The sequence below is a fragment of the Cupressus sempervirens genome, chromosome 4 (genome assembly GCF_028749045.1).
Source record: "Cupressus sempervirens isolate cs-2001-9-10 chromosome 4, ASM2874904v1, whole genome shotgun sequence".
Classification (NCBI taxonomy): Eukaryota; Viridiplantae; Streptophyta; class Pinopsida; order Cupressales; family Cupressaceae; genus Cupressus; species Cupressus sempervirens.
Genome location: NC_143121.1, coordinates 878,875,271 through 878,947,359, shown reverse-complemented (window position 1 = coordinate 878,947,359; position 72,089 = coordinate 878,875,271). Strand labels below are relative to the sequence as shown.

The following is a 72,089-nucleotide window of genomic DNA, read 5'->3' as shown; positions in this document are numbered from 1 at the left end:
ACTAACTCTTGTTAATTTATTTTAAACCCATTTAATGAAATATTATCACTTATTAATACAACCTACAATGGGTTACCCGGGCAGCCTCTATAGGGCTACAGTCTCCATTGCAAGCCACTTCCCAACAAACATAAAGACAACCTCCCCTAAGCTCATAATAGAAAATCTCATTAAGTCACAATGACCATGTCAATCCTATACAAGCAACTGGAAATCACAATATATACATTGATCAATACCTCAAAGGTGAAATCACAAAAATCACAACATTAGTACAAAATCATAAAAATAGATCTCACAAGCCTTTGGAAAACATCCTAACTGGTCAATGTACTAAGTTAAACCCAACCCTAACACGAAATAAATCATACATCTCATCAAGTATTTAGAAAAGTGTAGTTAAATAGTCAATAAGGTTTGTCAATATATTATCATAACGAAATTTGATTCACAATATGGGTTCAAGTTTTTGTTTTCAACATAACACATTTGATAAAGTTTTCTGAATACACAAGTATTTCAAGTGACCAATCAATCCATTAAAATTCACTTTAGTTATTAAAACCATTTTCGTATAAAATGAAGTACTTTGACACAATACTCAGAATTTATTATAATTTCTCTTAGTTAAAATTAAAATCAAAATTATTAGGCAAGAGCCTACAACACATCGATAAATTGTGAACTTCTCATTGAGGAGGTCTTGGGTTTGAATCTACTCACGATTAACACATAATAATAATTAATCTTAATAATAAATAACCTAGGCTTCTACCTATCAAAAAAAATCAAAATTATTAATTTTTTAAATATATATATATATATATATATATATATATATATAAATTAAATGATAAACTGTATAACAAAGTCTTTTAATTAAATATTATTAAACTTTAATCATAATTATTAAATTATTAACAATTATTATTATGTTATTGATAATAATTATTTTTAAATTATTAATAAAATAATATTTATTAATTTAATAATAATAATTATTAAATTTAATAATATAATAATATTATTAATATTAAATGACAATTATTATTAAGAAAAAAGATTTTTATAACTTACAAACCCCAAATTATGGGGTGGTTGTTGCGTGGCCCAAGACCAATGCATCGTCTGGTTGCTTTAGCAATCTCAACTGTCACGACACTCAAGGACTACATGACAGTCTTGGTTGCCATCGCAACCATCTACGATAGGTGAGAAGGGGGAGGGGGTAGTGGCCCCCACTCACCTAAATATTTTTTTTTTTTTAATAAAATTTTTTTATTCAAACAAAAAAAGATTCCCAATAAAGACCTAGTATTCTATCGCAATAATAATTTTATTACTATCTTATTAATACATTTTTTTAATACATATCCAACATAGATCTGATAGGGAAAATAATTGAAATAATCAAATTTGTTAAATTAAATTCTAGCTTTCATTTTCAAACCCTATCCCTATCTTAGTTTTCTAAAAATATGATCTCCCAATAGGAGATTTCAATTTGATTTCTCTCATAGACGTTTCAATAATGAATAAAAATAATTTCTTAAATAAGGGTTTCAATCCAAAAACCATTTCTAAAACAAGATCAATAAACAATCACAAAGAAGATAGAGGGAAAATTTGAAGTAATTTACTATGATGATCTCAAACAAAATTCCTACCTCGATTTGATGCTAACCAAACGAACATTCAAAGATTGCAAGAATTCACATCTCTCGAAACCCTTTCTAAAATGTTCTCCTCCAAACTTGTTTGTGGAGAAATGATATCTAATTTCTTAATAAAGAACTTTCTCCTCTAGGGTTTCGATTTTATGAACACACATAGCCTTTTCTTTTATTAATTAATTTATTTTAATTCCATGTGTAAACTTTTTGCATTTTAATTAAAATAAATTTTATTTTATTTATTCTCACTTGCTTTTATTAAATAATTAGATGTATTTAAAAGTATATTTATTAATTTAACTAATAATAATAATATTTAGAGTTCATTATAAATGAAACTCCTATTAATTATCATTACATTAAATAAATATAATTACACCAAAATGGATCTTTAATTAAAACTTTAAAATTTAATTCTTCTATTTAATTAATTTCTCAATTAACTAAATATAATTAAAATTTGATTTTTCTTTATAAAAATTCCATCAAATTAAATCATTTAATAATATCTTTATTTGATTTAATTTTAATTGAAAATCACACTAGACCCATAAATTTGAATAAGAAAACCTATCTATAAAATAAAGTACAGATTCAAACTTAATGGTCAAAATCTTGAATTCACGTCACTTGAAGAATTCAAAAGAGTGAAAAACTTAGATACTTGTCATATATTCTAAGACAATTGGCTTAGGTTTAGGATTTGGACTCAAGAACTATCTCCCCTCTTTACCATTGAGATACCGTGATAGGGCATGCTCATCCTAGTAATTTAAGGAAATCAATGCTCGATACCTGCAATCCGCATAAAAGTCAAACATGTATACATATACATATACATATACATACACATACATATACATATATATACATACATATATATATATATACATATATATATATATACATATATATATACATATATATATATATATACATACATATATATATATATATACACATACATATATATATATATATACATACATATATATATATACATACATATATACATACATACATATATATATACATATATATATATATATATATATATATATATATACATATATATATACATATATATATGTATGTATGTATATATATATGTATATATGTATATATATATGTATGTATGTATATATGTATGTATATATATATATGTATGTATATATATATATATATATATATATATATACTAAATAGGCAATGACAGGGAGTTATACATTGTGTAGATCTTGACTAGCAAGTGACCTTAACTCCCTCCCTCAACCACATCATAAACATCAAACATAAAGTAAAACATACATGTACACCATATACGTGCAAGTATGGGGTAAGTTACCATAAAAATCATAAATAAATCATCCATATAACTATCATCATGAAATAATTGAAATCACTATATGAACATACAAAGCATCATCATTGAAGAAATAAACATGAACACATGAAATAATTGAGTGTCATGTAGCTCATCGATAAATAACTAAGTATGAAATAACATCCAATAAAATCAAGTAATTGTTAGCTATTTTTGTCGTCCCGCCAAATTGAAGACTTTGAATTCAAACATAGTATAATGTTCATATATTTTAATATTAGGGCACCGATAAAATAAATCTTTGAAACCTTAGGTTATATCTTTATTTCCTATATGACTATGTATTTTAATATTTCCACAGGCCTGCTTGTTCACCATCAGATGCAAAAGGATTGACAATCATCAATTTGTCACTATCAGAATTTGTAGACCTTTTTGTCATAGCGACAAAGCAACAAATTTCCACGTAGCACCATGGGTCCCTTTCCTTGGTCAGTGTAGTCATTAGTTGGTTCGTTCTCTCCACTGTCTGATCTTTTGAGATCTACAGTTGTCACTTTATCACTTTCCAGAAGTGTGCAGACTTTATTTTATGCGAGAAATTGACAAGATGAAACATTTCCAAGGTGGGCCTTCCTATTTGTGACTGGTGGAGTTGTCAGAATAGGGTCTAGTTGGCAAGTTTTCATTTTCTCTTTGCTCATGGGCTAGTGTTTTCTCTACATCTTTCGTTCACCATCAGATCTTACAACATTGAGGGTTATCTCTTTGTGAAGATGTGCAAGTTTTATTTCATGCAACATAACGAAAGGTTGACATATGCACATGGTGGGCCTAGTTAAGATAGTGATAACACCAATAAAGGTTATGGTTAAGTTGTGGTTTCATGAAGCATCACGATTAAATTTCAAAATGGTGGCGAGGGTTATATAACAAAGCAGTCAACTTGTGAAGACCTTACAAGGTGGCAAAAGGAAATGACATGGTTGGTCCATGTGGTGCTCTTTGCTTGCTCGACCTAGTTGACCTATTGCTTTATCTTATTTGTCAAGCTAGAAATAAAGAAAGGCATCTTTTTTGCATAATCTGATCCCCATGATCGATTTCAACCACCCCCAAATGAATGCATGGATATAAATGACACAAAGGACATCTCTCCATCATCTTAGTTATCCATTTTCCTAGTTATGCATTAAATGGCATTGTTTTTATCACTTCAGAGTTTCTTCTAGTCAAGGTTTGATGATTTCTATGCCTCTGCAAGTGTACCAAAATCAAATCTATTGCTCAGATCACCCTTGATTGTTCTCTAAGGACTTAATGATAGTGGTTGGATCAGTAACTTTTAGTCGAAGCTATCCCAGTTATGCTTGCACTATAAAAGTAGATCTTGTAACCCTTCTTAGGTTTGGTTCTCTCTTTGTTCCTCTAGTATTGTCTTGTGCTTTGCTTCTGTGATCTCCTTGCCTCGACATTATTATAATGTATGTTTGTATCTCTTTCTACCATTAATATACTATACAAATATTCCTTGCCTCTTGTTAATGTATTGTATCTTTCTCTCTAATTACATGACTATATGTATATTTTACTTTTGAATGTTATAGCGTGAGGGCTCTTCCTTGTAGCATTCTCTAGTTTTTTGATATGTATGTGATTGTTGAAATAAACAAAGTTAGGATCTATATACTTTGAGATTATGTTAATGAATTGTGTATTCTTGGGTAGAGTTAGGATTGGACACTCTATTTTGGTGCATCATGTCCTTAGGATAGATTAGGTTAATGTTCTATGCATGCCTTCTTCCCCTTTCCCCTTCAAGAGTAGTTAGGTTCATCCTAATAGCAAAGGAAGCTGATCTTCTCCAGAGACTCAACCTCATTGTTCAAGTCTCACAACTTGGAGGTTGTTTCCATTTTTCACAAGGTTGCCTTTAGGTAAAAACTTTAAGCAAGGGTGCAAAATTTTGTAACAACAGTACCAGGCACTAGTAAACCATAACATATTGCCATAAAGTTGGACTAAAATAATTCAACAATATAACATGAAAAGTAAACTAGGGGTAGGCACTACATATCTTTTTATGGTTGTTCTTTATATTGATCACATATTTAAGATTTAATAAGGTTGATACAAGTTATATTGATTTGATAATTGATTCACCCCCACCCCTCTTAGTTATCTTGGTGAACTTTACTTTCTAACATAACCTTGTTAAAGTATTTTCTAACTAAAATTAATGAGACACCCTATCAAAGGAATTAACTTTGGATCCTACTAAAGATCCTTCTCACCCTATAAGAAGTTACCTTTCTAGAGAATTTTATCATAATAACCTGTAAGTATTAACCAAGTAGAATGATCTAAAAAATAACACTTCAATACTTTTTTTATCATATCCTTTTCAGTTCACCATCTACATCTTCTTGCAATTATTCAACTACCTACTTGATCACACAACTCTCTTCGATCATAATTTTCACTATTCCACCACTTACAAAATAACATTCTACCATATAAATATACTTCCAAATATTTGGTCAAATCTACAACTTAACCTAAATGTGTTACACTTGAAACCAATCATAGCTTGACCAAAACATATTACCAAACCCCAATTCATCATCAATTGGTACCACGTGATCAACCACTTGAATCACACATTAATCTAAAAAAGAACATCTAAAAATATCACTTTTATTAATGAATGAACATAATTCCAAGAAATTCCATCACAACTACCAATGTATAACTAACCCCTCAAATCTTATTAACTCCACATCGCTGCCACATCATCAACTAACTCACCATTGTGAAATATCTACAAAAAATGGCCTACATGTTATAGGTTCAAGATCAAACACAAACATTCAACTCATTCTTTATTTCCCTTCATGTATTGTCTTCAATCAATCAAAAACATGTCTTCTAGTAAACCAAGTCAAACACAATTGACCATGATCTAGTAACTTATTAAAAATCATAAATCTTAAATATTGTCACTTTAAACAACACATATTTGTAATGCTAAGTTTCTGGATTAGATTGTGTAGAGATTTGTCATCAACGTTTCGAATCACACTACATGATCCATCATCAGGATGAGAGAGCAAGAGGTGTCAAACAATGATCTTACATTGTTTGACACCTCTTGCTCTCTCATCCTGATGATGGATCATGTAGTGTGATTTGAAACGTTGATGAAAAATCTCTACACAATCTAATCCAAAAACTTAGCATTATAAATCATGGATTGTGGAAATCTAATTGTATTAACACATTTTTGATAAATCGATCAAATCATTCATTGTCTATCATAATTTATGGTCAACTTGGTTAAACATTCTCACTTTGATCAAACATAACTCACTTAATACTTTGTGAAATATATTAAGTTAGATATACAATAACTAGAGACATCTTTGACTCTCCCATACCAATCTCATAGTCTAAGTTGTCACACAAATCAACCATATACTTAATTTGTTACTTGCATAGTAAGTAACTTGGATCTCCAATAAATAGTTCATAATCAACCATCAAGTTGATATCAAAGAAAATACAATAGCTAATTTAATCGTTGTGAAATATGTGCTTAAAGACATCTACAATATTTATACCAACAATCTCCCCCTTTGGCATTGACAATAATAACAAATAATAATAACAACACCTAGATAATGATAAAATAATATCAAGATCACTAACCATCACTAATTGATGTAGGAGAATCCTAGGATTGTTACCAAACTTGCATGTTAGAAGGATTTTGGATTTGGAGTCAAAGGAGCTCAATTGCTAAAGGTACTTGATGATGCTTATAGGAACTCAACATACATTAGGAGCTTGGTGATCCTTGGTTGCAATGTTGATCGAGTAGCTCGGTCAATAAAGGGGCTTGGTTATTGGTGGACTCGACACATACTAGTGCTCAAATATGCTTGGGTGGGCTCGATTATGCTTGGTGGATTTTATGATACTCAGAAGTGGTTATTTTGATGCTCAGTCATGTCTTGATCCTATTTTAACTGAGTTGTTTGTGATCTATTTCTAGTTTGAGCTAACCTTGGCATTTAATTTGTTTGTATGTATTTAATTTCTGTTGTGAGTTGTCTTGTGGCTTAAATGTGCATTTAATGCAAGAATTTATTTAATTTGTAACTTACTAGGCTAACCTGTGGCTTAGTTGGGTATAAGTAAGGGGGTCTTGTGGAGTCTTAGTTCATAATCATCTAGCTTGGAGAAGAGGATGTGGAAGAGGAGCAAAGTTTGAGAATAGCTAGTAGCTGCAGCTTAGGAAACAAAAAGGTTTCTTGGTGGCTTGTAAGCACAAGTTTAGATTCTTCTTGTAGTTCTCTACCAGACTATGGATCTAGACTAGCTAGGAGTTAGATCATGTTAGGTCTTGCAAAATTACTTTTGTAATTGGTTATGTATTTGGTCGTAACCTAGAAGGCCTTATAGTTTGGCACGTTCCATGAAAATTTTATTATGAGAATTAGCATTGTGTCGATCTAAATCTATGTGTTAGCATGTACATTCCACTATGCAGTTGTTTGCTAGGGACTAGGACATCTCCTTTTGGGACTTTCCTTCCTTGCACTACTTCAAGTGGCATCAAAGTGAAGGTTTTCCTAAGCATGTAGATAGATTGCTAAAGTTGAGGTATTTTGAACCAGACTCTAGGGTGAAGGTCATCAGAGCACAGATTCGGTTGATCTTGTGGATTTTTTGTAGAGGGTTTGCAAAGATCTTGGAAGATTCCTTCGAGATAATTTTCCCCTAGGGCGATTGAAGATCTTTATGATGATGTAGAAGTGAGGATCTTAGAGAAGATTAAATCAGAATTCAGATCTGAGATGGCACTGATGAAGAGTGATATGATCACTGAAATCATAAGTGCTATAGACGGCGTACCTCAGCATGCAAACACTAAAGATGGTTATGAACGATTTTTTGAAGACTTTGAGGTTGTTGGATTGAGTGGTGAGGATAGGACTAATCATGTGGAGAGACCTACAGAAAATAGGGTTGGTTAATTTGATAGATCTACATCTTAGTTGAAGTTGAAGCATAAGATGCAGGTTTCTAATTTCTCAGGTACGTTGAATCTTGAAGACTTGATTGATTGGATTGGTGAATTGGAAGACTACTTTGAGCTAGAGGATATTGGAGATTTTCTCAAAGTGAGATTGGAATAGAATAAGTTGAAGGGACATGCTGCTTTATGGTGGAAAAATTGCAAAGAGGCAGAGAAGAGGAAGGTGAAATAAAGATCACTCGTTGGAGATTGATGGTGACTAAACTGAAGGCTAAGTTCATTCCTACTAATTATGAACTTGAGTTGTTTAAGAAGTTGCAAAATATGAAGTAGAAAGATATGAATGTGAAAGATTATATGTAGGAGTTTTAGAAGCTAACTATTCGGTATGGGAATAGATCTAATTATGTAAAGAAAAGGTGGCTAGATATATTAATGGCTTAAGATTCAATATTCAAGATGAGGTTGGTATGCTGAATATTTTTTTGGTTGAGGATGCTTATTAGTATACTTTGAGAGCAAAAGAGAAGCTGAAGTTGAGTCATCAATGTAATCCTTGATGGAAGGAGAAGCAAGATCACTTGGTGAAGAACAAACAAATTGATGAAGATGAACCAAAACCTATTGAATAGAGGAAGAGGACATACAAAGGTGCATTTAAGGATACTTGCTATAGATGTGGTGAAGAAGGACAAAGTTCTTATGAATGTTCATAGAAGGTTGGTGATAGGAAAGTTGTTCTTGTGAATGAGGTTAAAGATTGCATCAGTGAACTTGAGCAGGGGAGAGTTTGTTGGCTTGGTTAGTACTATTTGGTAAGAGGACACTAGAACCTTGTCAAAGGCATAATTTTTTCAGGACTCATTGTAAGTCTAGTGGTAAAATCTGTAATGTAATTATGGATGGTGGTAGTATTGATAACCTTGTTTTTGAGGAGATGGTTTAGAAAATTGGTTTGAGGAGAATGAGACATCCCTTGTTGGATACAATTGTTCAATTGTGTGTTGTCTTTGATGTCACACAAATGTCATATCAGTCATTAGATAGTGTCTACTAAGCTCAGAAGGTCAGTAAAGCAAAGGATAGTGTCTACCGAGCTTAGAAGGTCAACAAGGCCAAGTATAGTGTCTACCGAGCTCAGAAGGTCAGTAAGGCAAATAATAGTGTCTACTGAGCTCAGAAAGTCAGCTAGACAAAGGACAATGTTTACCGAACTTTCAAGGTAATCAAAGAAATTTAGTTCTTACCGAGCTCACTTAGTAATTGAAGAAAATGTGATAGAAATAGTTCTTACTGAGTTCACTCGGTCATCAAAGGCAATTTGGAAGAAGTAGTTCTTACCAATGGGATTCAGTTCTTACCAAGTAAACTTGGTAGCCAAAGGATTTTAAGGATATTAAAATGTTAACCGAGTCAAGAAGGTTAACTCAGGAAATTTTTGGAAGAAGTATTTACCGAGTAGGGTTGGCCAGTAAAGGATTTCATTGTTTTATGAAATATCATTTATTTGTTCAGAGTAATATCTGTAGCTGACTGATGTATGGTTTATTGGTAAATGTAACATGTGAATGAGTTGATTTGACAATATGAATGGTATAAGTAAGAGGTCAAGTTGCGAATTGTAAGTGTGAAAGAATGTGGAATTAATGTGATATGAAGACTGATTATTGTGGAAGCAGATTTGGAGGATGATCAAAGATCATTGAGGAGCAGCAGAGCCATATTTGATCAAGGAGGATCTAATGATGCTGAACAGAGACCTGTAACCAGCAAATTTAGTTGCATCTTGTTTAAGTCAATTCATTGTTGCTTTCTAACCATTGTAGCAGTGATTTCAAATCTCTTAACAGAGTTGGTTTAATAGCCATTTTGTAAATCCTCTAACAAGGTGACAGTTTAGTTGAATTGTTCTAAAGACCTCTAGCAAGGCCACTCCTAACAAAGTGATTAAATCCTCTAACAGGGTCACACCTAACAGTGTGTATTGTAACCTTTAACAGGGTTGTCTCCTAATAGGGCTCAATTTAGAAGAGTGAAAAATTGGTGACTAGTTACTTGGTGGTTTTTCCCATATTGGGTTTCCACCTTAAATCTAGTGTCTCTTGTGTTCACTTTGTTTTTAGTTACATACATGAATACTTGAAAATAAGTAATAATTTAATTTACCAAGTTACAACATTGTTTATTGAGTATCAATAGTAACTAGATCTTTAAGACATCTAAGGGATCTATGGATTAATTTTTGTTTGTAACTGATTCACCCCCCCCTCTCTCAGTTACTCTATCTTTAATACCAACAATTGGTATTAGAGCAGTTGGTGCTTACAAGAAAAGATTTGAAGGATCTAAGCTAAAGATCAGGATGTCTTACAAAAGGGAAATTCCAAGACTTAACAAGGACAACTTCTTAGCGTGGCAAGGATTGATGAGGCTCCATCTAACTTCTATTGGTGATATAGGGCTAAAGTACCTTGATGAAAAATATGAAGAACCTTCTAGTACATTATCTGTCAATGATATTGTTGAAAAGAAGACTCACAATAACATGATGATAGATATAGCATCTACTTTGAGTTATAAAGAATTTGATCATATCAAGGATTGCAAAACTACCTTTGAAATTTGGAACAAGCTGAAAGAAATCTATGGAGGAGATGATAATGTAAGAAGAGCCAAAGCAGAAAGTTTGAGAGGAAAATTTGATCAAATGAGGATGAGAGAGGATGAAAACATTGCAAAGTATGTTGAAAGAGTTAAAGCATGTGTTAGTGCAATCAAAGCATCTGGGTGAGATATCAGTGAGGAGATAGTTATAAGTAAAGTTCTTAGAACTCTACTTCCCATTTATGCAATCAGAGTCTCTACAATTCAAGAAAGGAGATGTAAGGCAAATCATAAAATAAATTTAGAGGCCATAGTTGGAAGATTGACTGCATTTGAGCTAGACAACTATGAAAATTATGTTCCAGCTGCCAAGAATGTTGAATCGGCATTTGAAGCCAAGCTTTCACTCAAAGAAAAAGGGAAAAAGATGAAGGATCCACAATCAAACAGTGATGAAGAATCAAATCAAAGTTCAGACAATGATCTTGAAGTGGTTGAAGCTCTACTAGCAAAAAAATATTCAAGAGGCAAAGGGAAATACAAAGGTAAGGTTCCTCTAATCTATTTTTCTTGTGAAGAAATTGGACATATTACTACTAGGTGCCCAAATAAGTAGAACAAAGATGAGAAGAAAGGTCAGAAGTACAATGGCAAGAAAGACTTCAAATTAGTCAAGGATAAAAGTAAGAAAACATGTTTTATGGAAAAAGATTCTAATGATTCTGATGATGAAGAAGAAGATGAAATTGTCTACATTGTTGTAAAAGATGAATCTGATAATAATGAGGAAATGGCACTAATTTCTCATATGAGCATAAATGATACATGGATCATAGACAGTGGTTGTTCTCATCACATAAATGGTGATAAAACTAAATTTGAATACTTTGAAGACTATGATGGTGGCAGTGTAAGATTTGGTAACAATGAACCTTGTTGTATAAGAGGAAAAGGAGGAATCTCACTAACCAAGGAACTTGTTTGTGATAATGCATAATGGGTAGAAGGACTAAAGCACAATTTGTTGAGTGTGGCATAGCTACTCAATAATGGATTCAAAGAAGAATTTATGCATGGAAAAGCAAGATTGTTGGATGGCAAAGGAAAGCTGATTGGATCAGGCAATCAAACAAAAGGTAACTTATTTTCTCTTGAACTTGGTGAATGTTCATGTTTCATTGCTCAAATTGAAGAAAGTTGGTTATGGCATAGGAGGTTGTGTCATGTAAACTTTGACAACTTAATAAACATCAGTAAATTCAGGAAAGTAAGAAGTATTCCTTACATAAAGAACCCTGAGGTTGGTCTATGCAAGAATTGTCAAATTGGTAAAATGGGAAAGACTAGTTTTAAAAGCAAGAACTATCAAACTGAAGAAGTTCTAGAAATTGTGCATACTGATTTGTGTGGACCTATTAGCATTGAAAATTATAGGGTGAAAAATTATTCATTCTGTTTGTTGATGATTATTCAAGAATGATGATTGCCATGTACTTTAAAGAGAAATCAGAAGCATTTGAAAAGTTCAAATGGTATTTGGCCAGAGTAGAAAAGGAAATAGGCAAAAGACTGAAATGCTTAAGGTTTGACAGAGGTGGTGAATTCATTTCACATGAGTTCAATAAATTTTGCATTGAAAGGGGAATCAAAAGACAGGTTTCAACACCTAGAACTCTAGAACAAAATGGAATAGCAAAAAGAAGGAATAGATCTATTATGGATTGTGCAAGAACCTTAATGATTAAGAAAGGCATTGCTATCAAATACTGGAAGAAAGCTATTAGCACTGCAGTTCATACCTTGAACCGAGTACAACTAAAAAAGGACTCATTCAAAACACCCTATGAGTTGTGGTATGGCTACAAACCCAATGTAAGTTATCTAAAAGTATTTGGAAGCAAATGTTACATTTTGAAAGAATCTAGAAAAGGTAAATTTGATGTAAAAAGTGATGAAAGAATATTTTTGGGATACTCTTGCAAAAGTAAAGCATATAGATATTTGAATTTATCTACTTACAAAGTCATAGAAAGTGCACATGTAAAAGTTGATGAGTTTGCAGAAAGAACAGAAGAAGAAAGCAAAAAGGAACTTGAAGACTACAGAAGATTTGTTTACATTGAACCTGATACAATGCCAAGTATACCTATTAATCATGAATCCTCAACTCTAAAGTCTTCATTAACTAAGTCGCAAGAAGTTCAAACCAAGGCAGCATCTACTGAGCTGCAAGAGCCCAAGTACCAAACATAAGCTACTGAGTTAGCATCTACCGAGCCCGAGCAACCAGAATCAGAACTAGAAGTTGAGACATAGAAGGATAACAATGCAAGTCATTCAAAAGGAAAGGAGCCCATGTTAGCCAAGTATGTCATAAAGCATCATGCACCAGATCAGATCATTGATGATAAATCAGAAGGAACAATGACAAGAAGTAAGTTGAAAGGCATTTGTTTACTTGCTGATTTTGAACCTAGAAATTTCAAAGATGCACTAGACAATGAAAGTTGGATTGAAGCTACGAATGAAGAGATAGAACAGATAGAGAAAAACAAAACATGGACTCTTATACCTAGACCCAAAGACAAGAATGTGATTGGGACAAAGTGGGTATTCAGAAGCAAACTTAATGAAGATGGTAAGGTGTCAAGGAATTAAGCTAGACTGGTATTCAAAGGATATTCACAAGAAGAAGGTGTAGACTATGGAGAAACTTTTCCTCTGTTGCAAGATTGGAAGGTCTCAGAACCTTACTTGCATATGCTACATTCAAAAGATACAAAGTTTATCAGATGGATGTCAAGTCAGCATTTCTCAATGGCATATTAGATGAAGAGGCTTACATTGAACAACTTGAAGGTTTTGTTCATCCAGATAAGAAGGACATGGTCTGCAAATTGCATAAAACATTATATGGTCTGAAACAAGCCCCTAGAGCATGGTATGAAAGATTGCATAACTATCTTATTCAGATTGGTTTTCAAAGAACTAATGACAACAACAGTTTGTACATAAAGGAAGGACCAAATAATAAGATTGTTTTGGCAGAAATATTTGTAGATGATACTGTGTTCACAAGAAATGATGATCTTTGCAAAGAATTTTCAGAACAAATGAACAAAGAATTTGAAATGTCAATGTTTGGTGAAATAAAATTCTTTGTTGGTCTTCAAATTCAATAGAATAAGAATTGCATCTACATCACTCAATCTAAATAAATCAAGGAGATACTAAAAAAGTTTGGTATGGAAGATTGCAAACTAGTTGGGACTTCTATGTGTACTGGATTAAAACTTACCAAGGATGATGAATCTAAGGAAGTGGATCAGACATTGTATAGATCTATGATTGGAAAGTTGCAATATGTAATGCACACAAGACCAGACATTGCCCTTGCAGTAGGGATTGTAGCAAGATTCTCAGCAAAATCAAAAGAAAATCACATGATGGCAATCAAAAGGATCATGAGATACTTAAAAGGAATTGAAGATTATGGATTATGGTATAAACTTGGAGGAAAATTGGATTTAAAGGTTGTCACTGATGTAGATTGGGCAAGAAATATTGATGACAGAAAGGGCACAAGTGGAGGAGCTTTCTTTCTCGGAAAAATGTCAGTTTCTTGGACAAGCAAAAAGAAGAATTGTACATCTCAATCCACAGCAGAGGCTGAATATGTTGCAGCAGCAGTAAATTGCTCAAACATTGTGTGGTTTAAACAATTATTGGAAGGTATGAAGCAAGAAATCAAAGAACCAGTTGTTATGATTTGTGATAAGACAAGTGCAATTAACATCTCCAAGAATCCAGTGATGCATTCAAAAACCAAGCATATTGCCATAAAATATCATTTTGTTAGAGAATTGGTGCAAGAAAAGGAAATAAGATTGGAATATGTGCATACAAAGGGACAAATTGCTAACATATTCATAAAGTCTTTACCTAAGGATGCATTCTTGTATCTAAGAGGTAAGTTAGGGGTCATTCCTTTATCTGAAGCTCACTAAAATACAGTTTTAGTGATGCATCAACAGGAATAGAATTGGAAATCTATCAATTGATGTAGCAAACCAATGAAGATATTGCATATGAATCAGTAGATCAGGTATAATGTTATTCAGTTGTTTTGAGTTGTCTTTGGCATGTGTTGTCAAAGAGGGAGAATATACTATCATATCTTTCTGAAATTTGCAAATAATAAGAGTTTGTGTAAGAGGGAAAGATTATAATGAAAGAGGGAGTTTTGTATTCTGTCATTAAAAGACTTGTTTTCAAATTTCATTCTGCTATGACATGTTGTGTTGCCATCAATGCCAAAGAGGGAGATTGTTGGATACAATTGTTCAATTGTGTGTTGCCTTTGATGTCACACAAATGTCATATTAGTCATCAGATAGTGTCTACCGAGCTCAGAAGGTCAACAAGGCAAAGGACAGTGCCTACCAATCTTAGAAGGTCAGTAAGGCAAATGATAGTGTCTACATAGCTTAGAAGGCCAGTGAGACAAATGATAGTGTTTACCGAGCTCAGAAGGTTAGCAAGGGAAAGGATAGTGTCTACCAAGCTCAGAAGGTCAGCTAGACAAAGGACAATGTTTACTGAGCTTTCAAGGTAATCAAAAAAATTTAGTTCTTACCGAGCTCACTCGGTAATCAAAGAAAATGTTACAGAAGCAATTCTTACCGAGTTCACTCGGTCATCAAATGTAATTTGGAAGAAGCAATTCTTACCAATGGGATTTAGTTCTTACCGAGTAAGCTCAGTAGCCAAAGGATTTTAAGGATATTACAATGTTAACTGAGTCAAGAAGGTTAACTCAGGAAATTTTTGGAAGAAGTATTTACCGACCAGGGATTTCATTGTTTTATGAAATATCATTTATTTGTTCAGAGTAATATCTATAGCCAACTGATGTATGATTTATTGGTAAATGTAACATGTGAATGAGCCAACTTGACAATCTGAATGGTATAAGTAAGAGGTCAAGTTGCGAATTGTAAGTGTGAAAGAATGTGGAATTAATGTGATATGAAGACTGATTATTGTGGAAGCAAATTTGAAGGATGATCAGAGATCATTGAGGAGCAGCAAAGCCATATTTGATCAAGGAGGATCTAATGATGCTAAACAGAGACCTGTAACCAGCAAATTCAGTTGCATTTTGTTTAGGTCAATTCATTGTTGCTTTATAACCATTGTAGCAGTGATTTCAAATCTCTTAACAAGGTTGGTTTAACAGCCATTTTGTAAATCCTCTAACAAGGTGACAGTTCAATTGAATTGTTCTAAAGACCTCTAGCAAGGCCACTCCTAACAGGGTGATTAAATCCTCTAACAGGGTCACACCTAATAGTGTGTATTGTAACCTTTAATAGGGTTGTCTCCTAATAGGGCTCACTTCAGAAGAGTGAAAAATTGGTGACTAGTTACTTGGTGGTTTTTCCCATATTGGGTTTCCATGTTAAATCTGGTGTCTCTTGTGTTCACTTTGTTTTTAGTTACATACATGAATACTTGAAAATAAGTAATAATTTAATTTACCGAGTTACAACATTGTTTATTGAGTGTCAACAATAACTAGATCTTTAAGACATCTAAGGGATTTGTGGATTAATTTTTGTTTGTAACTAATTTACCCCCCCTCTCAATTACTCTATCTTTAATTCCAACAATCCCTATCCTTATAGGATTGGTTGGTTGCAAGATGATCATACTTTGGAAGTGAGGGAGCAGTGTCTTGTTGATTTTCAGATTGGGTCATATAAGGATCAAGTATTGTATGATATTGTGGACATGAGTAGTTGTCACATATTGCTTAGTAGACCTTGGCAGTATGATTACAAGGCTATGCATGATTGTGTCAAGAATGTGATTACTATTGAGAAAGGTGACAGGAAGCATTCCCTAATTCATTTGCAGAATGAGGAACTTGGTAGAAGGAACCTAAGTATTGGTAGCTGAGTTGAGTTGAAGGATTCTGCGAGGGTTAGAGATCAACATGGAAAGTAGACCCGTGGCATACTAAGGATGGATGCAAAGAAGAAAAGGTGGAACAAAGGAAAGAGTTTCCAAGTTGAAGACTTCGAGGATATGTATATGAAGAACCAGTTTGGGATTTATGTGTTGAATCCCAGAAGATGTTCTTCTAGCTGCTAAGAACATCTTTTCACACCTAGGGTGTCTCATGCAGGAACATCCTAGGATTGTTAGCAATCCTACATGTTGGAGGGATTTTGGATTTGGATTTGAAGGAGCTTAGTTGGTGAAGGTACTCGATGATGCTTGTGGGAACTTGACATACATTGGGATCTTGGTGATGCTTGATTGTAGTGTTGACTGAGGAGCTCAGTCAGTCAAGGGGCTCGATTGCTAGTGGAGTCGACACATACTGGTGCTCGTCTATGCTTATGTGAGCTTGATTATGCTTGATGGATTTAGTGATACTCAAAAGTGGTTCTTATGATGCTCAGTCATGTCTTGGTCCTATTTTAACTGAGTTGTCTGTGATCAATTTCTAGTTTGAGCCTACCTTGGCATTTAATTTTGTTGTATGTATTCAATTTCTATTGTGAGCCGACTTGTGGCTTAAATGTACATTTAATGTAAGGGTTTATTTAATTTTTAACTTAATTACTAGCTTGACCTATGACATAGTTTTGTATAAGTAAGGGGGTCTTGTGGAGTCTTAGGTCATAATCATCCATCTTGGAGAAGAGGATGTGGAAGAGGAGAAAAGTTTGAGAAGAGCTAGTAGCTATAGCTTGGGAAACAAGGAGGCTACTTGGTGGCTTGCAAGCACAAGTTTAGATTCTTCTTAGAGTTCTCTATCAGATTATGGATCTAGACTAAACTAGGAGTTGGATCTTGCCAGATCTTGCAAAATTACTTTTGTAATTGCTTAAGTATTTTTCCATAGCCCAAAATGCCTTAGAACCATGCATGTTGCATGAAAATCTTATTACAAGAATTGGAATTGTGTGGATCTAAATCTCTGTGTTATTGTGTATATTCCATACTGTGGTTGTTTGTTGGAGGCTAGGACATCTCCTGCCTTGCACTACATCACTAATACCAAAAATAATGGCAAAACAAAAATCGATACAATTGATTACTCCCCCTTAGTTGACCTAGCCTCTAACATTAACTTCTTGCACTTCTCCCCTTAGGCATGTGACTTTCTTGCTCTTTTTAGTTCTTCTCCGTGGTTATTTTTCTCATTCTTCTCCCTCTTTGACAAAATTGCCAAAGGTACTTCACTCATTTATGATTTGACCTTCATACTTTTAATCTCCAACAACTTCCTAATAAAAAAACCATCAACTACTTACTCCCTCTGAGAATTGGTCCTCATTACATCAACCCATAGAAAGATAGACATTGAGTTCATTGGATTAATGCAGTAATAACTCTGACTTGGTAGGGGAATGACCCCTAGCTTACCTCTTATATACTAAAAAGAATCCTTAGATAATTGTAAGAACCCCAAATAGGCTCTACGTTGATCACTGTTTGTTTCCCTAGGTGTAATGATTGTTTTTGGTTTGTTTTTTAATGTTTTAAGCTATTTTTGGGTTTTTGAGTTGATGAAAAGAAAATAAAAATATTGAAAACAAATCTTGCCTAAAATTATAACTCAAATCTGGTTATCATGCTAATCAAATTCATTTATTCGGATGGCTCCTAATGTATGTACAATACTTATTGCTAGAAGAATACATTAAAAACATCATCATTAATAGTTGAAAAAAAACCTGATTTTTGTCTCCAATATGCAACCACGCTGCTAGTTGCTTCCTCCTTGGGCAGCGCCTATCAAAAACCGCAATATTAAATCTCTGATTTTTAATTCACTATAGCGCTGTACTGTTCACAGCACTGTAGCTGCTGTTATAACCCCTTCCAATCTGTAAACAGATTCATCCACTTTTTCCCTATTGAAACACAATATTGACTCCAGAATGAAGTCAACTCACAGGCAAAATTCAAGTGATATTTCACACCCTCAAATTGCATCAACTCTGAAGATACTACGTTCTCCACAGTCTGAATTCTTCTCAAACTTGTAGAAACCCTTGTTGCCACAACTTTAAGAAATTTCACAAGGTAAAGTTTTTAAGCAACTCTCATAACCTGGTCTTGAAGGAAGACAAGGTTTGTTTATAAGGACTCCTCAACTCCAGAATGAGTCTCCACGCTCAATGTGGGATAAAAGATATAATAATAACATAAAAAATGTTATTACATTAAAACTTAGAAAATCCCTTTTAATTTTTCCATAAGCTTGGACCCACAATTAATTGAAACAATGGCCCCTTTTATGATATCATGACCCTCAAGTTATATATTATAACTTAACAATATAGGCTCAAAACCAATAATGTTTATTTTTAACTAAATAAACATTAATATCTCCATACTCAACATTTTTGAATGTTGTTTGGACTGGGAGCTAACATGATAGAACTGCATATTACCATACCCCTTTTCTAAAAATAGCAGGGGTCTATCTTTATAACTCAAAACTGCTAAAAATAGCCTGACCAAGCCAAACTCAAAGGAAAACTCATCATAAACAAACTTTGGCAACCTAGAAGAGTACTCTGCTCTGGTCCTTGGAGGATCTCCACACCAAGGTGACCCTCTATCCAATCTTATTAGCCTACGAGGGTCTCTGATAGGCTAATCACCAGCTAAAGTGATGTCTCTAGCTAGAAGGGGACATCACAGTCCGCCCTCCCTGAAATTGCTTGTCCTCAAGCAATCTCAACTCTGGATGCTGTAAAATCTCCTCGCTCTCCCAAGTAGCATCCTCTACCGGCAAATCCTTCCACTTCACCAAATATTCTTGGATGGTACGTTTCCTCGAGTTCCTCTCTCTAAAATCAATGATAGCCTCCGGTATCAAAACAAGTTTTCCCTCATCATCCAGGGGTGGTAGTACTGTAGAAGGCACAATATGATGCCCTAGCGCCTTTTTGAGGCATGACACATGAAAAACATTGTGCACCTTGCTCTCCGCCAGCAAGTCTAACTCATAAGCCACCTCTCCCACTTTCCTGATAATCCTAAATGGACCATAGTATCATGGCTTGAGTTTCTTGACACCACTCTTCTTGAGAGTGGATTGACGATAAGGCTGCAACATAAGATAAACCATGTCTCCAACCTCAAAAGTCCGCTCAGTCCTCTTCTGATCTGCATACTGCTTTTGCTGATTTTGTGCCTTAGTTAGATTATCCTTGAGAGTCTTAACAAGGTCTTGACTCTCCTGTAACAAATCACCTGCACTGGGCACTCTACTGTCACTCAAAAGTAGATCCATAAAATTGGGTGCCTCATACCCATACAGGGCCATAAAGGGTGACATCTAAATAGACATGTGATAAGTGGTATTATAGCAATACTCACAAAGATAAATCCACTTTACCCATGCCCTCTGTAGCCCTGCTATATAATTTTTGAGATATCCCTCCACCCATTTGTTTACTATCTCTGTTTGACCATCTGTCTGAGGGTGGTGGCTAGTACTCGGAGTGAGCTCTGTCGCACACAACCTGAATAGCTCCTGCCAAAAGTGACTCATAAACCTGCTGTCTCTGTCACTTACAATGCTCCGAGGTAAACCATGTAATCTGAATATCTCTTTGAAGAACAACTCTGCCACCTATGTAGCAGTGTATGTAGCAGTGATAAGAAAGAAGTGTGCAAACTTCGTAAGGTGATCCACAACCACATATATGCAGTCCCTGCCTTGGGCTCTAGGTAGTCCTGTGATGAAGTCCATAAACAAACACTCCCACTTCCTATCAGGAATCGGAAGTGGCTACAGTAAACCGGCTGGATAGGAGTGTTCTTGCTTATTCTGCTGGCAAGTGGGACACTCCCTAACATACTGAAGTACCTTTGCTTTGAGCCCTTTCCATGTGAATCGCTCTCTAATCTGTCGGTATGTCTTGTAGAAACCAGGATGTCCTACCATAGGTGAATCATGAAAAGATTTCAAAACCACCCTCCTCACTACTGATCCTGGGACCAAAAATATTCGTCCTTTGTAAATGATGAGCTCATTCACAAGGGTGTATCTGCTATCCTAAATAGTCCCATCTATGAATCCAGCTGCCCAAGTGTCCTTTGAATACTCTGCAAGGATCAAGTGTCTCCAATCCTCCGATATGTCTGTCAATAAGCTCAAATATGTAATGTCAAAGTCATAGGACTGTAACTTGCTCACCCACTTTTGCTGCCTATAATTGAGATCTCGCTGCCCCAAAAAGTGTCTTAGGCTATTATGGTCGGTTTTGATACAAAATTTGCTACCTACCAAATATTGCTTGAATTTGGCCAAAGCATGCATAATGGCTAACATCTCCTTATCATATATGTTGAAGCTCCTCTCTGGCCCTCTCAATTTCCTACTCTCATAAGCAATAGGGTGCTTCTCCTGCATAAGCACCGCTCCAATGCCCTCTCCAAAAGCATCACAATGTAGCTCAAAAGGTTTGCTGAAATCTGGTAATGCTAACACCGGACAAGAAGTCATCAACCCCTTAAATTTCTCAAAACACTCCTATGCCTCAAGAGTCCACAAGAAAGCTCCCTTTCTCATCAAATCTGTCAAGGGTGTCGCATGCCTAGAATATCCATCCACAAACCTTCTGTAGAAACCACATAGTCCTAGAAAGCCCCTCAACTGTGTAAGGTTCACCGGTGAAGGCCACTCCACAATGGCACGAATCTTTTCAGGATCCATGCACACACCCTCTGCACTGATGATGTGACCCAAGTATAACAACTCTGTCATGCCCAAATCACACTTCGACTCCTTTGCATACAAGGATTCTCTGTCCAATATACCTAGCACCGTGTCCAGGTGAACCAAGTGCTCCTCCCAAGATCTACTATATACCAAGATATCATCGAAGAAGACAAGTACAAATCTCCTCAACTGAGGATGGAAAACCCTATTCATTGTTGCCTGAAAAGTAGCAGGTGCGTTAGTTAGCCCAAATGGCATAACTACAAACTCAAAATGGCCACAATGACATCTAAAGGCTATCTTCTCGATGTCCTGCTCTCTAACTCTGATTTGGTGATAACCTGATCTCAAATCTATCTTTGAGAAGAAGCAAGCTCCATGAAGCTCATCTATCAACTCATCGATCCTGGGAATGGGGTATCTATTTTTAATCGTCTTCCTATTAAGCACTCTATAATCAATGCACATCCTCAATGTCCCATCCTTCTTCTTTACTAACACCACTGAAGAAGCAAAAGGAGACTTACTTGGTCTAATGTGGCCCATAGCAAGTAACTCCTTTATGGTTTTCTCAATTTCATCCTTCAACCTCTTCGGATGCCTGTAAGGTGTAATCATGATGGGCTTAGCCCCCTCCTCTAACTCAATGATGTGCTCAATACCTCTGTCTGGTGGTCTACCTGGTGGAATGTCACTGAACACCTTAGAGTGTTTAACTCTAAGCTCCTGAATATCAGGAGGATATTCAATCTTATGTTGTCCCTCCTGTGATGGCATCAACATGCACTCTGCTGCCCACTCTACCTGATCATGTCGAATCAATCTAGCCATTCTACGAAAAGAGACCATCCTGAGATCACTGTCCCTGATTGCCTTAAGAATATGTGTCTTCCCATTCACTTTAAACCTCATCTCCATCTCCTTGAGGTTAAGAGTGAACTCACCAATATCGTGCAACCAACTCATCCCAAGAACTATATCTGTATCTCCCATAGGTACAACATAAAAATCTGCCTTAAAGTCATAATTATTAACTTTCAATGGGAGTCCAGTGATCCTACGATGACATTTGAGGACATAGCCATCCACTACCCTCACTCTAATTCCCCCAAACTCCTCTGTTTGTATGCCACGCTTCTCCACCATCCTAGCATCAATGAAATTATGAGTGGCACCTATATCAACCAAGGTTATGACTCGCTGTCCAGCAAGTACTCCTCTCATCCGGAATGACCCTTCTTGCTTAATACTAGTGAGACGAGCTTCCCTAAGTTGCCCATCTCCTTCCCCATCCTTGGACTCCATTTTAGACAAGTTTTCAGCCTTGTCTTCCTCTTTTTCACCATCTATTTCCTCTATATCAGACTGCTAATCTGAATTATCTGATTCTGATTCCTCATAGTATGCCCACATAACTCTGTTAGCTTTTCCCTTTGGCCTAAGAGGACAATCATGGTTTGCATCATAGGGTCCCTTACAGTAGAAACATAATTTTTTCTTCCTCAAATTGTTTAATGTTTCCCTGTCAAAAGGTGCTGGAGTTTTATCTTTAGAATCATTTTTAAAATCAGTCCTCTCTGGTTTTTTATAAAATGGTTTGTTATCCTTACTAGAAGATGCTCCTTTGGACTGAAATTTGTTTGTTGGGACTGCATGTTCCATACTTCTTGCCTTTTTCATCGCTTCCTGTAAAGAAATAGGATCAAATGCCTTTATCCAACCTCTCAGTGGTTTGGATAGGCCCTCAATGAAAAGAACTATCAATCTATGCTCTGAAATGTTTGGCACCATGACTGCCAACTGCTGAAATTCACCAATGAAATACTCCAAGTTGCCTGTTTGTTTCAGGTGTGCTAAGTCCTAGAAGTAAATCTCTGGATCTTTCTTGTCAAATCTTTCAACCAACCTATCCACGAAGTCCTGGTATTCTGTCACTTGGTTATGCTGAAGTGTTACCATACCATGGTACCACCAATCATGTGCTATTCCCTCCAATGCAAGGTGGCATATTTGATAGCTTCAATCTCTGTCATTGGCCTCAGTGCCAAAAATGTGTCAAGCTTATGAATCCAAGCTTGAACTGTCATCTTACCACTCCCATCAAATGTAGGCATAGTAAGCTTGCCTGTAGCCCTCTTCAGCTCACTATTTTGACCTCTAGGCCTCTTATCTTGTCTGAATGACCTGTAATGCTCTCTCCTCTGATTTACAAAGCGTTCAAGGGTCATCCTCTCCTGAACCTGCAGAGCTAATAATTCCCATTCATCATTTGCAGCCATGAGTGCATCTGTGAATATGGGGTCTCATGTCGCCTCCTCTACCGGAGCTTCTTCTGGCTCCTCCGGAACAAATGTAGGGCGTGTAGGCCTATCAGCTATTCTGGAATGGGTCCGTTGTGGTCTCTGATTACCTGTAGCACTCCTGTTATCTCCCTGTTCTCCTGGCTCCCCATTTTGTCTAACAGGTGGGTTCATCCTTTCTACCATAGTAGTGAGTGCCTGTAATGCCTGTGCCATCTGCTGCTGCCCTGTAACCATAGCACGGTAGAATTCTCTGGTATCCTGATCATCATTATTCCTCCTGTTTCTAGGTGGACTACCATCATGCCTCTCTTCCATATTTCTTGTTTCCTGTAACTGTTCTCTTTTAATCAGAGCTCTCCTACAAGTATGGTACCTATGTGGTCCAATTTCCAGTGGCTGCATATGACTCCCCAAACCCTCAAGATGGCAGGAATGAGGCTTTGATACCAATGTAAGAACCCCAAATAGGCTCTACGCTGATCACTGTTTGTTTCCCTGGGTGTAATGATTGTTTTTGGTTTGTTTTTTAATGTTTTAAGCTATTTTTGGGTTTTTGAGTTGATGAAAAGAAAATACAAATATTGAAAACAAATCTTGCCTAAAATTATAACTCAAATCTGGTTATCATGCTAATCAAATTCATTTATTCAGATGGCTCCTAATGTATGTACAATACTTATTGCTGGAAGAATACATTAAAAACATCATCATTAATAGTTGAACAAAAACTTTATTTTTGTCTCCAATATGCAACCACGCTGCTGGTTGCTTCCTCCTTGGGCAGCGCCTATCAAAAACCGCAATATTAAATCTCTAATTTTTAATTCACTGTAGCGCTGTACTGTTCATAGCACTGTAGCTGCTGTTATAACCCCTTCCAATCTGTAAACAGATTCATCCACTTTTTCCCTACTGAAACACAATATTGACTCCAGAATGAAGTCAACTCACAGGCAAAATTCAAGTGATATTTCACACCCTCAAATTGCATCAACTCTGAAGATACTACGTTCTCCACAGTCTGAATTCTTCTCAAACTTGTAGAAACCCTTGTTGCCACAACTTCAAGAAATTTCACAAGGCAAAGTTTTTAAGCAACTCTCATAACCTGGTCTTGAAGGAAGACAAGGTTTGTTTATAAGGACTCCTCAACTCCAGAATGAGTCTCCATGCTCAATGTGGGATAAAAGATATAATAATAACATAAAAAATGTTATTACATTAAAACTTAGAAAATCCCTTTTAATTTTTCCATAAGCTTGGACCCACAATTAATTGAAACAATGGCCCCTTTTATGATATCATGACCCTCACTTAAGTTATATATTATAACTTAACAATATAGGCTCAAAACCAATAATGTTTATTTTTAACTAAATAAACATTAATATCTCCATACTCAACATTTTTGAATGTTGTTTGGACTGGGAGCTAACATGATAGAACTGCATATGACCATACCCCTTTTCTAAAAATAGTAGGGGTCTATCTTTATAACTCAAAACTGCTAAAAATAGCCTAACCAAGCCAAACTCAAAGGAAAACTCATCATAAACAAACTCTGGCAACCCAGAAGAGTACTCTGCTCTGGTCCTTGGAGGATCTCCACACCAAGGTGACCCTCTATCCAATCTTATTAGCCTACGAGGGTCTTTGATAGGCTAATCACCAGCTAAAGTGATGTCTCTAGCTAGAAGGGGACATCACAATAATGGCTTAGTGACTTGATGTCTACAACTTGCCCCTTTAATTTTGCATAGTCCATTCTTACTTCCTTCTCTTGTACCATTTCCCTTAGAAAATAATTCTAAATTTCTATAAGTTTTGTCTTGGGATGGTGGATGAGATTCTTTGATATGCTAATAGCACTTGTATTATTGCAATAGATAGTAACATGTCCAGTTACCTTCTCATTTATACCTTCCAAGATTTTCTTGATCATGGATTTGTAAAGAGTCTCATTGGCTTAACTTGAAGTGTCATCCTTAGAAATTTTATATAGGTGTACCTACTAGTTTTGAATCTTCCATGCCAAAGCCTTCAACACTTCCATTACATATTTGGACTGAAATATGAAAATATTATCTTCCATTTGTATTACCTATAAACCATAAATGATTTCTTTTTATTTCCAAAGCTCACTCACTTTGGCTTGACAATATTTAATTTAAACATCTCTTTTTGAAATATATTTGAGTGTAGTCCTATAGTAAAAAAATTGGGTCATTGATTAGACCTCTATCTAGGACTTTGTGGTTTGTCTATGACCCCAATAAGTTGCACAATGTTTGACTTTTGTAAAAATATTCTTAACATGCACATAGTCAAACATGAATACTATAGTGGGCTTATTTTTTGGTGGGTTTTGTTTTTTTCCTATCAACTTTATGACAAATGATGACATTTCCATAAATACATTTGTATGCACTCTTTTAATTTTGACAAAAGACATCCTATCTTAATAAAAAACAAACATAACTTTAAACACACAAATTATTTTCACATCTAAATGTTAAAAATAAATAAACTAAAACATCATCATTTTAATGTGCATCAATACAATTTTGATCAAATCAAACATTGTTGGTGAGCTGAAAGGAGGAATCCTCCAACCCTTGTTTATTGATCTCCTAATTTTCTTATTAAAGTTGAGAGGTTTCTTGAAGAACCTTTCCTTTCAATCATGGTGAACCTTGACCTTATTTTAGTAAAACTATAGACAATTTCTTTTTATTTCCCAAGCTCACTCATTTTGGTTTGACAAATTTTACTCTAAATGTCTCTTTTTAAAATATCTTTGAGCATAGTCCTATAGTCCCAAAATAGAGTCCTTAATTGGGCTTATGTCTAGGACTTTGTGGCTTACCTATGACCCCAATAGTCACACATTATTAGATTCCCTAAGAAGATTTTTGACATACATATAGTCAAACTTGAAAAGTGTAGCCGGTTCATTTGTTGTTGGGTTTTATTCTTGCCTATCAAGTTTATGATACATGATGAGATTTCCATAAATACTTTTTGAAAGGACTTCTTTAATTTTGACAAAAGACAAACAAAAAATATCTTTTCTTAATGAAAAATAAGCATAACTTTAAATACATAAATTATTTTCACATCTAAATATTAAATATTTAAATAAAGTGAACTATCATCATTTTCGCGCTCATCCATATGCTTATGATCAAATCAAACATTGTTGGTGAGCCACAAGGAGGAGGAATTCTCCAACCCTTATTAATTGATCTTTTAAATTCCTTATTAAAGTCAAAGGGTTTCTTGAAGAACCTTTCCTTTTATTGGTTTATTAATAGATGATTCTCATTAGTGCTTTCTCTTTTCATTTTCTTGCTCCCTTAAGAACTTGGAGACAAACATGTTTTAAAAATTTCTTTCTATTGCCTTATGAAAAACCTAAGCTTTATTGATCTATTATCATCCCTATACCTAAATTTATTCATTACAATACATCATGTAACTATTAAATACACATGGGGAACCTGACCTTTTTTCTTAAAGAAAAAATAAAAAACATGAAACTTCTTTCTTTTTATTTCCTAAGGTCACTTATTTTGACTTGCTATAAATGTCTCTTTTTAAAATATTTTTTAGAACAATTCTATAGTCCCAAATTTGAGTCATAATTGAACCTCTATCTCCATGGCTTGCTTTGGAATGACTCAAAAAAGTCGCCTAATATTGGAATTCTCTAAAAAGATGTTTGACATACATATAGTTAAACATGTGTAGTCATCTTACTTGTTATATTTTATTTAATTGTGTTAAATTTAGAACAAATGAATCATGATGCAAATTTCACAAATACTTTTGAAAACACATTTTAAATTTTGACAAAAAAACAAAAAAACAAAAAATAATACTATTGACTTAAAAATAAGACATAATTTTATATTGGGTAAACACATAAATTATTTCAATATCTCAATATTAAAAGTAATGAATGAATCTAAATTATTGAAGTACTATCTTAACCAAATATCCAAAAAAATTAATTCATTTATATTAATGTATTTTCCTTAATATCTTTATCCCAATTATTATTTATTATTTTATAAAAGCCTGTTAACGTGCCGTATTTTGAAATCTGACAAAAACTATTATAAATCTTTCATCCGGTCAACCCAACCCACATATATGTTCTTAACAACTGTAATTTTATGCATTATTAAAAAGAAATTAAAAACAACTGTAATATCTTTCCCACATGATATTTTCGACTAACATCCAACTAACACGCGGAGAGGAAATTTTATAGTACAAATGTCAGAATATTCTCAAATGAGCTTTTTAATAATAACAAAAACCATACATACATACATATAGATGACTTACCATACATAGCATAATGCATACATCATTTCATGAGCAAGTCTCTTGGAGCCGTCCGTTTAAAGCATAGATAATGCATTTGGCAGCCTTCATTCTCATCGCTTCTTTCTCCAAAGTGTTTTTTCTTTCCCATTTTTTATTTCGGCCACTGAAATCCGAACGAGAAATTCGGTGGGAATAACATCAAATCGAATCCATTCCCTACGCGTTACGTGAGGGTTTGTAAATCCACAGCCAAAAACAAATTAAAAATTGTTCCGAAGTCTTGATAATGCTCAAAATTCTTCCAGATACGGGAGTTTCATAATTGGCAAGCAGTTGTCACCAAGGCAGCGGATTACAGGTGACATTTACAATTTCTTTTTCTGGTCAAGAGCAGATCTGAGAATATGTGTGCATCCACAATTGTAAAATTGCTAAATTTGTTTGATAGCTTGTATTTTTGTTTGCTCAGATGCAGTAAGCTAGGGTTTGAAGAGCATTTTGGATTGAGGCAAACTGGCGAAGCTACTAGATATGAGTAGAAGGTGTTCTCATTGTGGACACAATGGCCACAACTCCAGAACATGTCCGGACAGAGGCGTTAAGCTCTTCGGAGTGAGGCTTACGACAGAAGGATTGATGAGGAAGAGCGTTAGCATGGGAAATCTCTTGCATTATACGGCTTCAGCTTCTTCGGCTAGTAATAATAATAATAATAATAACAGTAGTAATCTGCCTCTAACGCCTGAGCAGTCTGAATCTGGAGCCGCGGACGACGGCTATGTCTCGGACGGCATGGTCCAGAGCTCCAAATCTCGCGAGAGGAAAAAAGGTCCGGATTCGAGACAACATTTGTGCTCTTTTTAATGGCAGACTACGATAATTTAAAGTATTTGAGAATTGTGAACGCTGTAGAACTGTTTTTGACGGATGTTTGGGGATTTGTGCTGTTAGACCTGAAAGTTTAGTACTTACTGAAATGATTTTATTTTAGTTTCTGTAGTCGCATCTAAAGCTGAGAATTATTTTTTGTTTCTTTGTAGGGGTTCCGTGGACAGAAGACGAGCATAAGATGTTTCTGCTGGGACTGCAGAAGCTCGGAAAGGGCGACTGGAGAGGCATTTCGAGAAACTTCGTCACGTCGAGGACTCCTACTCAGGTTGCGAGCCACGCTCAGAAATATTTTCTGAGGCAAAGCAATTTGAACAAGAGGAAACGCCGCTCCAGCCTTTTCGACATAGCGGCCGATGCTGTAAGTTATCTGTTTCTAGCCTTGCATTTGAATAGAAAATAAAATGAAACTAAATCAAAATTTTTTTTCTTTCCTTTGACACTTCAGAATTAGATTCAGGATTTTAATCATCATCAAGGTTGTTTACTTTGAAATTTACAATTTAGTTTCAGCATCTTTATCAGTTGTCAAAGGTTGTTTCCTTGGAAATTTAGATTTTAGTTTCAGCATTTTTACGCGTTGCCGTGTTCCTTGCAACAACTTCAAAACCAACGCAATCAAATCCAGAAGTTGTTGCGAAGAACTATCATGCATTGTGGAAATCTGTCCTCATTAGTTGCCGTGTATTGTTATTTCTTTTCTTACGCGTACGGGGTTTGAGCATCGTACTGCGCTTGAATTTCTCTGTCGTATTTCAGACTTACATCTGTTAAAAGAGCTCTCATAAATGCTTCGACAGGAGTCGTCAGGAGATGTTTTGCTCGAGAACTTCCCGACATTTTGATCTGTTCTTCTGTTAATTTTTCCAAACATGTCATCTTTTCGCTATTTACCTACGGAAAATGGAAGGAATGACAGGCACAGGCCGTATCTTGAATTTTTGCCTGGCTCATTTTCATCCCGACCATTCTTCAACCGATACAGTAGTAATAATCCTAAGCTAAGTCTGTGGTAAGATGGCTTAATCTCTCATTTAGTACCGTGCTTAAGACTAACTACCTAATGCCTATTGAGATGCAATCTGAAAACGTCGAAGCACAAAGTATTAGTATTATTATATTCGCTCAAATTACGCATTGTAGAAATGTTTTGACGTTCTGTAGGATATCGATAGAAGTTACGTGCCAGGTTAGTTAGAAAAGGAGCCCCAGTAGCTTAACAACAAAGTTATTTCGTCCAAGTACCTGGTTGGAACCAGCTATTTGGAGAGAGATTTTAAGATTTTCTTTCCAGCTAGATAATTTATTTATAGAATTGTTTCGGGATACGTGCAATTTTGATAGAAGAGGAACCCGAGTAACTTGATTGCCAAGTTATTTCCTCCAGGTACAAAGAACTTGTTGTAACCAGCTCTTTGGAGAGGGATTTCAAGTTCTTTTCACCCGCTCATTAATTTTTCAAAACGTTCTTTTACTTTCCGTATACCTATTATAATGGTATCACATGTAATTGCTTGCTTAGATGTCCCAGTAAAATTGATTCACATGGGGGTAAAGGACGCCTCACAAGTCACATGTTATTAAATCTGTTGCAAAAGTGTATGCTTTCAAAAAGAGTATTGCAAGGACAAAAACGCATTATATCTCTGAGAGGGAAACTAAATTTGGTGACGACTTTACATTGTTGTTGAGTTTGATATTTTACTAAGAGAATGACTTAATTTCTAAGTCAATAATTGTGGGGCTTCAACTTTCACGTTATCAGGTTTTTTTATGAGGAAAAAATTGAACTCAGCACAAGTCAGGTGCTTATATCGAGATCTTTTCGTTGCCTCAGTATCCTTAGATAAATTATCCAAAATTATAAGTGATCCAATAATCTTAATTCTAATATTACATTTTGATCAAGCTCTTTAAAGCTTGTATTCAATTTTTAAAAAAAATCTTGTTATTTAATTGAAATATGGAGTGAGTGACAATCAAATGAAGTGTTTGATCATACAAACTGAGTGAGTGAAAATGAAGTGAAGTGAGAGACAAGGGAGAAAAAAGTGACCAAAAGAATTAATGGCAAATTGACCTGTTTGCTGCTCATTGTTCTTGCGGAGGAGCAATTTACTAGCTGTTGCCCGTTTGTCTCTTTTACAGCTTTTTCCCATTTGCTGGTTTCTTCATCTGCTGGTTATGGCAGCATCTTTTTCTTTTCTGCTTATGTTTCTGCTCTATTATCTGCACCTGTGGTTTGGATTGTATGTGTTTATCATTAGAGAGGGGCTCTTCTCGCGTTCATCAATATAGAGTCTTTTAAAAACTACACAATATTTCTTGATCTAGCTGAAATTTACATTATAAAGTATAGTTTTTCCTGAAGAATTTATCAGATAAATCTCATTTTATCTCACGTAAAAAATATTGTTCATGCAGGCTGCAGATTACCACCAAGGGATCCCACAGCTCTCAACTGCCGTCCGCGAGCACAATTCTAGAAACTTCTTCGACTGTGGAACGTCGCCAAGTTTCGCTATGTCGATGGGACCATTTTCTCTCCCGTCATTTTCACCATCGCAAATTAATCCACACCCTCTATCTTTGCCAACCCCGAAAGTAGAAAATCCCACCCTCGACAAAATAGCAGGAGAAAAAGATGCCGCATTCTCCATACTAAAAATGGCCGAACGTCAAGAATCTAGAGAGAATCTTAATTCTGCCTGCCATTATTCATTCCCGCTAAGGTTGGGGCCAGAATTAGCCACAAACACAAGGCATGTCACTAAGTCAAGTGCAGCCACAACACCGCCAAATTTAGAGGTACAAGAATCTCTTGAAAACAGCGGGTTAAACCTTAGCATAGCTCCCCCATGTGCCGATCTATCCAACAATATCGGACCCAATAGCAATGCAATTAGAGTATTATAACTCATCTAGAATTGTCTAAAGATGAATTTTAAAATGTGCCCTGGCCAATAAGGATTCGCGGCCATCGCAAGACAGCTCTGTTATTATTGTTATTGTTATTACTTAGAGGTAGATGCTTACAATATAAGTTGTTTCGATTGTCTTCCAGAATATCCCACTATCTTGTTATTGGTGCAGTTCTTTTTAATAAAGAAAACGAAATATTTGTCCTCGTGTATGAAACGTAGCTTGTACGGGCCTTTTTGGCATGAGCTCTTTTTTTTAGTAGTCCATGGATAGATAAGTTTAAAGCTTAAATGCATTTAGCCAAGGATTGACATTGACTTAGTGGTTGTGAAGTTGACGTTGAGGGAAAACGATATGACATATCTGAGATGTGTGAGCTGTTATTTTTAATTTATAAATTAATAGACTTAAATACATGTAATCAATAATTATCAAATTTTTTAATTATGACAGAGAATTGACGTTTCAAACATATTTTGTTTTCAAGATTCCAACTAAGAAACGGGTTGTATCTCTAGGACAAACGAGAAGCTTTTAATTAATGGCAGGATAAAATTTTGTGGTCCATTTTATAAGGCCAGAGAGTTAAGTGGTCTATTTTATACCATGCATTTTAAATATCTAGTGCTGATATATTATATTTAAGGAAAAATCATGCTAAAGAATTTAATGTATTGAGTTGTGTTTACAGATTATCATTAAGTTGAAGAAGAAGTTAGTCATCAATGTTTTGGTTGTATTTTTTGGTCTTTTATTAAGATTGATTCATTGTTGTGAAGTTTTTACTATTTTGTGTAACATTAGGATAACAAAATATAAAGTGTCACCTAAAGTATGGACTATGTGCCTCTCATCTATTATGATAATTATTTTTACAACTTTTTTTAATATTAAAGTAGTCAAAACTAAGGGTTTGACCCATCATTACAAAACAAAGGAAAAGACCATTAACAACAGACAACCAACATATAAAACATGAGCATAATCACAGTCCCCAAATATGATATCAAATACTAATCCCCATTGAACTTTCATAACTAGATAAAGTATCTATTTAGTATCATACTATGTTGATTATTAACATTACTAAAAAGCATAAATGTAATCAAAATGCTTTTATTACTACTAATAGAGTTTTAAGCAGAACAATTAGCAATGCAGAGCTAGCTTGGAAGTTTAATAGTCGGGACATCCCGATAGGTCCAAAGCAACAAGAAGAAAGAATAGTAAATTACTAAACTATTTTTGGCCAATTGATTCATTCTCCGATCGAAAGAGGAGGATCCTTGTTGAATCATTTGGTAGAAATTCATAGAGCTTCTTTAAGTCAATTCGCTTTTGGGTCTCAGCGCCTTTCTCTTGTTGCAGGAGTTGCAACGTAGTCACAATAACATGCATGACCTTCATAACAAATACCATCGAAGTGTTAGAAATCTCATCCAAAGAGGAATTTTTTGTGTGGGGACTTGAGGTCAGTCCTAATTTTGTCCACCTTTTACTCCATCTCCTGGCAAGCACTATAATTGTCCTTAGAATTAACACCGATATCATCCTACATCACATTAGAGTAAGTAACAACTTTTTCCTTTCCTTTTTTCTTAGCATCTCTCAGGGATGTGGTAGTCGCAGGAGAATTGTCTTCACAACAAGGGCAAAGGGGGAAGGTGGAGGAGGTGAAATCTACAGTGTTAATAGTGAATCTAATAGAAACATGTTTGGACTCCTACCTAGGATTTATATCCTTTTCTTCCTCATTCCTCAATTTTGTCGTCTCCACATCCTCTTCAAAAAGTTGACAACAATGGAGGCCACCACATTATCTGAGAGTTCTTCCTCTTTAAAGACTCGACTATTTCTCTCTTTCCAAATACCCCAACAAATATGTGATAGGACCATTCTCTAGAGTAGTCTAATAATAGGTTGGCAAAAATGGCAATCTCGATTTAGTATAGACTATTGTAAGGCATTCATAAACACCCATGAACAATTTATTTCTTAATTATCCTATCCCACACTTCCCTAACAAACATATAGGAAAGAAAAATGTGATTAATTTCTTACTTCACAGCTTTGCAAAGGTAGCATCTATTAGGTATTTGGAATCCTTTTTGACTAAGATCATCAGTAGTTAAGATCTAACATAGCCCACAAATTTTTATTTTATTTTCGGGAGCAATTGTCTAGTCCAAACATTTTTCCACCACTTGGGAGTGGCATCATTTTGAAATATTTGTTAGTAAGTTGATTTTACAATAAATTTTCTAGAAGCATTTTTATCCCACACAAAATTACTCTTTTGAGAATTGCATTATTCTTACTTCCTTCGAAAGATTATGCAGCTCATCAGTCAAAGCTTCAAGATGTCCAAGCAGAAGGACCCCTTCTAAAAGATTTCTCCACTTCCATCCAGGCGTAAAGTAGTCACTACCCATAACATCCAAATATGTTTTCAATCTAGCCATGATATGACCAAACTTGCACATTATTAAAGGCTCCCTCTAGTCAATTCTCTTTCCATAATCTTATTTTGTTTCCTTTTCCTAAGACCTTCCCTTAGGAGATTTTTGTTTTTAATCAAATTATTCCATATTTTAGATCTTGATGGTCAATCATTATCACTTAGGAAATACACAAAAGGAGTGTTATTAATACCTTTCACTTTCATGATATCTCCCCATCCAATAGATTCAACTACAAGATCTCATCCAATTTTGGTGATAAGAGCTCAATTAAGGTCAGTGATTCTTCTAATTCCCAGACCTGTCTTGACCATAGGTTTGCACACCATATCCTTATTGACTAAACTAATCTTGTTCTTATCTTTAGTTCTCATTGTAGGAAATTCTTTTGCAATTTATCAATATTCTGGGCCATGGCATGAGATATTTTTAATAAAGTGACAAAGTAAATAGGAAAACCATGCAAAGAGGTGGAAAGCAGTTGGAGCTTACTAGCGCTACTTACCACTTTATGTAATGAAATAACTTACACAATAGAAGAAATAATATAGAATATTATATAGATACTTGATAATAACTGAGAGTAATAGGTCACTTCAAATGGCCAACCTCCAAATATCTCCAATGAGAACAAACTTCACAATATGATCTTGAAATAAGACTCACAACCTCCTATATATACCTAATTATGCTTAGGCTAAATAGACACAACCTTACATAACACCTCAACTGACCTACCTACCTAAACAATAATATAATAATGATAACATGAATTAATTAAGGATTAAGATAGCCACAAGTTGACTATTCATAACCTTATATACACCAATATTAAGGGCGTAGCATGTCCCTTCTCTTGAAAGAAGCATTATCCTCAATGCTAACCAAGTGTGGATTATTTTGAATGAACTCCTCATCCTCCCATATCGCCTCTTCAACTAGTAAGTTCTTCCATTGGATGAGATACTAGGTGAGGGTTCTATTCCTCAGCTTCTTCACGTGTTTGAATATTGCACTCTGTTTCCATAATTATTCTTCCTTCTTCATCATGCTCTAGTACTACTGTTTGAGTAGGAATATTTGGCCCAATTACCTTCTTCAAACAAGAAACATGAAAAACTGGATGTATCTTTGTTGTTGGTGGCAACTCAAGCTTGTAGAAAACACCACCAATCTTTTGCATGATTTGGTATGGTCCATAATATCTTGGAGAACTTATTATTATTTTTTTGTTGCTTAATTGAGATTTGTTTATAGGGTTGCAATCTCAAGAAGACCCAATCCCCAACTTCAAAATTTCTTTCACTATAATGTTGATCTGCTTGTTTCATTTGATTTTGTGCCATAGCTAAATTCCTCTTGAGTCCTGAAAGTTGTACCGCCATTCTGCAAGAGGTAGCCAATCTACCCAGTGAGATTGTTTCTCTAAAGTGTAACAATGTAGATATCCTTCCAAACATTTATTAACAACCTTAGTTTGCCCATCTGATTGTGGATGGTATGAAGAACTATGAGCCAATTGAGTACCCAAACATGAGAATAAATCTTTCCAAAAGTGACTAGTAAAGATAGGATCATGATCACTAACAATAACCTTAGGTGTACCATGTAGCTTTTGGATATTCTCCAAGAAAACTTTTCCCACTATACTTGTTCTAAAAGGATGTGATAATGCAATGAAATGTGCATATTTAGTGAGGCAATCAACTACTACCATGATGACATTATGACCTTTAGATTTGGGAAGCCCTATGATGAAGTCCATGTATACCTCTTCCCAACGTTGGCTAGGAATAGATAAAGGTTGCAAGAGACCTGGTGTATTAATTATGTCCTCCTTATTTCTTTGACAAACCAAACATTTAGCCACAAATTTTTGAACATCACCTTTTAGCTCTTCCCAAAAAAAAACTTGCTTGACCCGATGACACGTCTTCAAAAATCTTGAATGACCACCAATTGGGGACTCATTTAGTTCTTTGAGAACTTTGTGTTTAAGATTAGAATTCTTGCTGAGATATTACAAGTGCTCTTTATACCAAAGAATATCCCCCTTTAAACAAAACTTATCTGAACTACTAGGGTCACTTTTTATTTGCTGGATGAGATTACTTGTTGCAACATCATTTTACCACTTTGCTTTGGCTTCTACCACCCAATTTGCTTGTAATATTGAAAAGGCACACAATAAGGATTCATCCTTTTCATCCTTCCTGGAAAGTGCATCAACCACAATATTTTCCTTCCCTTTCTTGTATATAATTTCAAAGTCATATCCCAACATCTTAGTGATCCATTTTTGTTGCTCTTCTGAAGATAGTCTTTGTTCCAAAAAATATTTTAGGCTATCATGATTTGTATTAACCTTGAAGTGTTGACCCATCAAATAAGGCCTCCATTTTTTAACTGCATGAAGGATTGTTAGCATTTCCTTCTCACAAATAGGTTTGAGTTGATTTGTACCTTTGAATTGATGACTCTCAAAATCAAGTGGTCGACCTTCTTGCATGAGAACTACTCCTATCCCATTTCCAAAAACATCACATTCCACAATGAATACCTTGGTGAAGTCTGGAGTGGCAAGCACTGGAGTTGTCCACATAGCCTTCTTCAATTGCTCAAATGATACATTAGCAGATTCATTCCAATGAAAAGAATCCTTCTTCAATAGAGTGGTGAGGGGTGCTACTATACGACCATAATTCTTCACAAATCTTCTATAGTACCCTGTCAATCCCAAGAAACCCCTCAGCTTCTTAATAGTTTTTGGAATAGGTCATTCCATGATAGCCTTAATTTTGTTAGTATCCACCTTTACTCCTTCATGTGAAACTATGTGTCCCAACTACTCCACCTCCTTAAGACCAAAAGTACACTTGGATGGCTTAACTTAGAGATGATGATCTTTGAGTAATTGTAATGCTTGATCTACATGCTGCAAATGTTCTTCCCAAGTCTTACTATAAATTAATAAATCATCAAAAAATACTAACACAAACTTTCTCAAGAACTTCTTAAAAATGGAATTCATCAAATTTTGGAATGTAGATAGTGTGCATTAGTAAGACCGAATGACATCACCAAAAATTCATAATGAACCTCATGAGTTTGAAATGTTGTCTTACAAATATCTTCCTCAATTCAAATTTGGTGATAACCAAATCTAAGATCTAACTTGGTAAAATACATAGCTCCATTTAATTCATTTAGAAGATCATTGATGACTGGAACATGAAACTTATCTATAATGGTGTACTTGCTGAGCACTCTATAATCTAGACACATGTGCCAAGTTTCATCCTTCTTACACACCATCACAATAGGCGAGGAGTAAGCAGTTTGGCTATGCCTGATAATTCCTGTCACTAGCATTTCCTCAACAATTTTTTCTATCTCACTTTTTTGTATGTGTGGGTACCTATAAGGTTTGATGTTTGGTGGCTAGCTCCCTAGAACTAGTTGTATGGCATGGTCATGATCCCTCTTAGAAGGAAGTCCTTTAGGCATATCTCCAAGAATTACTGAGTGATGATCAGTTATTGCTTGTAAACATGGATGAGCAAGAGCATTAGATTGAGAGACTTCTAATGAACATAGCTAGGCCACAAATCCATCTGTTCCTTTCTTAAGAAACTTTTGCATTTGATGAGAGCTTACCATCCATGGGGACCTTCAACCCCCTTAGCTCCACTACCTTTTCTTTTGATTGAAATCACATGAATAGTTCTTAGAAGTTTATGAATCTCAATTGTTACCAATGTAGTAAGCCATTGTACTCCCAAAACAATATTTGCTACACCCATGGATATCACATACATTGGTGTATCAAGTTGATAATCTTCCATAGATAATTTGATGCTACGACACTTCCCTAAACAACTAACTATGCACCAATCTATAATCAAAGCCTAAAACTTTGGGGCTGGATATATAAAATAATCTAGAAAAGTTTCCAACTTTTTGTTGATGAAATTATGAGTACTACCTAAGTCGATCAACACAATTACTTTGTGCTTCTTTAAGAAACCCACTACCTTGAGTGTTTGTGGTGCAATGAAACTTGAAAGTGCATGACAAGAAATTATTGGTTGAGAATCATGTGATTCCTCACATGATTCCCTATCCTCCTCTAATATAGGCTCATCCTCTTCTTCCTCACTTGGACCTTCAATATAGAACAATTTATTTTCACTACATTTATGTCCTCGATTATATTTGCTATCACAATTGAAACACGACCCTTTTTCTCTTTTCTCTTCAATTTGTTGTGGAGTCAACCTAGTAGGAAAAGGAAGATAAGGTGTTGAATAACCTTTTTCTCTTGTCACATTAGTCCCTTGCTTTCTAGGAATCAAGAACTTATCCTCTACCCTACGTGCCAATATAAAAGACTCATTTACTTGAGCTAGGACTAAACATGTGTACCTTATGTTGAATGTGATCCTTGAGACCACCCCAGAATAAATCATTCAAGTTCTTCTTTGTAATTGCCTCCACTCTTAAGGATAGATTTTGGAATTTTTGAATATAATCCTTAATTGATCCTTTTTGTTGAAGTTTAGCAAGCTGGCTAAAGAAGTTTTTTGTCACACTATTGTTATATTGTGCTTGGAGTTCTTTTGTAAAATTTGACCATGATACGGTGAGACCCTTTTTCCTCCTATGAGTATAAAGCCAACGATACCAAATGAATTGATCTGGTTCTAGATATGAGGAAGCCATTGTGACTTTTTGTCCATATGGGGTTTGATGTACCTCAAAAAAATTCTCCATTTGATTTATCCATGTTAGAGGATCCTTGTCATCAAATTTGTGCATATCCACCATTGGAAAAAAATTCCTAGATCCCATAGGAGTATTAAAATTTGTGTCATTATTAGTCGACTTGAAGGTTTCACCTTGATTGCTTGAGAACTCCTTCCTTATTTTGTTCATATAGGTGCTTAACTTGCTTTTTATATCTAATCTATCTCCTCATAGGTCACACATATCCCTATTAATCTCTTCCTTGAACTTACTTATTTCCTCACTGGGAATATTATCCTCTATTTTTTCTCAATCTTGATCAAAGGATTTCCCCAGTGTGGTAGCATTCTTTTTGCCTCTTGTTGGAGCCCTGTCATGATGGAAACCAATATTTTTGAAATAAATCACACAAATGAAATGTAAATTCTTTGATTTTTTAATTTATTTTTTATTGTAACTTACTAGGGCCAAGATACCCCAACTCAGAAAAAAATCCAAAAAATTAGCAAATTTGCTACCTTGAGAGAAAATTTTCCTAATTTTGTAATAACTTGCTTATTTTTTGCTTCAATTTCTCCAAGCTTTGAAATTTAGGTTCCCTTACTATGTATTCAAAAACCCAATACAAGTTATACTCCAATTCGACAAGATGTGAGAGATTTGTAGATCTCAAACATTGTGTAGAAATAGTAATTCTGCAATAATTTGCTCCAATTCCTTTGAATTTTTGACTATAGCTTCTTTAATATGGTCTTCAAAACCTCTTTAAAAATCCTTAAAAAATTTGCTAAAATCTAAAAGCTATGCTCTTCCCAAGATCTCCCCAATGTTGAGAAAGAATCTTGCCTCTATGGTGCCAAGATCATGCTCTAATACCACTTGTAATGAAATAACTTGCACAATAGAAGAAATAATATAAAATATTATATAAACACTTGATAATAACTAAGAGTAATAGGCCACTTCAAGGGGGAAACCTCCAAATATCTCCAATGAGAACACACTTCACAATATGATCTTGAAATAAGACTCACAACCTCCTATATATACCTAATTATGCTTAGGCTGAATAGACACAACCCTACATAACACCTAGGTCAACCTACCTATCTAAATAATAATATAATAATTATAACATGACTTAATTAAGGATTAAGATAGCCACAAGTTTACTGTTCATAACCCTATATACACCAATATTGAGGGCATAACATTTTACCCTTCCACCTAGCTAACTTCTTTAGCCCAAGTAAGTGTCTAGAAGACCAATAGATTGGAAACCAATCACAATAGTAACTCTTCATTGCTAATCCCTATCATTGTTAAAAATATATATTTTATTCTTACCATAATTAATTTGTTGGCTAGAAGTAGAGGCATAATCATTCAACAAGATTTTCCAATTCCTAGCTTCCATGATAAAAGAATAGCCAAAAAGGAAGGTGTCATCCACAAATTGTTGGATAACTTGAGAAGGAAGGGAGGAGGTCTCTCAAACCACTTTGATTAGTTTTAATCTAGCAAGTGTAGTAAAAGATCTCCCCAACACCTCATCCACCATAATGAAGAGGTATGAGATAAGAGATCTCCTTGTCTCAACCCACGTCCAACTTAAAAAATCCCCAAACAGTCCCATTAATAAGAACCAGAAAATTAATAGATTTTGTTGCCATCCTAATCATTCTAATAACTTTATTATTTAATCCGATTGTAGATAGAACCTCAGAGAAAGGACTACTCTTTATTTTTTAGAAGTTGTTATTCATCTTGATAGTAGACTATTAAGTGTCGATTGAAAATTCCCTCACTTTTTTGATTGAAGGATTTAATAATGATATTATAATTGTCATGTCAAAGAACATTTCATGAAGTACTTATATTAAAAAAAAGAATTTAATTTTTTGGGAAAGTGCCTAGGATACTTTTGTTTTGCTTAGATCTTTTGTAGGAAGAAAAAATATAATATTTTTGTTGACAATAGATATTTAAATTTAATTTTTTTGAAGAATATTTTGAGTGAGCTTTGCAATTATTTATGATAATGTCTATATAGGTTTTTAGGGTTTCTTTAGTTTGGTCATATTGTTTCCCTCTACATATCCCATTATACTACAATTATTGGGGAATTTTCAGTAGTCATTTTTAATGGCCTTGACCACTTTTGACTTGACAATTTATTTTGGTGTCAAAGTATTGGCTACAAATGTTCATGGCTCCACCAAGAAAGTGTCTCAGGAAATTTATTCCCAAGGTATTTCATGAGGTAAGTCATCTCCATATTTGGATTTTGTTTTGCCATTGCTGGATCTTGACAAAGCTTTCATTTTTATTTTGATAGGTAAAAGGCCTTCAATCAAATAATATAGTAATATCTTCAAACTTCAGTAAGAGCATTTTGAATTTATTAGTTTTGTTATATTCTTTATCCATTACATCTTTTGATGCCAACACCAAATTTCTTTCAATGCAACCTGTAAAATTCCTTGCCTTGACTAAATTTTATTAGTATTATCTAGGAAAAATAAAATAAATCAATTTAAACATAATTCATTTCAATCAATTAGCCTTTGTAAATTGTATTTACCATTTCCTAGTAATGAATCCATGTCTTTTTTATTTTAAATGTGACTAAATATATAGATTAGCCTATTATATGATCACATCTAATAATAGTATTAACAACAAAAATGGATTTAATTAATTAAAACATAAATTATTTCAATCAAGTCTTAATTAATTAACCTTGAAAATTATATATAGAATTTCCTATTCAAAAAATCCATGTCTGGTCTTATTTTGATTGCAAGGAAATAAATAGATTTACCTATCATAAGAACTTAAGAGAAACAACTCTTTCTCCACAAAGAAGAAACACAAGATTATACATAAATGTAATGTTTATCACTAATCTTGAGGATGAATGCATCCCCTTAGTTATTGTATGCTAAGAAACTATGTGCTCTAAGGATACAATAACAAAAGGGGACAACATCCCTCATGAAGAAAGAAGATAGTTGGTTAATTCTCCAATCATAAACATCTACTATCTAGTTAGGGACCGAAACTAACATAAAACGATCATCTAGACCTTGAAAAAAGATACCAAGTCTGTAAAACCTACCCACAAGTAAAAGGCCAAAAATACTACATGTAGAAAATAAAAAAGTCATTGAGGAAAAGTGCAAAAGACTACACATGTTAGAGAAGCTAAAGCCAAAAATACAAAATAGATAAGGATCTATAAAAAGATGATAAACAAGGAGCATACTGATCCATCTATGATTATATATCATGATAATTTGAGAGTTGCACAAATATGAGTTTTTTTAGTAAATACAATCATAGATAAGGGAGGAGAACTTCAGACAAGATTCTTAGATAATGGGCTATTTAATAATAATGAAAATAAGAATCAAGGGGAGATAAAAAAGGAAAGAAAGAAGGGAGATCAACATAGAAGGAGGAAGAGAAGGAAGGGTATAGAGGAAGAAAAGAAGGAGATGAGAATAATATCAAGGGGATATTGTAATTTGTTAGAAAATTTTATTGGTTTCTCAAGCATACAATGTCTTCCCAATATTAAAATAGAGAACAAAACTACATATTAGAGGAATGACAAAGGGAGAATATAAAGGCTATAAGAGAACTAAAAAGGGAAAGGAATAAGAAAAACTGTCTAAAGGAATCTGACATGAGTAGGTGCAACAACAATCTCGACACCTTAAGAGACAAACATGCATCACCAAGATGAAAGTGAAGGCTATTAAAATGCCCCTGAATACTTAGTTTTCTTAGAATAAATTGTTCTTCCTTGATATTTATTGATCTATGTCTATGTTGACTTCTTATTGGTAACAAAACCTTGAATCCTTAATCAAACTAAAGCATTAAAACACAAATTGGAGGAATACTTACTAATTTTAGGTCTAATATGTTGGAAATGAAGAGAGTAAATGAGAGGGGAGGGGTGAATCAATTACTACAAAAAAAATTCCTTTATCCCTAGATGTCAAATAAAACTTTTCACTGATCATGCAATATTTCCTAGCTCAGTTATAACTAAATCAATGTTGTAACTTGGTTAATATAGAATTCTTATGAATATTGAATTGTTTTAACCTTTAGTAACCTAGTTGCAAAAACATAAAGCATTAAGAAAATAGCATGAACATAGATGACAACAAGATTTAATGTGGTAACCCAATTTGGGAAAAACCACCTTCCAACTAGTCACAATATTTTTCACTCTTTTGAAGTGAGCCATGTTGGGAGCCAACCCTATTAAAGGTTACAAAACATACTGTCAAGTATGAGCTTGTTAGAGGATTAGAGGATTTAGATCACCCTATTAGGAGTGGTCTAGTTAGAGGTCTTCAAACACTTTGATATTGAAATGTCACCTTGTTAGGGGATTTACAATATGACTGTTAAGTCAACTCTATTAAAAGATTCCTTTACTGCTGCAATGGTTACAAGGTAACAACAGTTTGACTTGATTTATGAAGCAAAAATCTTTGTAGATTCATATCTCTATTCTAGCTTGATCTCTGGATCCTTATTGATCAAATGTTCGTTGCATCTTATCTTCCACACTTTTCTGCTCTGCCTTTTTCTTCACTCACATATCTATCTTATTTTTTTTTCACTTCTTATCCTTACAACTTGACCTTTCTTATATATAATATGCTAGGAGAAGTAAGCTTGGATAGCTTTCCAAATAACCAATAAACATCCAAATAGTCGACCTCAATCAATTAATGTCTAGACAATTGCATTCTGTTGTCACTCAGTTAATATTGAGATTGAACGATCGGTTAACATTGTGATTCTTTTAATGCCCAACCACTCGGTTAATACTGTAAGCAAGATATCCTTCATTAATTGACTACTTAGTTAACTTTGAAAGTTCTTTACCCAACTGCTCGATCAATGCCGAAATATGCAAGTTTAATACTGCAAACTCTTCATTGCTTGGTTAATACTAACATTTGTGTAACATCAATGACAACATATAATTGAAAAATTATTTTCAATACTAACAATCTTGTATCTGAATACAAATTTGTTAAAGATTTATCATTCAAGGATTAAAGCTCTATTTGAATCATCTTGCTAACTATTTTATCTAGTTTAAAAGCTTACTTCTCTACAATAATATATAAGCCACAGACAAGGCATCCTATGTAATAACTCATCTATTATTTTCTAATCCAAGTTATAAAAAGAAATATATACTAAAATAGGGGAGGTATATTAAGAAGATAAATTAAAAAGATGCCCTTAAAAATAAAGATAACCTATGTGGAATGTATAATGAACTATTTGCCATCGATAAAAAAGGAAGAAAATATTTTTAAGAAATTGAATTTGGATACCTATTATATACAATTTCTCACTCCTTATCTATGAAAGAACTAAAGTTTAGACATATTACAAATAAAATCAGCTAGGATGATATGTTCATCTAATGTATCTTAAGATATAAAGAAATCTACAACTACTATCTACAAAGAGGAGAAGAATTTCCTCTAAATAATCTAATTTAAGAGTTGTTACCTATATAATTTGGAATCATAAAGATAATTCGTAGCACATACAAGTGAAATTGAGTCATCAGATATAAAATAAAGGAAACTTAACAACACAAGCTTGAGTCATGAACTAATTATCTCTTTATGGAATTTTTTTCCATAATTAACATTTGGGTTGTCACCACAAACTTAAAGCTGATTTAATTTGTTTGAAACTATAGGACAAGTTGGCCTTATGAATCTTCTTATTCTATTTTTTCTCAAGTAAGGGTTTTTGAAGTGTTTAAACAAAATTCATAATATCTACCAAAAAAAAACCACATATTATTTCTCCCTAAAACATATTAGCATCATTTAAGGAAAATACTCCCTTTATAGTCACATTTGTATAGAACCATCAAATAAATACAAAGAGCTTCCTTAATCTATTAAATGGTGTCATCTTAACAATCTTTCTAACATTTAAATAAGCCAAAATCTAAAATAGAAAGCAAAGACAAGGTTAAGTAAAACCACTATCCATGTATTTATGATAATACATCAATTATCTAATGTTTAGTGGTGAAATGGAATCACTTTAAGTAGGATGTAGGCCTCCTCTTTTCATGCTGTAGACACCTAAATCTGATTACACCATTAGGTAATCTTATTTAGTCATCTTCTAGGACATTATTGATTAAATATTAATTAATTAATCATCATCCTCTAGTTAATTAATTATTTAATTAACTATAGACCAATTGATAAAATCAAATGATAACCCAAAAACAATCTATTAATTAAATCCCCATTCCTCTATTAAATCAAATAAATGTCAAAACCTATTTGATTTAATTTCTAAATCATTTGATAAATCATCCTAAACTCCTAAACCATCCCTAAAACCTATCTTTACCCCTAATCCAACCCATTCACCCATACTAACCTCACTTAGACAACTAACTAACTCATCCCATCAAAGCTAAGCCACTTACCTCCTAACCCCTTTCTAAGCTAAGCCTAACCCCCCTCCTAAACACGTGCACAACTTTAAGCAAGGGTTAAGATTTGCTAACCCAAGCCAAAGTCAATGGTCTCTCTTGTCCTCTTCCATCCCTATCCAAGAGCATTAATGGCTATTACATACCATTAATATCTCTTACATCCTCCTTACACACTCTTCCTCCCTTATTACTCCCTTTGACCATCCATTTTTCCCATCCCCTCACACTCATCCTCCTTGTGACAAGTGTCACTCCTTGATTGGCTCCAAAAAAGCACAATCCATGTGCTCTCCTCTCATTGCATCCTAGCCCTTCCTCACCTTCTCTCCATCCTCACATCTTGATCCTCCATCTCACTGCCCCTTAGCTTATAAATTGAGCCCTTCCCCTCTTAGAATCCATAATCTACCAATTCAAACTTATAATGCCCCACTAACCATTGCAGTATAGCCATTTTACACCACTACCATGTCAAAACCCACCTACACATCCATTGTTGAATCCCCCCCCCTTACCTCCATTCTTAATAACAACCCATCACTTGAAGCTTGAGTACAATTGAGCACACATCCCCTAGCTGTCTTGACACATCTACATCATCACAGGTCACACCCAAGGAGTTTATTATTCTTGGTTTTCCCTCCTTCTTGGTGTTCACCTCATCTTACCACAAGAGTTGCTATTATTTAGTATTTTAAATGTTAAAATGGTCATTAATGTTTGTAACATGCTAGGTTTTTAGCATTACATTTTGGCATGCCTGGTGGGACTTAAGTTTTAGTTATTCTGGTCGAGCATTCTCATGGGTTTTTATAGTGATCCCACTAGTAAAAGCTTGCGTTCCCACATGATTGTGTCATCATGGGACCGCTTTGTGATTTTTCTTCTCATGGCCCACTTTTTCCTAAAGTTTGACAAGGTTTATGTACCACGATCCCACATATTTTAAACTACATTCTCACACCATAGGATCATAGGTTAACACCCATGAGTTCACTGGTTTGACTGGCTAGCTTTGATCTCTAACTATTTCCTATTGCAAGGACATTTCGTTGGAATCCTATCATTTAGCTTTTGCAATTTTTCTTAGTGTACTTATCAGAAAATCACTCTTGAATGCTTAAAAGAACACTTATAATTTTTCTTGATGGAATGAATGTTTAGACATTAAACTATTTTTCATTAGAATTCTTGATTAGATGATTACAAAACCAAATCTTGAGTGTTGAGCTTTAAAAATGAATTAATGTGATGAACATTTTGTTTGAGTCGCAAATGAACATTATAGAAAAACACTTCAGCTTTGGGGCTTAAAAAGAACTCATTCAATCTCGAATGCTCTAAAAGCAAACTCATCCTTATTCCCTCCTTTTCAAATCTTTCACGTGTGATTTCTTTTTGTTGATGCAATTTTTTTTGTTGGCCATCACTGTAAGTTGGAAATGAACATTGTATGTTAAAATCACATGTGCTTTCAAGATTGGCTATTAAGATGAACTAAATGTCTAAAATAGAAATGAACCAAGTGCCTTATGCATCTTGAGATTGTGCCCTTTAGCACATCTTCATCTTCTCTATTTTCTACAAATTAAGACATTAAATTACATGATGCATATACCAAAATTTGTTAGCAAGATCATTCACAACAACCTAAGAGTGCTTCTAGCAAGTTCATCCACCTATGGGAAGCACATCCCCTTTGGTGAGAAGCTCAAACTGGTAAAAATATGGCTGGTATATAAATGGGGGAAATGTAAACTTTCTCGCTCTATCAGGAAAGTTTGGGTGATGTATTTTTAGGGGTAGCCTAAGGTGGGAAAAATTTCCCATGATTTCAAAATGTCTGGAATAGATCCTTAAGTGGATCACATATGTAACAATCAATTGGCTAACTCCACAAACCTAATTATGAACCAACTTAGAAACTACCCTTTTATCCTTGGTATATTATTTGTGGTGCAAGGGAAACAACATCCCTCAAGATTAATCACCATCATGCTCCCTTGGTAGAGGCATAAGGCTACTTGGGTTTCATCTCCAAGAGTCATTGTCCCCGCAAAAGGTGGACTTCTATTTTCCATGCCTTGAAGATTTATTGATGTGTATCATTTGTTGATTGACTCTTGTATCAAATCACCTCTTTGATTAGAGGGACATATTGCATTAGAATTAGGAGACATCAAGTTGTGGGCCATTGAATGACATACTACAACCAAAATTTGACCTTAGGGATAAAGAGTGTGTTTGAATTGTCTTATTTGTGCAAAAGACCCATGAAAAACATTTGTAAAACATACACAATTTCTATAGTTACTATCAAATACTTTTGCTAAAGAGATCACTTGTTTGTCTCTCTCAAAGTTGCTTTGTCCTTTGAGAGACTGTTTGCTCATAATCCTTCATGTCCAAAAGAGTCTTATCCTTCTTATCTCAAAAACATTTGTTAGCAAGTCTATTCAACTTTATTCTCATTGGTTCAACTTTGTCTTTTTCAAACTATCCTTGTTTTTTCAAAAATAATTGTTCACAAACCCATTCGCAACAACTCTAGTTTTTGGCCACTCTTTACTTCTACTATTTTCTTTGTTGAAAAATTTCTTTATGAGCACTCAACAAACATTCATCTTCAAACCAAGTTTGTCTTTACCATTTTTAAAGGATTGTTAGCAAGTCTATTTGCAACATTCCTAGGCCTAGTTTATCCCACTTTGCTACCTATATCTTAAACCAAACCACTTTGTCCTTTTCATATAAAAAACCATTTCTTGAGAACTAGTTACTACACAACTAATTTATGTTTTCCAACCTAAGGTAAAAATGCATACTTAGGGTAGTCACTACCTTACAACCCACAATTGTGATAAACCCTGTGAAGTTATCTCATGTCAGACCTAAGCAAGACCAAGTTCAAAAAGGCTAAACTTCCACAAATACCAATTTACAAATAAATATAAATAGAACTCAAGAGGCATACCCCTAACCCAAGGATCACTAAACTAGATCAAATTGAGAAAGATGGTGCTAATGTTGCACTACAAACTGAGTGAGATTATGAAATTCAGAACTTAACTCTTTGACGTGGTGTTAACCAAAGCCTTATCAACAACTCTAGTGTTAGTTACTTTGATTAGGTCCTTTTTCCACACACACTTATGCAATTATCCATCACTTATCCTATTTAATCATTTGGTAGACTCATTCCCTCCCTTTTGTCATCAATATTAGGTTTTCAAAAATCATCCAAAATAAGCACCATATATCCAAACATCCTTCATTATTTACTCCTCACTTAAGCATTTGGTATTACCTCATTAAGAATTTTTTACCCTAGAAACCTCCATCCATCACACTACCATAGGTATCCTTGAACTAAGCATTGTTTAGGATAAGTTGTTATTCTTGTTTGTGTCCCTCATCACCTTGAGCAAAAGGTTGGGCTACACACTTATATCATCATTTGTCTTCCAAAAGGTTAGAAGGCTACCTTAGGGGTGATATCACCATCACATTTCAAGTTCACACATAAGGGAAACATATTCTCTTTTACTTAGCACCATATAATTTGGGTTTCCTAGCTATCCTTAGGATCATTCTCATTTATTCTCCTTTGCATTTACAAAGTCTTTCCATCCTAGTCATATCTAGACACATCGCTTCCTTACATATACTTGCATCCATTTTCTTCACTCCACATCTTGCACTTCATCCTTAGGGAAGTCATTATTTCATGCCACCTACCACATGTCTCAGTAAGAACAAACAAAAGAAGAAGGACATGGATCATAGTCTTAGTAGTAGTACAGCTTAGGCATAACCCTACCCCATAGTCTCCACAAAAACACTAGATCCACCACTGCAAATTCCAGAAGAATCAAGTTCTACACTAGAAATTGATGCTTTCATGAACCAACTTGGTCATGCAACCATTGTTAATGCCATCATATATCGAAACAAGGAGACCATCATGGAAAAATTCTTAAGGGACAATGTCAGTGCCTTTGCTTTTGGAATACCACCACCTATCAACATTACAAATCCTGTGCATCCTCTGCTTGGATGGAAACCACCATCCATAGGGTAGTGTACCCCTCATGACCCCTTCTTTTTATCAAGCATAGGATACCAACCAACACAAATAGAACCAACAAACCCAAATATCCCTTTAACCTAAGTCAATGCTCCTATTCCACAAAGCAATCAATTCATTGTCACTCAACCCTAAGTCCACACCACATTCCAACCAACCACAAGTATACCATCTGCATCTACTTCTACCACCCCTATCTCTATTTCACAATATACTCCTTTTCCACCTAGCAACACTACATTTTCCCTCCCATCATAAACCACATCCAATCCATTCACTAGTGCTAAAAATGTCCAATCCACATCCCAGTTCACTACAAGAATGCCTCCATTAGGGTTGAGCACTTCATCTTCCATCTTGTCGAACATCACTATCAATCCATTTGTCACTAGCCAAAGTACTTTTGCCACATTTCCACTAGGACATTGGAGTTTTGGATAGACACAAGGGTCTACCACAAGTGTTCCCATTATTACTACACCCACGCCTGTGTCCCAATTGCACCCATCCCTTCCACCTCAAATCTATTCATTACCACCAATTACTAGCTACTTTTCTATGCCACCCTTAGAAAATAGCCAAGTCATCCCTCTATCACAACACCCAGCTACAAACACCCTTCCCCACACCAACTACTCAACACTCATTAAAACTCAGTTGCTTTCTCAAGAAAAGCGCAAAACCAACATATATTGGGCAAGGTATACATTATCAGAGCATGGCCCATGTACTATCCATGCTACCACTTTTTTAGTTGCAATTATCACACCAATAGTTTATCTAGCCACCTATGCAAAGTTATCTAGTTGGGCATCAACCCCATACCTATATCTCCCAACCAGAAATCCCCTATCAATAGTCTACCTAGTAGGTGTAGCAGTATGCCCAACCCCAATTACAACCAATAACATCCATCCCAACAGTTTCACAACATATATTTCAACTATCACTATATGGAAGCTAAGGTTTTCCATACTAACCAACATCATCTGCTTCATACCTCATACTAAGGGCAACATGATTAGAGGCACCTATTATCCTACCTATGAACTGTGAATGAGAAGAGATGAAAAATTCTCTCAAAGTCCTCAAAGATGGAACAAAATCCAAAACTTTCAAATTTGAAAATGATTGTCCATACCCATTTGACAAGACCATTATGATGATGCCTTTTCCTAAACACTTTGAAACCCCAAAATTTGACAAATTTAGGTGGAAAGGTGACCTAGTCACACATGTCAAAGAGTTCTATATGCATTTCTAGGAAGTGGCATATAATGATGTTTTTGTCAGGCAACTTTTTCTGAAAAGCCTAGGAGGCCTCGCCCTTGAATGGTTTTGCCATATACCCTAGGAAACCATTAAAATTTTTTCCAATCTCTTTGAGGCCTTTGTGGCTTAGTATACTCATTTTTTCGAGACCATGTTATTTTTAGTAGATCTAGTTCATATCAAATAGAAGGAAGGAGAAAGCATCACAAAATACTTACAATGATGGCAAACTCTCATAACCCAAATCTCATTCAGCATCCCCTAGTCACACACATTAATGAGTTCTATATGCATTGCCAAGAAGTGGCCTATAATGATGTTTTCCTCATGCAATTTTTTTTGAAAAGCCTAAGAGGCCTTGCCCTTGAATGGTTTTGTTGTATACCCTAGGGAACCATTAAAACTTTTATCGATCTCTCTAAAGCCTTTGTGGCTTAGTATGCTCAATTGGTCGAGGCCAAGTTATCTATAGTAGATCTAGTTCATACCAAATATAAGGAAGGAGAAAGCCTCAAATAATACTTACAATGATGGAAAACTTTCACAACCCAAATCTCATGCACCATCCCCAAATGTCACCTCATCAAGATGTTCATTAACAACATACATCATAGTCTTGCCCATCACATGTTTATGAATTTCTTACAAAAATATAAAAACATTAAGGAAAAAGGGATGGGACTCGAGAAAGGGCTCATCAAAGATGGTGTCATCAACATTTACAAGGAAAACACCCAAGATTGTGGTCCAAGGAATGACAAACCATGGTACTGGAACAAAAATAAGAACATAGGTACTGATGGCATCACCAACAATCAACATGTTCTTGTCATTGGAGTAGTGTCCAACATACCCACCACATTTTGTCAACAAAAATCTTATCAACAACAACCACCAATCTATCAACAACCACCTATACAAAAAAATGAAGACAATGTCCAAGTACCTAGCCATCAAAATCAGACTAATGCTATCACACTTTTGATTGGACCCAAACTACATGTTCAGAGGCAACCTCATGTATACACCCTATTGGGTGAACCCCTTGATGCAATTTTTGTGAAACTAGCCAAGGATAACCTTATTCAACATCCATAGACACAAGCTTTAGAACATAATTAGTCTAGGACATCCTGGTATAAGGATAATGGGTTTTGTAAATTCCATTATGTCAAGGCGCATACCACCCCCAAATGCATGCAACTCAAGGACTATGTCCAAGACCTTATTGATAAAAAAGAAATCACAATGGGGGCACAAGCCTCGCCAAATGTAGGACTACTGATATATCAAAATACTTTCTCTCCACACAACATAAATACAGGCAAAGCACATGCAAACACTCTTGTCAATAACAAGCCCAAAAATGCTCAAAACAAAAAAAAGGTGATAACTAAGACAAGTCATAGAATTATACCTCATCATACTTGGACTATGGAAACTTCATCAGATGCATATCACAAGTCAAACCTTCTATAAATGTTATAAATATCAAAGGCCCAAAAGCCCAATGTGCGGCCACCACTCAACAAGCTCGACTCAACATAGCTTGTCCATCTGTATCTACACCATCAAGACCACCTTCATTAGGACCATGATATAATATCTTGGAACACCTTGGAAATAGCTAGATTAGATCTCCATTTTAGATCTCTTGCACATAAGCCCACTTTATCAAGAGATCCTCGAAAGTACTCTCCATGAGTCATGCATCCCTACTAACATCAACACTACTAATTTCTACAACTTGGTCAGCCACCTACTCACATCATGTGCTCTATCCTTCAAAACTTCCAACATCCCAACAGTCATGCCTAATCATATACTTCCACTTTATATAGCTGTCATGGTTTCTGACTTTGTAGTCAAATAGGTCATGATAGATAATGGATCAGCTTTGAATCTATGTACTTTAAAATTCATCAAATAGATAGGATACACTGAGGCAAATATCCTCAATGAAGTCATCACCATTAAAACATATGACAACTTAGAGTGCACCAATGAAGGAACCATCTTGCTACCTCTCAGAGTTGGCCTAGCCACTCAAGAAACAATTTCTTATGTAGCTGATCTTAACCTTCCATACAACATCCTCCTTGGTTGACCATGGATTCATGCCATGAAGGCCGTTCCATCCACATATCATCAATGCATCAGGTTTCTACATAATGGCATTGAGATAACCATCCACGTAGATCTTGAACCCTTTTTTTATTGCAATGCAGTAGAAGCTTCATACACCAACCATTGTCCTAGAATCAAAATTGGCCACACCATGGCTAGCTCCTCTAGCACCTAAAATGATCCAGATACTATTTTAGTCTCCACCCTTTCCACAGTTAAGATCAACTACCAAGGTTGTAGAGAATATAGTTTTTTAGATACTTTTGTTATTGGCACTTTACCACTTGATCCACATACTCAAGGGTGCCCAACATATTAGAGGCCACAGCCAAATATGATCCCCTGGGCTTAGAAAACTTGGTCCTACCACATTTGTTACCAAAGGAATCCTTGATAGAGAGGAAACAACTCCTAACATTAGTACATAGCTATATAGAGAGCCACCTCCAAAAAGTGTAGAACTTATTGATCACTTCAAACAAAAATACCCATGGTGACATTGCCTTGCTACTGAGCAATGTGATTACCAAGGAGGTGGTCTAGGCCATCAGGAGTTAGGCATTAGGTAGCCTATGGAAGAATACAAAGAAAAGAAAAATAAAGGCTTAGGTTATGAACTCCTTGCAATTGGAGGCATCATGAAAGATGGCCATGCCTTCATAAACATCCAAAACAGTCCTATTAAGGTTGAAGACATTCCTAAGGAAGTAGAAAAGAAAGCCTATGACAATATCTTCCTTGATGAAATTATCCTAGGAGCCCCTATGCTCTACCAATTATCCCTAAATCTTATAGACTTACCACTTGCTCACCTTGAACTCATTGATTGGGACCAACCAAGTGTTGTCCATGTTGACAAATTTTCTATAGAGCATGCACTCCTTAGATTCATGGGAGTAGAAACACCACATAAAAATATGCCACCACAATCAACATATGTCTACAAGTTGGATCCAAAAGGTTACTTCGGGGAGGAGGAAATCTCCAATTGCAAAAGTAAATAGAAAAATGAAACTAAAAAGGAAAAAAGCAAAGAAAAGGCATCCTTTTTTTGGAAATGCAAATGGGAATATATACTTTTGAGAGGGGGGGGGGTGTGAATCAGAAGTACTAGTCTTTAACCAATAAATTTTTTAACTTAAAACAATACATGCATAAACATATTGAAATAACATGTAAAGTAAATGCATCCACATAAATACATGACACCAGATATGATTACCCATAAACCCTCCAATGAGAAGGTAAAACTGGGGTGGGGATGACACCCACAATTCTTCACTACTACAACAATAAAGTTTGCATGTTAAGATTACATAGTTTGACCATTTTCATGATCTGCCCTGTGAAAGGCCTACCCTAATAAAGGCTTACAAAGGATTATTAGATCCCACCCTGTTAAAGGATTTTAGCACTTTGCTAAAAGTGTTCTTGGCTAAAGGACACTAGAACACTCACTTGGAATGTCACCCTGTTAAAGGATTTTACAATGACTATTAAATCAACCTTAGTCCAAAGGATTTCACCCTATTGATACAATTGTTAGAAAATAATAGTAGAATGTTTGATTTGATATACTTACAACTCTTACCTTGCTGATTTCAGATCATAGTTCTATCCATGTTGATCCTCTTGATCAGTTATATCAATGTTGTATATTTTTCTCCTCTGTTTTGCAAACTGTTTCTACAATTCTTTCACACTTCTAAGTTACTTTGGACAATCCACCCATTTCACTTCCTTCAAATCTTCACTCGCATCACTTCCTCATTCATACTAAATTATGGGGCTTCATCTCCCTTTAAAAAGACTTTGGTGACTTAGGGTTAGGTATGAATCTACAATTGAGATTCACTCATTTTTCCTACTCAATTCCTTCCATTTTTCTAATTGGTTGCATGTTGATCACATAGGGAATCCAAATAGATTTGATCTTATCTTCAAATATTTGAGATCTATCCATAAGTCAACTTAAAAATGGTTTACATAGTTGTTTGTGCCATCACAAACAACTAGGTCCATTCTATGTTACTCGACACTTGATAATATTGATGCTTGACACTTACTATAATTATGTCTTGCTTGACACTTGAACTTGCTCGGCATCAACTGTTCACTTAGCACTTGAATTGCTCGGCACATGAGTGAATCGACACTCATTGCAACTTGGCATCTATACATATTATACGCAACATGTGTTACTAGTTCAGTATGAACTTAGTAAATGTCTTAAGTGTGTTGACACTCAATTGTCAAAACCAATCTGAGATCAACTATCTCCCCCTTTGACATGAGTGGAAAAAACACTTAATTGTACATAAAAAATCTAATTTGCTTGAGTATAATATACATATAGTTTAACATATGTACAAAACTTCAAAAATTTCAAAACTCTGTAATAGACTCATGTACCTCAAAATTTTGTAACTCCCCCTGAGTTAATGTGCCCATTTTGTGTCCATATTTTCTTCTCTTCTCTAAGTAGATTTGCTTCATGTTGATACTCTTTGTCTTTAAAATTGCTGACACTCTATTTCTGTTTGATATACTCTATTTGTTTCTTGGTTGGTTGCTCCCCCTTTGTTTGCTCTCCCCCTTTTTTGGGTTATCTCCTCCTCTATTATCTTCCCCTTTCACATACTTCTCCCCCTTTATCTATTAATATCTCCCCTTTTTGACACTGATGTCAAAGGGTCTATACATTGATTGTGTATTTGTCCAAAAAATTCTTATGGGCTTCCATAATGATCTTCAAAGCAGCATCCCAGTTGTCTAATGCAACATTTGAGGATTTGATATGGATGGCTATCTCTGCTGCAAGATGAACTAAACCATCCAATGTTGAAATATTGGGGTCTTTCTTTAACACTGTTTTTGCATAGGCTAGTTCTTTCTAAAGTATTTCCATATGGGGGGTAAGGGAGGTTTGTATATGCTAGCCTCTTCTGTTGTTAATATAGCTAGTTGATTTTATGTATGAAGCACTAAATGAAAGTGCTTCTCACCTTCAGTTGGATCTTGAGGCAGTTGCATACTTGAAATCTTCAAATTCCTTTCCAGACTCAAAATCCTATGGCTCGTTTCTTGTGTGAAGAGTGTGGGATCACAAATTTTGTGTACAATGAGAATATGTTCTCAAGTACCTTCTTCACATTCTCAATTTTATTAGCCAACTTAACTTGTGATAGTGCTATCTCACTAGATATCTTCTCATTGACTTTTCCTTGAAATTTCTTTTTAGACCATTCCATGAGTTTAACATTGGTTTCTCGGTCTTCATTTGTCACCTGTTCAACAATGTTTGATAGTTGTTCTAATATAAGTTTCGATTCATCAAGTGTTTGCAAGCTGAAAGTATCTAAAAGGTTGTCTTTGATCTCCTAAAGTGCTTGCCTCTATTTATACTCCTTCCTAAGTATCTCTTGATTCTTCTTTCTTTCCAATGCCTCTTGCATGATATTAATTTACTTTAAGTTCATGGTTGCATAATCATAATTTGGTATCACTATTTATTCATCTAATAGTGCATCACCATAGTGGAATACCTTAGCAACCTTTGTTGAGCTAGATCTTGGTCCTGAAATCTGCAATGGTATTGCATCAATACTCAACCTCTAAAGGACTTTAGTAGGAGTAATAGTTGTTGGTAGGTTTACCAATGTATAAATGGCTTCTTGCTCCTTCTCCTTGGGTATGTCCTTCTCTTCATTAGATTTACCTTGAACAATTATGATCAATTGTGGTGCACCTTGTGTTAGTGCAATAGGTATAGAAACATCTATTTGTCCAGCTTGTTCTCTTGTAGGCTCCTTTTCTTTTGCAGTCTGAATTTCATCAACTTTTGCAATAGTGTCAACCTTTGAAGATTTGTCCTCTGTTTGTCTTAATGGTTGAACACTAGTAGCTGTAGAGATGGAAGTAGGTGGTTCTTGTGTGTTCATCTTTTCCTTTGTTATGTTAGCTACAACCTTTTGTAGTTCATCCACACTGAACAATATAGGATTTTCACATAGCCTTGCCTATAATGTGGATTGGTCCAGTATCTTTTTCAAATCTTTTGTAGTTAATAGATTGATGTTCTGAGATGATTTTTTAGGAACATCTTTCACTATTGTAGTCTCTATAGTTGTGTTTGTGTCATGTGGAGGGCTCATGGCTAGCAATTAGGAGTCTTCAATACTCTGTTCTACTTACTACTCCTCAGCTATTTCCATGTTATCTTTCTTTTGTTTTGTCTCCTCCATAATAGTGTTTTCTTTCTCTTTTTTCATTTCTTCCTCCTTGTCCTCACCTTCTTCCTCATTATTCCTTCCCTCAAAGGGATCTGCCTCTCCTTCTTTGATAGTTGTTAATCCATATATTAATCTCCAAATTCGTGTGGACTTCTTCACAACATCTTCAATTTTATTTTGTAAAATGCTAAATGCCCTATACTTTGGTGCAAATCTGCTACCATATTTCTTATTAGCTTTGGTTATTGATCCTTTTGACAATTCTGGCATCACTTGAGCCAATGCAGATTCTCTTATTTCTTTCTCCATATTTTGGAAACATTGCCATTTATTCTCAACAATTGTAAATAAATCTTTGGGCATTATGTTATCAAATTCAAGAGGGGTATTCTTTAATTTTTCCATCATGGCATATACAAATTCTTCAACTATGTTCTGGTCTTATCTACTTAGTTGATCAAATTCAATGTTTTTCAAACTAGTCAAATCTGCATTATCTCTAACATTATCACAAATGTTTTCTAGATTAGATTTGGGAGCATGACTTATGATTTTGAATTGGCTTGTGTCCTTTGACTCCATCTTCTCATCATTTAACTCAGGTTGTGCTACATATTTTCTTCTTAGTTTCTTCTGCACAGGACCAATTTTCTCAGTTGTCTTGGTTTTCTCTTTTGCTTGCTCCTTAGCCTTTTGAGTGGTTTCCATTGTAGTGGTTCTAGTTTTTGGAGCTACAGGGTTTGTTGGACTAGGATTTGCAATCTTGTTTTCCTTAGGTTGTACAATTGGTTGTATCTTTTCTTTTCTCTTCTTTGCCTGAGGCTTGGCTAGTGCTTCCTCGACATCTTCTTCTTCTTGATCCTCACCCATTCCTTGCATCAAAGCAAGAGGTTCTTAAACTTGTTCATCTTGTTCCTCTTCTTCTTCTTCATCATCTTCTCCATCATTGCCTTTTGCACTTTCCCCAAACTTAGCTTTTAGCTTCTTCACTAGTTTGTCTTTCTTCTTCAAGGTTGATGCTATCTTTAATTCTATTTGTACGTTTGATTTAATGACATCATAGTTACCAAAAAATTTAGCAATTTTATCAACTTCTTTAGCAAGAAGTGTAGTGATAGAAGCTAAGGCTTCATCAATATTTATTTCATAACCTAGAGGCCTTAACCATCTAACTCTAGGTACTGTAGCCTAGATGAAGGTATAGTCAATGTCTACTAAAAATAAAATATCATTGTAATATTTCTCAACTAGGGAAATAGGAATTCTCAACCTCTATTTCATGGACTGCTTCAAATCTTCAAAATAACTAGTTATTAATGACTCAAAATTCTCTCCCATTTGCTCAATATACTCATTGGTTTGTATAGTGAGTGACCTATTGGTCTTCCATCCTACTCTATGAAAAGATGGGAATTCATTTCAAACATAGAAAAATATACAAGTCAGCATGGAACCAAACTTACATTGAGCAATTTTAGATTTCCTTATTGCTCCTAAGTTTTCAATTATTTGTTGCAACTGGAGTTCTGCAAGATCATAGGTGTGATCTTTCTTGACTATCTTATAGCCTACATCAACTACTATACATGGAACACTATTCAGTTGGCTTGAATGATAGAATTTGTGTGATATGAATCTAACTGCAAATTCAAGAAGTGGATCTTTGACAGTGTCAATAGTCATCCCTCACTTGTTCCACTTGGTTCCTATATTTCTCTCAATCACCTCTTTAGAGTCGCCCCTCAAAGTTTTGGGCTGATCTAGGGTTGGGTATCAAGTAACCCTATGTACAATTCTCTTTGAAAGTTTGATGGGTCCACCTTCTAGCCATAGACAACCATCATGTATTCTAGTCAGGGCAATTCTAATCCATTCAGTTTTGAAGACAATTGGAAAATCTAGGGCATGGGTTAAGCCCTTCCTCTCTACAATTTTTAATTATTTCTTTAATAAACAATTTTTGCATAACCTGTCATGTGATTGTTTGATCTCCATATCTCCAATCCATCCTACCTTGCAGTTATAACACTTCCTCACATCTTGAATCATAGCAACCTTAGGCGGAATAATAGATAATGTGTCTGCTGGATCATTCTTGTATGCAACTTCTGGTATTGCCTTGAAATCTGGTTGTTTAACCTCATTGCTAACTAATTAAACTTCAAAAGGATCCTTCTCCTTTACATTCTTTGAATTGGAGGCCATTGTTCAAGCTAGGGTTTAACAAATATGAAAATTGCATAGCTTGACAGATGAAGAATACCTTAAAAATCATTGAACTGATGCTCGATCTCCACTATTATCTGTGCAAATGCTTCACTCTTTGCTTGTCAATTAGTTCTTCACTCTACTAGCTCTTTCTTTATGTCTGTAATGATGAAAATTACCCTTTTAGAATATAGCATTTATTGTATGGTAAATGTACAATTGTAAACTCGGCTTCAATGCAATTTTTGTTTCACTCAACATTTATTGGTTTCATCATCATGCGATAAGAATTACCCTTACTCAACACTAATAGAAATTTCCTTTACTGGGTAGCTATTATTGGCTTGTCTTCAACTAACTTTGGCTTATAGCTCAGCACATACTAGTGCTTTACTCAGTAATCGAAGAGGACTTTTCACAATTGTCAATAATGTGAAAACTTAAAGATTTAACCATGGAATTTACTTTTTATCTTGCATCTTTCTTCATGCTAATATATCAATTTTAGTACTAACTTCTTTTGGAATTGATGTATGATAAAACATTTTAAGGTATCAATCCCACATACCTCATTTTTCTTAGTTTGATGAGATGTGATTACTTGACCTATTAGGTGAAGTGATCCCTTCATTTGATGTGCTGCATCCATCTTTCTTTCTCCATGTTTTGTTCATCTCTCCTTTGATGTGTTCAACATCTACCTTTCCTTTTCCTTTGTTGAACACTGAGTTAGATGCCTTTTTCCTTGTTGGGTAGTGCTTGCTGATATGACCAGTCTTCAAAAAGCTAAAGCATGTAGTTTGACTCAACCATCTATTGTAGTTACCACTGAAGTGTGTTCTTATGCAATTCTTAGGGATATGTCCATATTCTTGACAATAATGATAACTATGTCTTGTATTGTAATTCCAACTATAGTAATTTTCATAGATTTTTCCCTTTGTTGGCTTGTTTGATGACCATGTGGACTTGGATCTACATTCAAAGGCTCTATGTCAAAACTTCTGACAATTGTAGTAGTGTCCTTCAAATTTTGGTGCTTGCATGGTTCTGGTTCTATATTCATGTGCATGATGACCTTTTTTGTTGCACTTGTCACAATGAGTCATGTTCTTAGGCTTAAGATTTTGACTAGCATTCTTGTTCCTACAAAACTTAGCTATATGTCCCTTCTTACCACAATGATGACAAGTAGGTTTATAATTCTTACCTTTATTATTTCTTTCCTCAGTAGCTTTGGATGATTCTCCTTCTTTAGTGCTTATATAGCCTAATCCTAATGTATCTTTACTAGATCTAGGAGATTTCAGTAGTTTCTCAAAGTACTTGATGGCTTCATTTGGCCTGTTGAAAATTTTAGCAAATTCCTTTTCTCTTTTGAGGTCATTCTACAACTATTCGTTCTACAACTTCAATGTAGTTATCTCGATGTCCTTGACATTCAACTCATGATGAGCATTCATCATTTGGCTTAAGGTATCCAATTACATGTTTGAGATCCTGGATAGCTCTGCTAACCTATTTTCCATTTTGTTTGCCAAAACTCTTTTGTCTTCTTCAATCATGGCCTTGTATTCTATAGCTTTCTTCTTTTGTTCAGTTACCTCACATAGTAGTATAGCTTGTGATTCTTGTTCCAACTTGAGATTTCTAATTTCCTCAACTTGTGCTCTATTTTTGTCCATGAGATCTGTAATTTTTGCATTAAATTCATAGGATTTAGCATCTACAAATAATCAATCTCTTTGTATTTTCTATCATTTTCTATCATAGCAATCTCTTTCCTTCTCTTCAACAAACTTCTCAAGGCATCTCTAGCTTCATTCAGTTGTTGTAGTAAGAGATGTATCTCAATCTCCTAATTCTCAATGGTCTTTCCCAACTTGTAAACTTCCATTTTAAGATATTTTCTCCAAGTTGTAAGGCTTCTCCTAATGAGAACTTAGCTCTGATACCAATTGTTGGAAATACAAATGGGAAATGTATACTTCTAAGAGGGAGGGTGAATCAGAAGTACTAGTCTTTAACCAATAAATCTTTTAACTTAAAATAGTACATGCATATTGAAATAACATATAAAGCAAATGCATCCACATAAACACTTGACACCAGATTTGATTACCCAAAAATCCTTCAATGAAAAGGTAAAACTGGGGTGGGGATGATACCCACAATTCTTCACTACTATAGCAATAAAGTTCACTTGTTAAGGTTACATAGTTTGACCATTTCCATGATCTACCGTGTGAAAGGCCTACCCTATTAAAGGCTTACAAAGGATTGTTAGATCCCATACTATTAAAGGATTTTAACACCCTGCTAAAAGTGTGCCTGGCTAAAGGACTTTAGAACACTCACTTGGAATACCACCCTATTAAAGGATTTTACGATGACTATTAAATCAACCTTAGTCCAAAGAATTTCACCCCACTGATACAATTGTTAGAAAGTAATAGTAGAATATTTGATCTAATATATGTACAACTCTTGCCTTGTTGATTTTAGATCACAGTTTTGTCCATCTTGGTCCTCTTGATTAGTTATATTAGTGCTGTATAGTTTTCTCCTCTATTCTGCAAGCTGATTCTACAATTCTTTCACACTTCTAAGTCACCTTGGACAATCCACCCCTTTCACTTCCTTCAAATCTTTGCTCACATCACTTCCTTGTTCATACTAAATTATGGGGCTTTGTCTCTCTTTAAAAGGACTTTGGTGACTTAGGGTTAGGTATGAATCTATGATTGAGATTCATTCATTTTCTTCGCTCAATTCCTTCCATTTTTTTGATTGGTTGCATGTTGATCACATAGGGAATCCAAATAGATTCAATCTTATCTTCAAAGCTTTGAGATCTATCCATAAGTTGACTTAAAATTTTTAACATAGTTGTTTGTTCCATCACAAACAACTAGGTCCATTCTGTGTTACTCAACACTTGATAATATTGATGCTCAACACTTACTATAATTTTGTCTTGCTCAAAACTTGAACTTGCTCAACATCAACTATTCACTCAACACTTTAATTGCTCAGCACATGAGTGACTCGATACTCATTTCAACTTGGCACCCGTACATATTATACTTGGCATGTGTTACTAGTTCGGCATGAACTTAGTAAATGTCTTAAGTCTGTTGACACTCAATTGTCAAAACCAATATGAGATCAACACCTTTGGTGAAAACTCTTTTGGAGCACCATTGACTGACTCAAAAAATGAAAAGAAACTAAAGGATGCATCCTATAGTGATTTTTTTTTTTTGAGAAACCCAAGGATGGAGATTTCATCCTTCCCCCATAGGATCACATGCCCACAATATCACCAGTCTTGCTAGAAGAAACTAGATGAGTCGATATTAGTCTAATAGAGGTACCAAAGATCACATATAGTGCAACATATCTACCACCTAAATAGGTAGAACTTCCCATCGAAGTCCTTCATGAAAATGTTGGTCACTTTGCATGGTCCTTTCAAGACATGCTGGTGTTGGACCCCAAATTAGTAGTACACCATTTGGCCATGTATCCAAAGGCTAAGCCTGTCAACCAAAAAATATGTAAGACGCATCCCAAAATTGCTTTATTGGTTAAAGTAGAGCTAGAAAAATAGCTAGAGGTGAAGATAATTTACCCCGTTGACTATTTAGAATGGATCTCCAACATGGTACCTATCACAAAGCCTTTTGGCGATATTAGGATTTGAACAGACTTTAGAGATCTCAATATAGCTTGTCCAAAGGATGAGTTCTTATTGCCAAACATAGACATGATTGTTGATCTCACCATAGGCCATGAGCTCTTGTCACTCATGGATGGTTTCTTAGGATACAATTAGATTTATATAGCAGAGGTAGATCAACATAAGACAACATTGACCACCTCTTGGGGGACATTTTATTATAACATGATGCCATTCAAATTAAAGAACATTAGGGCAACATATCAACGCGCCATGATCTAATCCAAAAAATCTTTAGGATTATGTGGATGATATTCTAGTCAAATCTCTTAATACCCTTGATCACTTATCTGATCTCAAGGAAGTGTTTGATCGATTGCCTATATCATCTCATGCTCAACCCTAAGAATTGTGTCTTCGATGTCACATCTAAAAAGCTCCTAGGGTTCATTGCATTACAACATGGTATTGAGATTGACCCTAAAAATGTCAAATCCATCATGGATATTGCTCCTCCTAAGACACTTAAATAGCTTCATCTCTCCAAGGGAAATTACAATTAGTGAAAAGATTCATCTCCTAGCTAGTTGATAAGTGTCAACTGTTCACCCATTTTCTCAAAAGGACCAAAACTTTAGGTGGGATCCTATTTTCCAATGTAACTTTGGACTAATCAAGCAATAATTGGATAATCCACCTATCTTGGTTCCTCTACTAGTAGGACACCCACTCATATTATACATCACAACTACCCCAACAACACTAGGTGTTCTTCTAGAACAACTTGACGATGAAGGAAAGGAGAGGGCTATTTACTACATCATCTATACTCAAGTTGGGTATGAGCTGAATTACACAACAATGGAAAAGGATTACTTAGTTGTGGTCTTTTCCACTAAGAATTTGTGTCATTATATGTTAAGCTACATTTTGCAACTAATATCCAATATTGATCCATTAAAATACATGTTGTCACACACAATACTCATAGGCTGTTTGGCTAAATGGGTCATGGTTCTCAACAAATTTGACATCCAATATGTTATCATAAATGCTATCAAAGGTCAAGCTATAGAAGATCAGTAGGCTGATGCACCTTTGGTTACTGAAACCCTCTTATTATGGAGTTCCCCGATGAACACCTCTTCTTGATGAAGGAACAACCATCCTGGAAATTATACTTTGATTGATCTTACACATCCCATGGCTTTGGAGCCAACATACTCTTGGTTAACCCTCAAGGTGATTACATTCCTAAATCTTTTAAATTCCAATTCTAGTATACCAACAACATCTCAAAGTATGAAGCACTTATTATAGGGCTCAAAATAGTAGTTAAATGGAACATCATAAAGCTATAGGTCTTCAGATATTTAGAACTTATTATCAAGTAGGTTCTGGATGAATATCAAACTAAAGATGACAAGCTTCAGTCTTGCAAAAAATTGATAGATCAGTTGAAGCGCACTTTACTCAGATTCAATTCACACAAATACCTAGATTATAGAATAAGGCTATAGATGCCATTGCTACTATTAGTTCACTTTTGGAGATCCCTCAAGAGGCTACACAATATGAATTCTTAATTGAGTAGCTACACGAACTTGCATATGAGAACGATGAATCAACACGAGTATGCATCTTGGTTGGTCTCCAATCCCCATGGTACCATGAAATTCACACTTACCTACTAAATGGTATCATATATCTCCATCTCTCATGAACCCAATGCCATAACCTCATTCCTAGAGCATCCCATTACACTATCATAGCTAACACCCTATATCATCATGGTTATCATGAAAATATCTTTCAATGTTTATACCAAAACAAGGTTGCGATGGCTCTCAAAGGGGTACATGTCAAAATTTGTGGTGCTCACATGAGTGGAATAGTTCTAGCTAAGTAGATACTTTAGGATGGATATTATTGGCCTACTCTAGAGCATGATGCATGTGACTTTGTTAAGAGGTGTCTACCCTGTTAGCAACATGCCAATCCAATCTGAGCCCTAGCTCAAGATCTCTAACCTATTACACTTCCATGGCCATTCACATGTGGGGGGTTTGACCTTGTTGCTATTATAACACCTCTCTCTTTAGAAGGATGCAAGTGGATAATCACTATAATTTATTACTTCACCAAGTGGGTGGAAGCAGTCCCACTTATCACTTCCATGAGAGTTCAAGTGTCCAAGTTTATCCTCTACCATATTCATATGTTGCTTCGACATCTTGGCTACCATTTTCATTGACCATGGAGGTAATTTTGAAAACCTCAATATGGAAGAATTTTGCACCTCCTTACATATCCATCACCATTTTTCTAGCCCATACTTCTCACAAGGTAATAGTTAGGTAGAGGCAACTAATAAAACTCTACATAAAATCCTAAAGAAAGTTGTCAATGATTCTGACCATGATTGGGATTTGCAAATCAGCCCTACTCTATGGGCCTACTGCACCTCATTTTGTACATCCACATGCACAACCCTATACTCCTTGGTCTAGTGTTAAATAAGTATTACCTATTGAGGTCAAACTCCCATCCCTATGAATTTCTTTGTAGGGCCAACTATTAGATGAGGATTACAAAGTTACTAGAATCACCTAGCTAGATCTACTTGATGAAAAAAGGCAGCATGCCTATGACCATCTCATGGTCTATTAAAATTGCCTAAATTGCAACTTCAATAGGAAGGTTTGTCCACACAAATTTTAGGAAGGAGACATGGTCCTCAAAGAAAACATGAAGGTCCAAGCCAACCAAGAAAAGAAAGGCAAGTTTGAGCCCACATGGCTTGGTTTTTACATGGTCACAACATCTTTTGGCTTAAGGGCCTATTGGTCTGATTATTTACGTAGTAACTTGTCTTAGGATCATGGTAAAAAATCAGATGTGAGTACTTTATTTGATTCTAGGGTCTCAGGTTTTGGGACTTGTATTTTTGATATCTTTTAACATTTGTGAAAAACCCTAGGTCTTGCCCTTTTATTTTTATTTGGGTGCAAAGTCTTTTAAAAGTGGTCAAATATTCTTTCCTACTTCCTTCAAAGTCATTGTTGTGTCTTTTTGAAAAGGTTCTATCCCACTGTTGGATCTTGTTTGGATCAATGGATGTCACATACTCGCTATGAAGAGCTGCGATGCTATTTACTTTAGCGATGTAACAACCATCAAAAAATTCTGTCATAATATTGATAACTTGGTCCGATGTTGGAAGAGTGTATCAATTTGAAAATTATGGTCACGTGTTTTGTCCTAGGGTTTTTAGTATCAGAAAGGACGCATGTGGAATAATTCACAAGGGATCTCATCAGAACCTAAGATATTCTGGCGAGTCACTATATCACGACCATAAGTTCACAAGGGATCTCATCAGAACCTAAGATATTCTAGTTGTGATTTGGTGAGTGCTTGAAATTTAAATAAAGTAGCCAGATTTTATTCCTCAATTGGAAAAGTCTCAATTATGGTGTTACATGTTCTCCATCACCAGAATTCATTATTCACCAGAGGTCACTACTTCGCAATCGAAAAATCATCAATTTTCCTAGTAGCGACATGGTGAGTGCCCATATATTACAAGAGATGGTGTTTTCTTAAAAAGGGTAGTGATTTTGGGGATCCCAAGGAAGATATCTTACAAAATATGCCTTTATTTCTATGGTCGAATCAGCCATGGTTATTCTATTTCTAATTTTCCCAATACCGATATTTGATGGGTTTTTGGAAGTTGCTATGTCACTACCTGAATGTAAGTGATTTTCATCGGTAGTGAAGTAGCGACCTGGCTACAAAAACAAAAACAATCAAAAACCAAGGGGGAGTGATGTCATTGGAACTTATATATATATATATATATATGCCAACATGTTAAGCCAGCTTAACATCAGCAGTGACTTGGACCCACACCCCATGCAGAAAACATGTGAAGGATCTTGATTTGTCAAATCAAGCGTGGATCAATGATACTCACTATCTTGCAATGAAAAGATGTGCACTTATTATGTATAGCGAAGTAGGGAGTAAGGGTCCCATCACAGCTTAAAAGATTCATGAAATTTCCATGCCCTCAGATCAACTTCCAATCTATGGCCGTCACTATCTCACTATGAAGAGTTGCATGAAGATTATGTATAGTGAGTTAGTGAATGAGGGACCCAACATATTCCTTGTAAGATTCATATCAAATATCTGCAACATGATCAAAGCAACATCAATGGTTGTCGCTATCTCACTATAGCAAGGTGCTCGAAAGTTATGCATAGCAAGGTAGCAACTTGATGACACATGTCCCCAATCATTAGTGGGCCCAGACTAAAATGTCAACATTGAAGGAAAGGTAGAGGTGGAAGTTGTTTATTGATTTGACTACCAGCATGTTAGGGGGAAGGATGAATCAACTCAATTTTCTTTCTTGGATCCTAGGATTTTTCAAGGATCAACAACACAAACTCAAAAGGAAATATGATGCCACCCTATTTTTCAATTCTATGCATTTATGATGAATGAGAGCTTCGTGTGTGAGAAAGATAGAGTATAATACAGGGAATTTTACCATTTCTAGTCTTGCGCAAAAAAAGATTTCACATTTCCTAAGCACCAGAGCCTACTACTGATATTGTGATAAGCCTAACAAAGATGAGAAGCAACCCTCCTTGTCCGTGAGTTACTGAAGAGGTTTGAAGAAGAAAAATTTGGGAAAATTAGGTAATTACTCATATTATAGCCTTTGTAGCCTTCTGATCCTCATAAAATATAGTCAAGATGCCTCCTAAGAAAGCATTTTTCAGGGCAAGTAAATTATATGAATAGGAATGTTCATGATGATTTGCTAGAATTACTCCTAGAATCCACTACTGAACCTATACAAGTTAAGAAGTTAATTTCCTTAAACCTTAGGCCTAATATTACTGATGGCCTGCATGATAAAGGGAACTAGGTTAGGGATGCAACAATTGTGCAAAGTGGTCTTGTTTTGTTCAAAAAATGGTTTTTAGAAAGGAATTTGTTTGCCCCTCATGCTAATGTCTAGAATTTTGATTTGGGAAAGCTAGTAGTTCCAAGTGTTTTCATGGATTATGATTTTCTTGAAACCATTGCCAAGAATTATGACCAAGCTATTAGGGTGGTGAGAAGAACTGATGGCGTGCCTCTAATCTCAATTAGTCTTAAGGAAATTAGGGAGGTTTTTCACCTAGAGCCATTGTCAGATTATCATGTGCCAATTAATCTGTCAGAATTAGAAAATCAATACAAGGAAAAAAAGGATGTGATTAGGGGAGGTGCACTGAGGGCACACATTGGCAGAATAGGAACTTTGCTAGTAATTACTGTAGCCTCTAGGGAACCTGTTAAGAAGAATCTTTTCACTTCCTGGGCTATAGAGATATACAAGACCCTGTGTCATGTTTTTGGTGAGGATGAGCAGGATTTCATGCCCATTGGCTTTATGTATATGATGGTTCAAATTACCTCTTTTGGTGTAGATGTTATCTTTGATTTTGCTTCCTTTTTGGTTGAAGAAATCCATGTTGGTTTTGTTGGGATCCCAAAGGGAAAGTGGAGAAGAATTTTGGGCACTATTCTTTGTTGATGCATATGTTCTTATTTAAAGGGATGGAATATTTTGGTAAAGAGATGGAATTGAACAAAGAGGAGAATGGAGAAGCAATGCTAGTCTAGTTGTGGAGTGCAGATATGACCTGGGATGCAAATAATGCCTGTTTTGTTAGTTTTGAGAGGTATTTTGCTTCTAAATTGAGATGCCTCATATTGAGTGACAATCCCAAGATCCCTAAGGCATTAATGAACCTCCTTAGGCCTATGTACAACCCCCATAACTTGAAAGTTTCACATAATTGGGGAGATATCATTCCTTACTCTGTTTCTACTATTTTCAAAATCTATGGTTTTAGGGGGAGCCCTCATCTTTTTTCCTGCTAAGTACCTTTAAAAGTAGGAATGGCTGAAATTTTTTGGCAGTTAGGAGGAGTGGAGGAGATGTTTTTGCTGAAAAGGTCACTGGTGTCCATTTTTCCTACTTGCACTATGGCACACAATTTTGTGATCACCAAAGGGGGTTGGAACTTTTTACATTAAATTTTGGATCAGTATATGATGGTTGTGTCCCATCCCCATTTTTGTGATTCTGAGGGATTCTTTAATCAAACCTTGAGGCATAGGATTAAGTTGGGATAGGTAAAACATGATCCATATTAGGACATTATAAGGAATGAATTCTCATTGCAGGAACATGAAACTAAAAAGGAAAAATGAAGAGTTTATTCCTGGGTTTTAGAATTTATTCATTGTTTTGATTAGAAATATGGTCCTCTAGATAATGCTAACACATAGGCTGATAAAATAAATAAGCTCATGAATACCTTCCCTGAAATAATGGAAGCTATGAATGAGAAGAAATAATTTTTTATTGATTCTTATCCTGATAAGGCAAGAGAGGTCATGAGGAGGTTGGCTTTCACTCCTATTATAGGAGCTGGTCAAATAATTGTTCAAAAGAAACTAGGTTATACTGTGATTCAAAATAAAAGGCCTCCTATGGATAAAGGCAAACAAAATGGGATCCACCAATGTTATCCAAGAGGAGAGACCTGATGAACCTTGTCCCAAGAGGTAGAAGGTAATGCACAAAAAGAGCCCTCAAGTTGAGGAATATTCACCCACTCAATCCCCTTTAAGGATTGAAGGATAGCAGCTCACTGGTGAGCAAATTGAGTAGATTGGATCATAGGGAGGCATTTTTGTTACTCTAGTAGATTTAGAAGAGGGAAACCCTCAAGAACCTCCTCCACCAAGTTTTGATCTAATAGTAGCTAATTATAGAGGTAGGGAATTGGACCTTGTGTTAGAATAGGCAAGTCATCAATTTTTGGCTGATGACAGTTTTGTAAAATCTAGGGCTTTCCAACAATTTGCATGGATGATAAACATGAATAATTTTGAAGAAAGATGTAAAAGGGTGAAAATAGAGCATCCTGAAATGGATGAAGTCTCCATTGAGAACCAAGAAAAAGAAGAAATGATAAGAGAGTTTCAAAATATAAGCCCTGAAGAGGGAAGACAAATGGTGAAGGCATCTAACATTTTTTTGTTACCAAATTGGGACATTGTTGATGCCTTAGTTTTCAATTCTATTTCAAATAAATTAAATTTGCAAGATCAGAATAAAAAGGATTTCCAAGGTACTACCTTTGTTGAGGATCAAGCTGCATTGGTTAGCTAGTCATTAAGAAGAGGGTCTAGAGCCACACTATCACAACTAGATGACTCTAGGTTGATGGGAAACATAATTATAAGGATAATTGATGATACCTCTCATGTATAGGCAACACATTGGAATGTGGACTCATCCCAATTTGTTTTGGCCACTACTAGGAAAGAAGAACAAGCCATGTTTGAATTACAGAGAAAATATGAAACATTTTTTGAGGCCTACAATAAAGAGGTTAAAAAGAGGATTGAGCTTGAAAACAAGCTAATTGGGAGGTCAATAGCACTGAGAATAACCTACCCTTGCCCCCCAATTGAACCTTTTAAATCCACTCCAATCGTAGAAGTACTAGATACACCCTAAAGGCTAGAGTATTACACTACTGAGGACTTTGAAGAAGAAAAGAATAAACTGTGGGCCTTATATGTGGAGTTGAATGTGAAATATGAAGATAAATTAAGAAAAGCTCTCACATATTTGGGGGATAAAATTGAATGGCCACTAGTTTATGATCAATTGGCTAGGGTGATCAGTATTTGGGATGAAATGAAAGCAAGTGATGAGGCTTTGAAGCCTATTGTGAATAAGTGGGTAAGAAGGAGGATGAAGACAACATTTTTATGTTTTTCTATTATAAAAACCTCCTATGATCAAATTGAGAAAACTTGTGATATCGTTTATGATCTTACTAACTTTGACAATAAGAGAATTCATTTGCGAAGAATAATAGTTGGCTACCTAGATAAGTACAAGAGCCAAAAGTTTAGTTTGTTTCCTTGTGCCCTAGATAAGAAGAATAATTTGAAAAACAAAGATGAATGGGCTAAGGAGCTTGATGATTTATTTTTCTTAAGAATGAATGAAGTTATCAATGAAATAGGGCATGCATGGTGGGCCACAACAATTAAAGAAATAGTGAAAGCCCAAATATTCTTTGATTCTTTGAAACAAAATTTTGTTACTATTGATAATGAGGCTGAGTATGTGCTCAAAAGATAGAAGGATATGTTGCAATTCAATTGGCTAGATGACACCTCATTTGACAAATGGATGGCATAAATAGCTCCTGATGAATAGTTTGAGGAAAGTGAAACTGATAGTGATGATGCTTAGGGTGATGAGATCCAAATCATTGACACCATCATTGCACAAGGCCAACAAGAAGAAGAAGACAAGAATGATCAGTCACTTTCAGTTGTAGGCTTGGGCCCACAGGACATTGACACAACCAAAAAAGTGGGAAAAGTAGAAATTACTCCCACAGTACAGGATGGAGATGGTGAAAACCCATGGACAGAGATTAACCTACAATCATCAGAACAAATTTCATCATTGGCTAGCTTGGCAGTTACAGACATGAAGGAATCAAAATAGAGGCCAAATCAACAACATTAGAGGATGTAACAGAAGCGGACCTACCAAAAGGAATGTTTGATTTAGAAATCTTCTGTTACTCACATTTTTGTCATTTTATGATATGTGTATGTAAATATCTCTTGTAAAAGGCACCTATAAATTTATCTTAGCCTAAAGCTTGTTGCATCTCACATTATATAAGTGAGATTCCAGGGCTAAAAAAAAGAGAGGCCGATTTCTAATGTGGTTAGTGATACTTAGTTTATTTTTGGTCCAAGTAATTTGAACAAGATTTATGATGTATTTTTTCGATTAGTTTATGG

General features: G+C 35.2%; 1 protein-coding gene across 1 annotated transcript; it reads left to right on the top strand.

Moving 5' to 3' along the window:
* Positions 1 to 28,142: 28,142 nt before the first annotated feature.
* Positions 28,143 to 32,062, top strand: LOC149564198 (transcription factor KUA1-like). The gene is made up of 4 exons (XM_089827270.1): positions 28,143 to 28,394; positions 28,506 to 28,865; positions 29,077 to 29,285; positions 31,349 to 32,062. The coding sequence occupies exons 2-4, from the start codon at positions 28,568 to 28,570 to the stop codon at positions 31,838 to 31,840; spliced, it is 999 nt and encodes a 332-aa protein (XP_089683396.1). The 5' UTR covers positions 28,143 to 28,394; positions 28,506 to 28,567; the 3' UTR covers positions 31,841 to 32,062.
* Positions 32,063 to 72,089: the final 40,027 nt, after the last annotated feature.

Bases quoted from the DNA above. Each gene is read 5' to 3' on its own strand.
- LOC149564198 (XM_089827270.1), top strand. From the start codon at position 28,568: ATGAGTAGAAGGTGTTCTCATTGTGGACACAATGGCCACAACTCCAGA. The intron at 28,866-29,076 runs GTCCGGATTCGA...GTTTCTTTGTAG, and splicing joins ATCTCGCGAGAGGAAAAAAG to GGGTTCCGTGGACAGAAGAC. The intron at 29,286-31,348 runs GTAAGTTATCTG...TTGTTCATGCAG, and splicing joins TCGACATAGCGGCCGATGCT to GCTGCAGATTACCACCAAGG.